This window comes from Silurus aristotelis (genome assembly GCF_946808225.1).
Source record: "Silurus aristotelis genome assembly, chromosome: 24".
NCBI classification, from domain to species: domain Eukaryota; kingdom Metazoa; phylum Chordata; class Actinopteri; order Siluriformes; family Siluridae; genus Silurus; species Silurus aristotelis.
In genome coordinates, this window is record NC_139597.1 from 6955395 (window position 1) to 7027257 (window position 71863).

The following is a 71863-nucleotide window of genomic DNA, read 5'->3' on the forward strand; positions in this document are numbered from 1 at the left end:
TGCTTCTCACAAATAAATGTAACTATTACCTCTACACTAGCAGGCTGAAATGCAAGAGCCCAAAAAGGCAATGCACAAATCACTCAAATCCATATATGACTCACATATACTCTAATACATCAAAACTACTCTCAATTTTACTGCCCCATAGACAACAATGGCCTGGTATTTGTCTAAAATTATCAATGTAAATCGTTCTAGGATACAAAAAAAACAATACAATTCTAATTTCCATTCATATATAAACTGCTTTGATTCAATTAATTATTATTCTGTTAAGTTAAATATTTAGGTTTACAGTCACTGCTTTGTTTTTCTTTAATTTTTTCTCTCCTCTGTGCCAAAAATCATATATTAAAATATATATTATTTGGCTTCTCTGCTGTTAGCACAGTGTATAGCGGCTACCATTACCATCAGCTAACTTCAAAACAACTGGCAATGCTACAATCTTTCTCTTTATAGTCTATCGTGGGAGGGTCAGCTTGCTCACCGAAAATAGCTTAAACGTCTATCAAATTCATTTTAACAGAAGACAGCATGTCGCTACTGTATGACAATGAACATGCGTATTTACTTTCTTTTCCTTGTCTGTGCAAGATACAAAAAAAATGTTCTTAACTTACAATTTATTAGTCCTCTAAACAATCCCAAATTTTCCAGAAAAAAGATCCTGTCATGTTTATATAGCAATGATTAATATTGTGATTTTATAAGCATCAGAGAGTTTTACTGTACTGTTATTTTTTAAGCTAAAATAAAATCCGGGATTAACAAAGCATGAAGAAATCAAACAATGCGTAAGCCTAAATCATTTTGTGGCTCAAGTAGTGCAGCACCTGTTACTTGCAAGTCAAGTCTGTTTGTTTATCTTTGGGAGATCAGGGGAGAAAAATGGTTGCCATTCAAAGGTCAGCCAAAGGTTAGGATTAATACAGCATTTGGCTATTTCTACACTACATTCAGTCCATACAGTCTTATTCATTTTTTTAATTTTTTTTTGCAATGTTCCTTAAAAAAGAAAGAAAGAAAAGGCAAAAATGTTTAATGCTCTTTAATCATACTTCAGTTTATTTTTGCATTACTTTTCTCACAGCCCTTACACCTTAAACACCGATACACATAAAAAAAAAAAGAATAATAATAATAATAATAATAATAATAATAATAATAATAATAATAATAATAATAAAAACATTAACAAACTATTTTTAAAAAATGCCATAAAAACATTTTTATGATTTGGAAATTAGCTCCACACAATGCAAACATACCTGCTAATCTCTACCCACTTTTGCCTCAAATGCAACTCGCATAAAGTACATAAGTTTTACATTTCCTTAATTCAGAATATCTTAATATTATAATTGACATATGTTCAAGTTAGAGAGATGGAAAGTAAAGCTCAGACTCCTACATGGAAAAGCCTGCTGTAAGTAACAAGCTAACCAGCTAGCATAAGCAATCATTATTTTATTATGTATACTTCTCAAAACAGTAAACTGTATGATGCATGTTATAGATTTCCCCAAGTAATATATCAGTATTGACGTATTTAAAATACATCCTACTAAAAGTGGGTGCTGAAGTGATATCAGTTTAGAGTTGGTTATGTTAGCTGTCAGGCTGACATGATATCATGTGCCAAAATGTGGGTTGGGAAAACCTCCAGACTTTCTAAATAGGAATTCTGATATGGGAAAGATTTTTATTTAATTTATTTTTTATTTCAAGCTTTCAAACTTTATTCAAATGCAGCAGATGTTTTAGCAGAGAAACAGAGGTTCTGTTGGGTGTTTTCTTTATGATTATATTTCACCTGACAGGCGGCAGAAGGCTGTAAAATACCAAACACCTCCTTTAAGGCAAACAGATACTATTTTTCAATGTTTCAACATCTGCTAGTGTTTGGTGAACTACAAAGACAAAAAAAACATCTCTGTACTCAAGACTCATCATCATATCTGATAACCTATCTAAGACACCTAATTGAGGTGCATGAAGTCCACAGCGCTTTCATCAGGAGCAGAAGTGCACTACATCACAACATGATTTGGAAATTAGCTCCACACCATGCAAACATACTTGCTGATCTCTGCTCACTTTTGCCTCAAATGCAACTCACGTACATGTTTTACATTTCCTTAATTCAAAATATGGAAATATTATCATGGAAATATTTTAGAATTAGAGAGATGGAAAGTAAAACTCAAATTCCTACAAGAATTTGAAGACTTTATTTGATTTTGAGCTACTTGGGACAATTTTATTAGGACAACATTTTATTATAGTACCAAAGAATCTGTAAAGCTAATGTGCTAAGTGTTTACGTTATCTTGTTTGTTATATCATTGACAACAAAAATCTTAAAAGGGAAAGAATGATGAAAAACTTAGTTTTACAAAAGTAAAGCTCCTCTTGAGTATCAGATAATTACAAAAATGTAGTGAAAAAAAAAGTGGGGGAAAAAAAGGATCTTCTAAGCAGCATTTCTTGCTAATTAATTGACTAAAACATTTAAAATGTGGTGTTGTCACTTTGTAATTTAAGGCTATGGTATTTCCTTTTTCCCAAACACATTTCAGTCCATATTGTAAACAGTATTAAAGTTTCAATGATTAAGCAATAACCCTGCTTAAACCAAGAAATAAGTAAGCTGCACATTACTTTGTCTTCAGAGTTGCTTGAGAACAAGTTTGGCAGTTTGGCAGACTTCCTGAGCAAGGCTGACCTGGGAAACCAACATCTGGAGTACTTGATCTCTCAGAGGGACTGCGTGTTTCTGACACATGTCCACACGCTGACAGTAATACAGGGGCAGATTTATGCTGCTGCAATGACCAGCTCTGGCTCTGGGCCCTCTCACATGCAGAGCTTTTGCTATCTCAAAGGCAACATCTTTCATGTTTTGATCCCATCCTAAAACTGTCTGGCATATTTATGCAGGATATAATGCAGGACCGGAGTTAGGGGTCGCTGAGTCTATGTTACAGGAGTCTGATCACTTGCACTTTTGGCTTTGTGGAAATCTGATCTATGACATGATATACAGTGTATGTTTTATATATATATATATATATATATATATATATATATATATATATATATATATATATATATATATATATATATATATATGATATTGTGATTTGTGGTGAGGTAGAGGTATGCACTGGAGAGAGGGGAAATGAAAGTCGGAATAAGACAGAATACATGTGTGTGAGTGGGGTGGTGCGGTTGCAGGGAGAAGAGGTGGAGAAGGTGGATAGGTTCAGGTACCTGGGTCAACAGTGCAAAGGAATGTAGAGTGTGTTAGAGAAGTGAAGAAAAGAGTACAGGCGTGGGTGTGTGGGTGGAGTGTGGAGTGGGTGTGGAAGAGTGATAGCAGGAGTGATTTGTGATAGAAGAGTATCGGCAAGAGTGAAAGGAAAAGTTTATTGATAAAAAAAAAAAAGTGGCATTGATTAAAAGACAGGAGGTGGAGCTGGAGGTAGCAGAGCTGAAGATGTTGAGGTTTTCGTTTAGAGTGACAACGATGGACAGGATTAGGAATGAGTTTATTAGAGGAAGAGTGCATGTAGGACGTTTTAGAGACAAGGTGAGAGAGGCGAGATTGAGATGGTTTGGACATGTGCAGATATCGGTTGGAGAATGCTGAGGATAAGGCCACCCGGAAGGAGGAAAAGAGGACGGCCAAGGAGGAGGTTTATGGACGTGGTGAGGGAAGACATGCAGGTAGTTGGGTTGATAGAGGCAGATGTAGAGGACAGAGGGGTATGGAGACGCTGTGGCGACCCCTAATGGGAGAAGCCGAAAGAAGATGAGATATATATACTGTATATATATATATATATATATATATATATATATATATATATATATATATATATATATATATATATATATATATATATATATATGTGTGTGTGTGTGTGTGTGTGTGTGTGTTTGATATTTTGGACTTTGAATAACAACTCACAGCCATTTGGACAACATCCTCCTCCAAAGATCAGTATACTCGAAACAACATCCTGTAGCATGTTTAGTGAAGCACATTGTTTATTTTACTTGCAATGTATCTTTGGAATTTCACATCCTACAGGTCTTCCTTTCACATAATGTGGAGAAGGAACTGTCACCTATGATAATTCACTGTATAAAGACAGTTTGCAGTGGGAGGCAGTTTGGCGCATCCACCTACATGTACATGAATCATGTTCTATACATTACATAAAGAATAAAACACTTCAAGAATGCTGTTATTAAAAAATGATCAGAAATAGGATGGTGTGGTTCATTATTAACCCAAAATGTATATGTTTTTTTTATATCAACACAATGATTGCCTATGAATTTCTACTGAAGAATGACACTGTATTTTTTATCTCTTCATAGTTACATTTTCACTTCTGGAAAATACTCTTAAGGCAAACAATTAACAGTCACCTCTGACATCACCCTACCTGTTTCATTTTAGAGATAATGTATTTTATGTCTCTGCTAACACTGAAGACTTATGCACCTTTTAAGCATTAGTTTATGTACTGTCCCTGTCATACTTGTGCTGTAGCTGTTACTAAAACTAGAGGATATTAGAATCAGCACACTGCACTATCATCAGAGCTGCTCTTAGGGAAAAATAATCATCACTTGCTGATCAACCGGAATTGGGATTTCAAGAGCATTATAGGATTAAAAATTGGAAATAAGTAATTATCTTTTAATAGATATAAGAATAAACATTTTTTTCCCTCAAATCTGTTATAGGACTACTTCCCCTTTTTCAACTTTCCTGATTGTTTTTACTGTAACCCCAGCTAAATGCAAAACTTTATGCTGAAAATACAGGGTGTATAAATGTAAAATGATTTTTTTTTTCATGCATGATTGTCTCCAGGTTGGAGAGCTTTGTGGTTGATAACAAGGCAAATAATTTTATTAACTCTAAAAGAAAAAAGAAAAAACAGACACTGAAGAGGGAGGTGACTGTTTATTATGTGTTATAACTTTTTTTTTTTTCCACAAGCGCAAATGTAACAATAAATGGATAAAAGCAAGTGCTTTAGTAAAAACATAAAAATATATTAATCATTGGCAAATTGTAGGCATAAATGATCTCTGTCTCCATCTGCTGGCAAAAGCACATTACATAAATAATCACTCGCTGACTTTCAGTATCGATTTATCTGGACCAGAGTTATGGAGCATCCCTGGAATACACCTGGATGGAAATCCATCACACTGCCCAATGCACATTCTTTAGGCAATTTATCTTAAGCAAATCAGCTTTTCACTTGTTTTGGTGAAGAAACCCAAAAAAGCTTAAGGAAACCAACACAGACACAGAAAGAACAGTCACGTGAGCTCAGGAGCATATCTGCGACTTGGAGCTGTGAGGTGGCAATGCCTTAATATAAACACTACGTAGGTTTCTAGCCCACCAAAAAAAAATCAGTAAAAAAAAATTAGAATAGACACTTACAGTATATAGTGCATTTACATAATGCATTTCTTCATTAAGTCCTTTGAAAGAGGTACATATTTGTCTAAAGGCATATAGGCATTGATGGCATCTACAGACATCATAGAATATTAGGCAGATATCATCTTAATATTACAATATAGTTTTAAATCTAGTGGATAAATTCAAAAGCATTAAAATAAATCATAGAAGTACATCAGACATACAGATATTATTTTTGCACAATCCACCCAAGTGCTTCGATATGCATCTACATACAAATATATCTAGAACTCAAATGAAAAGTAAAGTAGCTTAAAACATCAATGATTGAAAATTTAAATGCAAAGATAAAACGCATTTGCTTTCAAATTAAACTCGGAGGTTGCCATAGTACCAAAATTAACCAGCGGCAGAATCTCTTTTTTACATATTTCAGTTAATAATTAGTGATGGCTTTATGAAGGATTTGTACCTTTAAAAGTTTGAAAGGTGGTTGTGTTAAAGGCCGCTTTTAAAAAAAAAAAAACGGAGGGAGAAATAAAAAAAGTTCACTCTTGTTGGTTAATGCATCAGTTATCTGTGCTCTGATTAAGAGCCTGTTGTCGGAATTAGAGGAAATAAAAAATATATACTGACAGAGATATATATTTTTAAAAAAGCTGGTTCATGACATTGCAAAGATAACAGAAACAGAGCAGCTTTCAACGAAGCTGAGATAAGAAAGCACCCAGTAAAAATAAAAGTTCTTTTTATCCAAATATATGTTTTCTTTTAATACTACTTGTAAAATACCACGCCTTGCACATGTGGGATTTTCAACATTTCATAGTGTTACAACCTGAAAATGAAATGGAATGAAGAGGGACAATTTATAATTCAAATTTCAACACTGCTTATTGTTTGGAGATTACAAATACCAATGTGAAGCTTGGTGGTGGTAGCTTGTTTCATGTACAAGGACTAGAAGACTGTTCAGGGCTAAAGGCAAGATAGAATACTGTAATATACAGAGTAGAGCAGAGGTTTGCATTCCAAATATCCAACAGCCTCAAACATACTGCAGTGGAGTACTGTAGCACAACAGCAAGAACCAAAATGTGTTAAAATGATCAAGTCAAAGCCCAGACCTTGATCTGATACAGAACTGTGGCTAAAATGTATGATGAATGTAAAAAGTACTGACCCGGGGGTTGAATACTTATGTAAATAAATAATATTTGTTTTGTTTGTCAGAATAAATGATTATTTATGCATTTTTTAATGGTAAGTTTATTTTTAAATGAAATAATAAATGTCCCCATAAAGTAAATTCCAGATTTACATCGTAACACTGCAAAATGAGGGAAAAGTTGGGTGAATTCTTAGGCAAGGCATCTTAGAGTGCTAATAGAGTATGCTATAATCTCGAAATCCCTGTTATTTCTCTATAGCTTCTCAGTTGTTGTTTTTTTTTTTTTTTTTTTAATTTACAACAAAACCTAAACAGATTATTCATAGTTCATGTGAAAAAAATCTAAGATACTTTACAGTGCATCACACGACCTTAATATGACTTCTATTCATTAAGTTTAAGAAAAAATACAATCCAAAGTTATTATAGGGTATAGACTTAAACATACACAGTGTTCACGAGAAAATTGTTCTAAATTCTTTTTTGAAGGGACAAAGATTTTCTTACTGTAAGATATAAAAAGTCATTTTTTTTGCATGTAAAAAGGAACCCTGCATGTACCTACACCGATTCTTGCTGAGACTTACAGTGCAGAGGCAAGATCCTTGGAAATAAATACATTAATGACTGAAAGAATATATAAGGAGATTTCTGAGAAGGAATAAGGCATATTCATGTATGACCATACTAGAGAGAGAACATACTCATGCAGTTTATGATAGGAAAAGAAAAAAAGGAATGAATAAACAAGTGTGTGGACTGGCAGCAAACAGTTGAGGTGACCCATAAAGCTCCTGCTGATCGGGTCAGTAAAGGTCAAGCCTTATCCGTCTGTGCAAGCAACAAGTAAACACCATCCCACAGATCTGAAAGAAAAAAAAAATACCCACATACATATATGCAGAAGGTTTATATAAAGTTGTGTATAAATGAATAAGCACATGCATCACAGAAGCCCATAGATGAATATTCGTATTCTAGCAGAGAACTGTATTGTAATGAGCGCTTACAAAAATAACCTTCTAGTTACTGGCATGAAGGTCTTTTCTATAAAGATATATTTATTTATGGTCATCTGGATTCACAATAAGCAACTGGATGCATACTAAAAAAAAGAAAAAAAAAAAAATCAAGCAAGGACACCATGCTGTGTTTTGCATTTCAGTTTCTTGCATCACTCTGAAGCACATTTTTTTCTTTAACACGAGCAGAGAAAATAGTGTAGTTTTTTAAAAATATATTAATTATATGTGTATGTGCTTGCACTTGTTGAAGTTCTTTATAAAAGCATCTGATGAAGAGATTGAACAGCATCCAGTTACTATGGGAACTGAGGCGTAAAAGCAGCCCTTATGGCAGCAGTTCTGCAATCGGGTCAATTAGCATGTGTGGGAGTGTGCATCTACAGTATACACGTGCATGCGCTTGAAGAGTTAGACCTGTGGCGACTGTTAAAATCAAAAAGAGAGAATTATATAGCATGTTTAAGCATTCAAACAGATTTAAAAACATGTATATTTCAACTTATGATGTTGGCAAAAGCGAGAATAAAATCGGTAAGAAAAGAAAAGCACTCCATATTCCCCATTAAATATATAAAATACAATACATACAGAATATAATGGGAAATAATAGATAAAAATATACTTATATACTTAAAAATTCAAACACCTGGCATAAATTAAAATCTATCTCAGCTGAACTTTTATCCCTACTGAGATTTTTATATTTTATTTTGTTCGGTTATTTTTTTGTAGGAAAGAGTGGCTTCGCGCAGGCTGTGTCCTGGAGTACTAGAGTGGGCGATAATTTCTATAAAAATACTTGAACCTCCTCCTACCCATAAAACATGGACACAGTGCAGAGCTAAAGGAGAAGAAACCTAAAAAAAAAAAAAACCCAAGCTACTGAAATCTAAAATCTATTTCAGCAGAATGTGTTTTCAAATGAACAGTTCACTGAAAAATAAAAATGTAAAAAAAAACTACATTATTTTCCTCACACTAAATGCAGCTGATCAGCCAGTGCAGATTTGCAGTGCAGTTATTTGGATAATGCAGTTAATTACAAGAATCTATCTTCTGTATGAATACGTTACCACATAATATAATTACAGTATCTAATTAATTTAAGTAAGCTAGTACCTATGTACACCTCTTACATTTCAGCAACCATTTTATTATATTTATACATTTTATGGATATATTTTAGTCAATGTGCAGCTTATATAGCAGTACAGATTGACTGTCCTATGCAGATAACTCAACATACAGCCATTAATGTCAAAATAACTAGCAACAAAAGTGAGTACACCCTAAGTGAGCATGTGTCCAAAGCATGTTTCCAAAGTGTCAATATTTTGTGTAAGCACCAGCATTATCTAGCACTGCCTCAATCCTCCATAATGACATCACAGCGCTGCTGGATGTTATTCACATGGCGCTTCTCCACCTTCCACTTGAGGATGCCCCACAGGTGCTCAATAGAGTTCAGGTCTGGAGACATACTTGGCTGTATATTAAGTTTTTTTAGAGGACAGTAAATCTACTCTTCCAAAATCTTATTCTACATCATCCAACACAAGAGCTATCAATTGGAAAAGACGAAAGAATGTGTTTCCTCTAAGACAGGTGAAACCACTCACGGCAATCTACCCACTTCTGCATACAAATTCAATAAAATGTTTATTTATCTCTACTAAAAAAGATACTAAATCTCCATTTTTCATAACTTCAAACAGTAAAAAATCTGAACATGTTGTATATAGTTGTAACGATTTCTCGAGTTACTCAAGTAATTCGAATACAAAAAAGCTTTGTTTAGTCCATTTAACTATACACAGAGCACTGTGTTTCCCCATGGACCATTATTTCTGATGCACTGGAGCACTCTGGACAGGTAAACACAGAAGACACTGCAGAATAAAAAATAGAGGAACGGGGAGAAAACAGCAAGGAGCGAGGAGAAGATTCAGACCAAACAAAACGAAAAGTTTCCAAAGTTTGGGATAATTTCAAACTAAAACATAAAGAAAATTTTGTACAGTGCAGTTAGCGTTTTGTATATTGAAATTGACTTTTTTTAAGTGTATATATTTGTATGTTTAAATATGGCAATTAAATGCACTAAATGGTTACGGTTTTGCAGATATCCTTGTATGCAGTTTCAGTGATACAAATGTTAATTCTTCAAAAAAATTTTACAAATTACTTGTTAATTTTAAGAGACCTGTCTTATTTTCTTTTGTATATTTAGTACTCGATTACTAAAATAATCGATAGCTGCAGCCCTACTCCAGAAGGAGCAATAACACCACCCCAACAGTGAAGCATGTTGTAAAAGAGTTTTGTTTTTAAAAGGGAATGGTGAACTTTAGAGAGTAGATGGAATCGGGTGGAAAAAAAGAAATACCAAGGCATAATTTCAAGACATCAGAAAGTAACAACTTAATGTCTTTGAGCAGAACAGTGATCCTAAACTTACATCCAAAGTTGGCTGGTAAAGACAATAAAGTGAAATAGTGGCTATTACAAGGCCTTGACCTGCATCCCACAGAAAATTTAAGCACTGAATTTAACAATATCTAAGCAAACAAATCCACAAACCTGTCTAAATTACACCAGTTCTATCAGGTAGAATGCAGCTAACATAATTGTCCAGCAAATAAAAGGCAATGGCTCCAAATATTAAAAAACTGTTTTGAACAGTTGACCTCTCAAAATTTTATATAGTAAATAAAAAATATAAAAATAAGAAGTCTACATATATTAAATATTGTATATACATTATATATTGTTTTTACACAGAACATTAACTGTGTGATAAACTAAAATATTTGAAGTTGAAAAAACTGAGCCTTTGGGTTAATGTTTTGACGTTAACTGCCTTCCTTCTTTACAACTACACAAGCTATAGGGCAACAGTATAGTTTTTAATGAAAATGTGCGTGTAATTATCCGTGATATAGGAGCATTCGCTGTGCATTTCAGCTTTGTGTAGGTAAAAACTGTAAAAGAAATGTTTTGTATTTTGTATTGAATGTAAATCTTTTGTATTTTAAAATGTGTATTTATAGATTTGAGAATGTATTTCTTAAGGGTGGCCGATTTGTTAGCTACAAGGTACTGTAGTTTCAGTACAAAAACAAATAATGCCAGACCAAAAAAAAAAAAAGAATAATTTAAGTAGATGTCTTCCACTTACTCTACTAGTCTTATGTCATGTTGTATAAAATCTGACACTAAAAAACAATCAATCACATACTGTAAAAAGATACCAGATCTGGAATTCTTTTAAGCTGATTGTGTATAAGGCTCAGTCTTTTCACATATTCATCTGTACATTTGAGAAAGAGAGATGAGGGAAAATTGTTAGATTAACCTCACCCATCAATAATATTTGGTGTAAAACAATCTCCTAAAAGCATCAAGAATGAAATAATCGGAGAGGAATGCATTAAGATAAACTGTATGGTATATCATATAACCAGCAATCTGCATTTTCACCATTCATTGCAACAAAACAAAAAACAAGGAAAATTGGCTAAAGATAAATTGACACTGTTTGGGATATGCTCTGCATTTGCTGTTCAGGAACAGAAACAAAAATCTGAAAAGATTTAGAGCAAATGTCAAGGTTTGGGGCAGCTTTTTTAGAAAGGTAGAGGAGATTTTCAGTTGATGAAAAAGTTGCTTTAGTCTCTTACTGCTAGAAAAGTATTTTTGGACACCTGAATTTGTGGACACCTGAATATAAGATGTATGCGTGGTCTTGAACATCATATTTTAGATTTAGGCCCTATTTGCTGTTATAATAAGCACTACTTTTATGGGAAAAGTCTAGATCCTCTTGATTTTGGAGTGTGCTTGTGGAGTATTGTGCTCATTCAGCCACAATGGTACTAATAATGTCAGGTACTGACTGATGTAGGGTGAGGAGGCCTGGGGGGCAGTCAGCATTTAGAGTTAATCCCAAATTCAGCAGCTTGAGGTTCCAGATCTTCATAAATCTCACATGTGTATTGCCCTGCTGGAACATTTGGGTCTACTTGTTTAAATTAAGGGACTTTTGCCTAAACAATATTAACTCATGGCCTTAATATACATTACTTACATTTACATTTGCAGCATTTAGCAGACGCCCTTATTACACGTCTGTATGTGGGTTTTTAAACATCCAATTCTTGATATATGCTCCTGTTGCTCTTACACTAACCTCCACTCTTCTGTGAAGACTTTCACTAGAATTTTAAACATGGCTGTAAGAATTAGTGAGGTTGGGCAGTTGGTTGAGGTTCCTATTCATCCCAAATGCTTTGAGCTCAGGGCTCAATTCTTGAAAATAGATGGAGTCTGCATTGAGCTCACTTTGTGCACAGGAGCTTTGTCAAGCTATAACATGTGTGGGCCTTTTAGTTCCAGTAAAAGGATCTTAATAATTTAGTGCTTTCAAATTGGTAGCAACAGTTTAGGGAGGACAGACATATTACTGTGATGGTCAGGTGTCCACATACACATTTAGCCATATCATATATTATCTAATCACCTTAATATTTGATTATATTTGAGTATATTTTCGTTGTAAAAAAACAAAAACAATTTTAAATATTTCAAGTGAAAAAACATCATGTCATCTCAGTGGATTGTATTCCATATTTGCAGATACTGTAAAAATGATTTGTCCTTCCATCTCATTCAGGGTGAAATACCAAAGACATGTCTTTTTTTTTTGTATGCTTAAACTGCCTAGAGATAACATGTTTTGGTGAGCAGTGGTGAATTGCCTCCAAAGCAGTGCAAACCCAGCTAAGAAAAACACCTGCAATGTTTTACCCCCTTTCTATTTGGCATGTAAACGTCCTGTTTCATGTTTTAAAAACAGAATGGCTGAATGGATGAATTAGGAATATGAGCCATGCAATGCTCGTCTGCACACTGACAGCGCCTTGTGAAGTGCGAGCAGCAGAACAAGCATGTTTTGTTGGATTCAGGTTTTGAAGCACAGCAGTGATGAAGTAATGACAACGTACTGAAATGCCATGCATAACACACACATATACACACACACATATATGGCAGACCTTATGCCCACTTGACTGTTGAGGAGCCAAATAGTGGCACTTTTCATTTAAACATCAGAGAAGTCTTCTTCCTCTTCTTTATAAAGTAGATATATAAAGCAGGCAGTCAACAGTGCTCCTGCTAACTACAGACACAGAACCAACATACACACACCACATAGAGAGACAGAGAGAGAGAGAGAGAGAGAGAGAGAGAGAGAGAGAGAGAGAGAGAGAGAGAGAGAGAGAGAGAGAGAGAGAGAGAGAGGGAGGGAGGAAGGGAGGAAGGAAGGGAGAGAGAGAGAGCAAATACACACAAAGAGAGAGTGAGAAAAGACATGATACAAACATGATATAAGACAAAAAACATAATTAAGGACATAAATATTAATTAGTGTCAAATTTATAATCATCAATCAGAAATATTACTGAGGAGAGAGAAAAGATCACATTACACATATACATTCAGAGAGAGAGAGAGAGAGAGAGAGAGAGAGAGAGAGAGAGAGAGAGAGAGAGGAAGGGAGGAAGGGAGAGAACAAATACACATACAAAGAAAGAGTGAGAAAAGACATGATACAAACATGATATAAGACAAAAGACATAATTAAAGGACATAAATATTGATTAGTGTCCAATTTATAATCATCAATCTGAAATATTACTGAGGAGAGAGAAAAAATCACATTACACATATACATTCAGAGAGAGAGAGAGAGAGAGAAAGAAAGAGAGAGAGAGAAAGAGAAAGAGGAGACAGTGTCATAAATGTCAACTAAAGTCCAAATGTATGCCTATCAATTTATAAACAAATTACCACAGGGGAACAATATAACACACACCTACACACCAAGTGAAAACTCACATTTTATCTGTTTTGCACGTAAAAAGGATTGCATTAAAGCCCTGTACAAAAATATTATGGTACGAATATGTGTACCGTTACACCCCTACCAAATAATGCTCCTATCTAGTCTAAAAAATAAGCTTGATAAGAAAAGTCAGTATCATTTAATTTGACAGCTGGGCTAGTTAGCGAGTGAAATTTGGACATTAATATTCAGTTAAAAGTGAAAATTAGTATTTTTTTTATGAATTAGGCCAAAGTATTTGCATTGCATGGGTTCTGGTATATGTTCAGGAACGACTTGAACAAAAACTGAAAATGAAATCAGTAAAAAAGCTCAATATACAGTACTGTTGTATATTGTACTCTATATTATACACTGAACAATATACAGTTTTAATGTCACAAACTTAGCAGACAATATCACTCCACAACACTAGAGGTCCCTAGCTCCACTTTTTTGGTACATGGCTCACCTGATAAATATTGCTTTCTTACAAAGAGACACTACGTATTAAAAACACTTTTTTCTTTACTACACAGTCTGCAATCCTGAGCTGTTTTTCCTACATTCAGTGTCTCAAAGAGTTTATTTTGTCTCCTAAGCTAACAATTGATGATGTTTTTCTTTTTACACATTATTTGGCATCACATTATGTTCAATAGACTTTACACCCTGACTCTAACTCTTGGTGTGTGATGGTTACACAGTCAGGTACTAAGCCGCTATAAGCCTTCAGAACAGCTTCAATGCACCTTAACACTGATTCTACATGCCTCTGAAACTGTGCCTCAGTAAAACAGCCATTCTTTAAAAAAGATATTTGCTGAATTGTTGTTTTGATGATGATGATGATAGTGATTAATAGGGTTGGATATCACATGTTTAGTTAACCATTAAGTCAACATATAACACAACATTTATTCTCGCTAAAGCGTTTCCTGTGGTTGAGGGCGGGGTCAGTTTTACCAGCCTTCACTCCCCACGTGCCACCCATGATCCTATCGTCTGTTCACCACTTTACCTTTCTTGGACCACTTTTGAAAAATAAAGACCACTGCAGAGTTGTAGTTTTGGAGATGCTCTGACCCAGTCGTCTAGCCATCACAATTTGTAAAACTCATTCAAATTTTAAGCTTGCTCATTTTTCCAGCTTCTAATATTCTTATTATATCAACTTTAAAGTCAAAATGTTTACTTGCTGCATAATATTTCCCACCAATTAACAGGTGCCATGATGAAGAGATAATCGGTTTTATTAATTTCACCAGTCATAATGTTATAATGTCAGTGAATGTTCCTACATACATATAAAACATATAACTTTACATGACAGCTAGAAACAATGCCTGATGCAAACTTTTGCACTCAACAGTGTAATACTGAAATAATCTTGCCACATTCCCCACAACTCCGATGCCCTGATGACTAAAGCAATCCATCTTAAAAAGAGATGAGTGCCTGATTCTATTTAAAGATTTAATTCACAGGAAATAGATCAATAGCAGCCATCACTCCAACAGAGCGCAGAAGACTAAACTTGGAAGTCTGCATTTAGCTACAAGAGCTCTTTCTTTTCTTTCCCTCTCTTCTTGCAGTAGAGAGGAATCTGTCAATACTGCCTACTCGAGGTCTGAGGTAAAAATAACCTTCCATTTCAGATTGACCCATAGATCTAGATAACAGTCTATTTTTAGTCAGCACTTAAAAAAATCTAATTAATGTTTAAGTGCCTGATTTTTCTGTACTGAATCAGTGGGTTTAGCTTTATGGTTGAGGTGGCATTAAACTGAACCTTAAAAGCAGCTATTAACATTAAAATGTCCTAAAAAGAAAGCCTGAATTGTGCAGCATTGATGCTTAAAGGACAAGTAAATGTAAATTAAGTAAATGTTAAGTAAATGTTTGTTTGGTAAAGAGAATCCATCAGATATGTATGATTTTTCCTATCATGCTCATAAAAGATAAGAGGTTTTGTAACTTTTTTTGCAAATTAGTCATAAAATATAATTCCCAATGTTTAATTTTCCCTAATGAAAAATGTCAGATCTTTAGTATCACAGACAGTGTAGAAGTTCCAGTGCATTCAATAAAATCATTAAATTAAAAATAAAAACAAAATAAATATATATATATATATATATATATATATATATATATATATATATATATATATATATATATATATATATATATATATATATATATATAAAATAAAGCATCATAAAATAAAAAAAAAACAATAAAACTATATCCTTTTTGATCCATTTGTGCCCCAAGTAAAATACATGAGTGAGTGAATGAGTTGTTAGTCTATAAAATAAACATATTAGAGTAAGCACATTAATATAAAACAACATCTTCACACTAGGGCTGAAACGATTCTTCGAGTAAGTTTCTTTTCGGCTTCTCCCGTTAGGGGTCGCCACAGCGGATCCTCCGCACGTTTGATTTGGCACATGTTTTACGCTGGATGCCCTTCCTAACGCAACCCTCCCCAATTTATCCGGGCTTGGGACCGGCACTAAGAGTGGCTGGGGATGGTTCCCTGACCGGGAATCGAACCCGGGTCGCAGCGGTGGGAGCGCTGCATCTTAACCACTAGACCACCAGGGGACCTGAAACGATTCTTCGAGTAACTCAAGTAATTCGAATACAAAAAAAGCATTGAGGCAAATTGCCTCGATGCTTCATTTAGTCCATTTAACTACACACAGAACACTGTTTCCCGTGGACCATTATTACTGACGCACCACCTTCTAAACTCTGGTCTCATTTAAAAACATGACAGACGCACTTTTTCAGCCCTCATTTATAAAAGAGACCCCAGAGCAGACTTTTCACGCAAAGCTTGTGCACGCTACCTGCTAATTCCCCTTTTCACCTTATGTGTTTTCATGTTGTGTGTGTACGCAGGGCTCAGAGTTTAACTTACAGGTGCAGACTTTCTCCCATCAAATTAGTTTTTTATAAATCAAAACCTTTGCGTGGAAAGTGGTGAATGCACGTCTTCAGCCAGACTTTGTGCGTAAGCCACGTTTATAAATGAGAGCCCTGGACAGGTAAACACAGAAGATGCTGCAGAATAAAAAATGGAAGAACGGAAGGAAAACTGCGAGGGGTGAGCAGACGATTCAGGCCGAAAAACACAACAGGAAGTTTGGACTAATTCACACCAATCAAAACTGAAAATTCTGTGAATATTAAAATAAGGAAACAGTCAAATATTTTCTAATAGATTATATAAAGGTGATGAGTAACAACTGCACAGTAAGAAAGATACAGAGCTCTAATATAGATGGCATTACCTGTAGACAGGCCACACCAATCCCCACAGCACCAATGATGAGCAGGTGGTCAGCCAGGAACTGTTCCAGCTTAGTAATACAGCCTCCCTGCAAGACACAACAGCATTTCAAACTCCATTTAACAGCTACAAATGCCAACCTGCACTTTTGCCGTGCTGTTGCTGGGTGATAGCAGGTCACCTTCACACACATGCCTGATTTGTTTTCTGTGCAGGCTTCACAGTTTCCTAGAAGCTTGGCACCATCTTTGCCTTTCAATCAGACAAAAGCAAAAGACCTCCTGCAATCATTAGATAAAAAATGATTTATTAACTAAAAACATCTTCAAAACCGATTTTGAACTTCTCTGCATTGAGCTCAGCAATCATGCAGAAGTTTAGCTGCGATTCACTGGTTCAAGACAGAAAGCCGAAAGTACAGATGTGTGTGTGTGTGCGTGTGTGTGTGTGTGTGTGTGTGTGTGTGTGTGTGTGTGTGTGTGTGTGTGTGTGTGTGTGTGTGTGAATGTGCTTCAGATATTAGCAAAAATGTATATTAACCTAATATGTAGTAGATTAGTATAGGTAATATACAGGTACAATGTACAGTAACTCTGGGAAAACTTTACATTCATTATTTAGTATAATGTTGTATGAATAAAAATCATAATGACAGTATATTGTCATCTGATTTTGTCTAAACCTGTTTATAGTTAGCGTTAACGTTAGCTGCTGATCAATCAAAACCATTTGTTATTTGCCACCTCAAAACACAGACCAATTTAATGGTAACGTTGGCTTGTTTTTTTATTTAACAATAACTAGTTGGCTAAGAAACGTTGTGTGAGCTGTTGAAAATGAAAATAAATATGATAGGATAGAATGTACATAGAACAATATGACAGGCAACCAAATAATAATCTGATTATAAACATACACTAGAAGTAATGAGGCATGGAAATTTCATTATCTAAACTGTCTTAAAGCTAGCTAAATTACTCAGCTACCATGGGAGTGTCAGGCTCTGTAAAGTAAACCCACTCAGTGTTCAACTACAAACAGCATTAGTTAGCTAGCTAACTGGTGAATATCAACTATCCAATCGCTGAATAAATCATAAAAAGGAAATTCTCTCTGAAAACAGTTGTTCATTTTAATTCTATTAAAGCATTTTATTCAGGAACAGTTAAACAGGTTGAAAAGCTTGTAAAAAAAAAATAAGGCCGGACTTGCTGACAAGTCCTGAGGGTTTAGGGAGGTACAATATGTACTCTTTGTCATCCAACATAGATTTCATTAAGTTAACAGATTGATGTATGATTACACTCTTCTCAAATCACACCCATGAGGCTAATCAAGTTGTGGACGGATTTTGAAACATAATGTGTTCTATATGGCTCAGTGGGGAGTTAGCATTGATAATAGCATATTCCCTTCAGAACAAAGAAAATTACAATAATGTCAGAATGAGCACCTGCCAGATCTACAGCTGTAGTTTCCTCATTTAAAACTTCCCCAAGTGGCGTATCAAAAGAAACATGGCTTTCCAGTGGTCAGCATTACATTTTCACCTTATTTAAAATCACTTACATGACTGTGTGGGAATAAGGCCAATATTCCCTTACTAAAACCCACCTCTACTTTGTAGATGTTGGAAGGGTGGTCTCTCCTGCCACAGCGAAGGGTTATGGTCTTGCAGCAGCTATCAGGAACCAGCCGTTTTTCAGATTCTGAGGACAGGATGTACACACTGTGCTGCCAGTCATAGGAGTTATTACTTCCACAGCACTTAAACTGCAACATAAAAGATCATACGTGGTTAATTCTCAACAATATCAGATCTAATTAACTCAGACTTGTATGGTAGATGCTACACTTAATCCAACACTGGAAAATTAAAGGCATGTTGTAATTTATATGTATAAACCTTGATATAGTCAATTGATAGGAGTCTCCAGTGCAGTGAGTACTTTGTAAAAAAGATCAGTCTTAAGAAGTTCCCCACACAAGAAAACAAAGCCTATTGAGGGAACAACTGCTTATAGCTGCTGTATAGCTGCATTGTTCATGCATTTATGACATTTAACTGAAATAGTATGCTATTCTTTAATAATTGTAATATAATATACATATGTTATACTGTATATATAGTGATTATAAAAGTGTACACACCTCAGTGCACACCCCAGTGTGGCTAATGGGAAATGTAGTTCATTATCATAACTATGACCTTTCATGGAAAAAACCCATCCAAGCCCACCTACATTACCCTAAACCATTTTTCACATATATATTCGCTTTTATATGACAAGACTTTGTTTAAATTGCAGTAAGCTGAAAATGATTTTAAATAATCCAAACAAATATTTGTTATTATTTGTAAAAACTAGCATTCGCCAAAATGATTCTGTAGTAACCCCATTCTATACTTATCCTGACATCATACTGGTGTCAATGTGAGTGGCAGAAAATAAGATACTAAAAAAAGTTTTAAATTGTGGTCCTATGACCCGTTCAGGTTTCAGATTTCAAGTCTCTTACGTCCTGCTGCAGTTGGTCCACTGCCTTAGTGATGCCCTCCTTCCCTGGCTGAGCATAATTCTCTGTCATTGTCTTACTCAAGTGCTGCTTCAGCTCCTCACTCAGCTGAAAAAAGTCAGGAGAGACAAAGACAAACCAAATTTCAAATACAGAATATAAGAAAATTTAACTAAAATATAAGAAATGTTTGAGCGGGTTTAACAGCGGTAGTGTGAGAAAAGAAGACATGCTTCGTGAAATCTGAAATTCTCAAAAGAATACAGTTACTGCTTTATGATGTAAAATAAAGGTGTAAGTTGGCTGTAACTTTTTGTAGCACTTATAACATCATCCTGTGGTCCTCAAGAGCTAAGTCACAGGTACTAGCATGAGGGACACTCCATGTTGACATATAATGTGTTGTTATTTAACAAGAAAATCATATCACTATTGATATAGACGGAGTTTCTGCTGTAAGAGGTTTGTAAAGATTAGTGGGTTTTCCACCCCAGGAGCCTTGAGAGACAGAACTGATTTTGCTTTCTTTTTTGGTGTTTTTTTATTTGTTTAACCTTCAAACAAAGAAAAAAAGATGCTGGTAAAGGAACAACTGTTAAAAACCTACATAATAACCGGAAATAACTAGTCTTTGTGTTTTACAGCATTAAATGTAACAATAAACAGATATAAATTGTACTATATGTTGTTGACGAATTATTATGGTGTTCTTTACATAATTAGTTACATGTCTCAAGCTTAGGCCTTCATTGACTCAGTTGTTTAACATTTACAAACTTTATATGAACCTATAGGTTTCTAATCATCTATGATAATAGTAATTACTTTTTTTGTGTTAAGATATTTGTGGCGTATTTTATTTAATATATTTGATCACATTGCTCAAAAATAAGTTTCTAAATTACTATTACCAATGTTTTTTTTTAAATAACTGTTTTCTTTAAGGCATTTCATCTTTAAATCTGGTTAAATTACAGTGTGTGTGTGTGTGTGTGTGTGTGTGTGTGTGTGTGTGTGTGTGTGTGTGTGTGTGTGTGTGTGTGTGTGTGTGTGTGTTTATGCTTAAATGTGTTTTGGGTGTGTGAGTGATGACTCACCCTCTGATAATACACATATGCTAGAACTCCAGCAATGAGCTCAATCAGGAATATCACCAGCAAACAGGAGAAGTACTACAGAGTGACAAGAGCAAAGAAAAGGTCAGGAAGCTCATGTAACAGCAACAGATTTATACAAACAGAAGACCTTTTACTAGATGGACAATTGTTGTGGACACCTAATCATAAGACATAACCATAATGTGCATTATAAGCATCCCATTCTACATTTAGTCCCCATTTACTGTTATAGTAACCTCTCTTTAGAGATGTTCCACCAGATTTTGGAGTTTGCTTGTGGAGATTTGTGCTCATTTAGCCACAAGGGGATTAGTAAAGTCAAATACTGGTGTAGGTTGAGGAGGTGTTGAGCAGGGTTGAGGCCAGAGCTCAATAGCAGGCCACTCAATATATTCCACTATAACCCATGTTTACAACGTTTTCATCCAGCTGGCCTTGTGAACAGGAACACTGTCATGCAGAAACATGTTTTGGGTCTTATTGGTTAAGTGATAGGAAAATGTACCACATCCAAAGACATCCTATACAATCATATGCCTTGTGGTAGCCAATATGTGTCCCAATATTTATGTCCATATACTGTGTATGAAGGTCTGAATTAATGAGATATACAGTGGGTACGGAAAGTATTCAGACCCCCTTAAATTTTTCACTCTTTGTTATATTGCAGCCATTTGCTAAAATCATTTAGGTTCATTCTTCTTCCTCATGAATGTACACATAGCACCCCATACTGACAGAAAAACACAGAATTGTTGACATTGTTGCAGATTTATTAAAAAAGAAAAACTGAAATATCACATGGTCCTAAGTATATCACATGGTCTGAATACTTTCCGTACCCACTGTATATAAATTAGACTATTAGGGCTGAGTAGAGAATTATATTTACAAGCTTTCATTAATGACCTAATAATATAGACACACACACACACACACACACACACACACACACACACACACACACACACACACACACACACACACACACAATTTCTAATTAAGTACTTTGAGTCTATAATAATGTTTCCTTTGAACACCGAATACAGTAAACAGAGAAGCAGCAACCCTTCTATTTTTGCTGTTCTGTTGTCTGTTGTTCATCCAACTTGTTCATTTCCATTACACCCACAAATATACTGTGACTGGTAGACTGAATATACAGTCTATGCTAGAAACAAACAAACTCCATCACTTCTTCTATGTACAAGTATGTGTTTTGTTCTTATGAACAATGGTAGTGCTGTTGCACTTGGCTCCACAAAAATGCTGCATGATTAACAGAAAAATGTAATGTACATGCCAAAAACAAATAAAAAAGATGTTTTCTACTCAATCTAGCTTTACCCCTGTACACAATGTCCTTATTACAATTGAGTATAATAGATTGCAATATTTCTTCAAATCATACAAACACAAGCAGTGCACATAAGTCAGGACTTATACAGCATGTCATGAATTGTATTCATTCAAAATCTAGAGCAAAATGACAGTACTTTAAATGTTATATGCTCTTAACAGTGTCCTTGTAATAAAGAAATGTATTTCGGGTGCACAAAAGATGACAAGGAAAGGCAGACACACGGAGTTAATTAGCAATGTACAAGCACCTGTTTGCTGTATACTCCTACTTAGCACTCGTAACACCGCCTTGTCATTTACAATTTACTTCACTGTCACCTATGCTTCTATGCATGCAACATTTATGAAGTGCCTTTTAGTCAGGCATGAGTACCTTCTGTTTTATCTACACTCCTATCCCATCCCAAAGCTCACCTATCCATCCTGCTGCATTTTTAATTTGTGCATTACTTTTAGTGTAAACTGTGTAGGGAAAGAATACAATTACTATATAAAAATTATTTTATTTACTATATTTTTATTTACTTAATTATCTTATATTATACATTTAATTGATGCCTATGTAAAATAAATGAATTACTTTTTACATGTACCTGATGGGTGAACTGACGTAGCCTTTATTGTAGGCTAAAATCCAAGCCTTATCATGATCGATTGTCAATATCTTCAAGCCAGAAACGCTAGCTATGGTAGCAATGTTTTTACATTTTCATGGAGTTTTAGCATAGCCACATTATGTTCCAATGATTTACTGTAACATGATGCGTAATAACACCAGCATTAGCTGTTTTTACTATGCTATATATTAATAAAAAAAAAAAAAAGATAAAAATAAGCCTTTTTTTAAGCTTTTAAACAAATGTATAGAACATTAATTTACTAATAGAATTTTTTGCGTGAATCTGTACTTTTCTAATTTTTTGTTTGTTTGGGGGGTTTTCGACGGGGGGTTAATATTTTTGCTCACTGACAAAGCTATAAACTGGTGTTTGTCAATTGTTATTATATTATTATTAACAAAAGCTTATGATGGATCTCGAAACGATTCAAGTGGATGTACAATCTACATGCTGAAATATTATGTATATATATAAACTTCTAAATATTTAAAATAATTAAAAGATGACATTAATGTTTGAATGTTGTATGAAATGTTAACATAGTTATATCTGGCATTTTATGTAAGAATAATTGGCAACCCATAAGTCCTAGAGAAATGCCTGTTACAGACTTCAACTTCCAAAATACATCAACTTTTGTGAATATTTAAAAGATATTCATTCATAGAAACACTGCAAAGTATTAGCATTGTTTGTATTACTCTCAGTCTATTCTCATGGCGACTCACAGACTATATCTGGAACATATCTGGAACATATCAAACACAACTTTTCATTTAAAATAACTTTTACATATACCATAAAATACACAGCTTGTTTGGAATAAACATTTCTCATCAGCATGACTGACAGTAAAGAAGAAATACAAACAAACAACTCAAACACAGGCAGCATATGGGTGTCGGGATAGCAGCTGGCACAAACATGAGCACACATATACACACATACACACACATAGAGGGATGATGATAATTATGTCAACTTGTCAGCAAGACAAGAGACAAAACCTTTATAGAGGCGAACTCAAGGCCAGTCATTAGAGTGCAGTCCAGCTGCTTGCCGTTTTCTAGCTGGGATCGATGTGCTTGTGTGGTTGAGATTGTGTGTTTGTGTGGTTCTGTGTCTACATACGATAAGTACAGTAAGAGATGCTTCCTTTAAAGGTGAGTTTCAGATCACCTTTCTGAGATCTGCTGCAATCTGCTGTAATCAACCATGCAATCTAAACAGCACAAAAGGAACAGCATGGGGACTAAGATACGCCCAAAAGGTGGCACTTTTTCTTCCCGTGTATCCTGCAACACACAAAGGGTCAGCTAAAAATAGAACCACTGCAATAACAGTCACAACCTCTCGGGCTCTGTTTTTTTTTTTTAAATGGAGGCGAGTGGGATGTCTGTCAGCTCATTTGTTGTGCTGTCATGCTCTGAATCAGAAGCAGTCAGATAGTTGAGAGGGAGCTGGCAACTAAAACACATATAATAACATCATATACCAACTTTTTTATAGCAGTGCCAGTCATCGTAATATGCATACAGCTTAGCTCCTGGATATCAATTTGTCTACATGAGTGACCAGTGGGGTAACGATTAAGAAAGATGTGTGTACCATGGAAAGGAGGCCCCTCTGCTCGCGTATGACGGCACAACAGCCAAGGAAGCCAGTGACCATGACCAGGCCACCAGCCAGCAGGAGGATATAAGCAGAAACGGCAAATGTGCTGGAGGCAAGCAGGCTCAAGTAATCTCCTTTATCAATCAGAGTCCAGATCCCTACTCCCATCACAACCCCTCCACCCATCTGAAAAAAAAATGAGAGAGACAATAAGCAGTTTGGTCTTTCCATCGAAATATTAGTTTTCTTTTTATTATGCAACTTATTATATAGACATCGACTTGACATTAAAATGAATAAATTGTAAAAGAATATCTCAATTTATTCATAACATGCATGTCACTAATCTTTAAAATAATTATTATTGTAAGTTATAATAATTATGCTTAACTACATAAAACTTTTTTGGATATATAAAACATGCATGGGACATTATAGGATTTGTTGTTACTAATCCTAAAGTGTAGTGCAGATCTGATGTTTTGAAATAACCTGTACAGCACATCCCATAATGTTTTACTCCTTACATGTTTTACCTTTATTCTGTGGGTAAAATGGCTTTATACAGCATAGCAGTTTTTTGTTCATAATAGCGTAAAATGATACAGTGCCTGTCATAACTTTGAAAAGTTTTTATCGTTTCTGAGAGACACTTGCATGTTTCTTTTGTTTATATGCAACAAAGAAATATAACGCTATGAAGATTTACATCGACCAAACCAAAAATTGTATTACAAAATTCTCTCTTAGAATAAATAAGAGCCTTACACACGCATGGCATGTGAACAGTTCTGTATCTCCAAACATTTAGAGGAAAGACTCTTGTAAAACTTGTTAAAGATGTTCTTCACTAGTTGGATTTAGATGCAGTGACTGGGCAGGCCATTCCATGATATAAATATAAATATATAGATATAAATCTCTAAATAACGCTAACAGAGCTTGGACGTATGCTTCGGCTCATTGTCTTGTTTTATGATGAAATTCCAATTAGCCACAATCCAGACAGATTTGCATGGTGCTGAAATATGGAATGGTAGCCATATTGGTTTAGTGGTTGGTTCACCTGGAATAAGTCTCCATCCTTTCTTGCTCAGAAAACAATCCCAAACCATTAAGCTTCTTCTGTCCGCAGAACTCTTTTCCAGTAATTCTCTGTCCAATTCTTGTGTGTTTTTGACTTATACCTAGTTTTATGCACATAATCAAAAGGACCATGCATGTGTCTCAAAAACAATAAATTACTAGGTGTTTTCAAACCTTTGGCAGACGCCTAATTCAATATATTTTTATGTATTGCTATAGAACAAGTTACAAAGTTATACTAGAACAAATTTGTATAATAATCGACTTATATTCCAAGGAAGTTCCAAGGAAGTTCCTAGTAAACTTTCCCACATTCCAGCCCTCTGTTTCCTTTCCTTCTGTGTCCAAACAAAGCCAAAGCAGTAATCAGACATGGCCTCCGGGGACTTCTGCTTGACCAGCTATTACGCATACCATTCTGGCCACTACACTACAAAAGCCAACTTTGATTCAGACTAAAAAAAAGTGTGTTCTTTTGTTTCCATGGCCCGGGACAGGGTCAGAGGTTACCAGAAATGAACAAAATATTATACCAATTTAACAATAAGAAAAGCAGCTCTGACAGTAGCTCAGGCCACAAGGTTTATGTTATTGTGCTCATTTTAATATGGTATTGTTTCTACAGCAACAGCTCATACACAGGGTCTTGTGAATCGCAAACACTGTAATCTAAGAAAAGTGTTGTTTTGTAACATGAGACATAATTGTTGATGTGGTGAAGCTTTCAGAAAGATGTTTGTTTGCCATTTATAGGAGTCTCCAGTGTTAGTCAGTAGGTTTTTCAACACAAGGAGGATTATTTGTTTTATTATTTAATAAGAAAAGCTTATTTATATCTGCAAAACTGTAAATGTTAACTGATCATTAGTATATTAAAAACGTAATTGCTGTTGTGAATGCCATGATTATTATAAGAGAAATCAAATCAAATGCATCACAATGAGCTCTCGTTTAAAAATTTACCATTTCGAGACAGTAATAGTATCACACCAATTCATCACCATGTCATAATTTCCTCACCTCGAACAGCAAAATGTAATAGCTTGATATAATTTATGAACATATTGTGTTTTCTTATAGAATTATCTTTTTTTTACACACCACCAAGCACCTCATATTTCACTTTTTAAGAACTGCTTTAAAAAGAGCCTGAATGTGGCTGCTTAATGCTTGCCCTTTATCCAAAGCCTGTTTTCAATGCTGTCAAATTTCACTGAGGATCAGTGTCAAAGTGAATTCTGTCTACAGACATATTTGCATGACAATGACAGGAAATCAGTACATAATACAGACACACTCGACTGTGTTCAGAAATCACACCAGGCTTTATTTGTGGTGCCTTTACAACCACTCTACAAACAAATATGACTCTAGGGGGTGCTGTCCTAGTTTGTGAGCTGATCAGAAGCAAGAAATACTGGCAGGCGAAAGAGGAACCAAGAGCTGAGAGGTGGTGGGAAAATAAAAGACTTGTATGCCTGCCTCCACATCGCTACAGACAATGATTCACACACACATAAACACACGCTCAAACTTCCTCCTTTTCAATTTGAAAGTGTTTTTTTCTAATAGCCCTGGGCTTCTGTGAAACATAAGGGCTTGACTGAGCTCTATTATTAAAACACACTGTTTAGGAATACCCTATTCACACATGCACTCACAGAGACACAACCCACCTGAGACTCAAAAACATCAATTTGATCTTGTGCTGCCTTTACTTTCATGCTTTCTGCCTCTAGTTTTAGCCCACAGATCAAACTCCCACACTTTCCCCTTACATTGAAATGTAAAAAAAAAACAACAACACACACACACACACACACACACACACACACACACACACACACACACACACACACTCACACACTCACACACTCACACACACTACACTCGATCCAGACTCACCCAGAACAGGAAGTTGAAGACGAAAAGAAGGTACTTGAGACAGACTGTCAACCAGTCATCCTTCTCTTCTTTATACAAGCTCCCCATCCTAATTCCTGAACAAAAGATATACAAAGAATTCAATAAAGCTAGATTGGAAGACATTAGCATGGTAATCATGCATTTCTTTCCTTTTAATTTAAAACAAATTTTACATACACAATACATATATATATATGTGTGTGTGTGTGTGTGTGTGTGTGTGTGTGTGTGTGTGTGTGTGTGTGTGTGTGTGTGTGTGTGTGTGTGTGTGTGCACGCATGAATATATACACATATAATACACATTAATGGCACAAATTTGATTAATGTGAGATTAATGAAGCACATTTCTGTTCGACCATTTTTAATACAAATATAAATGAATGATTCAATATAAAAGAGGCGAAATGAAAACTTTCAATGCAACACATGGACCACAAGGAAACAAAGCAAAAGTTCTGTTTGATGTCCTTATGATTCACGTGATTTAAAACATCAATTACTTTTAAACGTTTACAAGAAAATTATGTCTTCATGCTCAATGTTGAGTTTGGATTAAATAATAATAAACAGTACATTTGCATAAAGCAATCTATATTTGTCCAGGCCCATGTTGATTAGAGTATTAAAAACTTGAAAAGTATTAATATAAGGTACATTTGGAACAGATACAAATGTGCGATTAATATATATATATATATATAACATTAGTTTATAGCTTTCTTTTGTCAAAGCCCCATAATGCTGCTAATGCCAAACACAGTAACCAGACTTGCATCATTAAAATCTTATAAAATGGTAAAATGATGCTGAGTTCCCTTAAGATGAAGAGAGAATATACTTACAATCTAAGAACTGTCATGGTGATGTATTTATTGACTATGTAATGATTTATATGTTCTATTATTTTAAGCTAACTCTTTGCGATTACAGTTAAAACACCTTTAACTCTGCAGCTAAAGTTTTGTTTAAATTAGAATTAAGCTAATGTTAATTGATAAAAGCATTATATAAATAAGATTTAAGTGAATTGAACTGAACAGAATTCAATTAATAATACAGAAATGATGGGAGTAACAGAAAAAGAAACAACACCAAGAGGCTGGTAACAAGAGTGATTTTTTACCAGAGAGACAGCAGTCAAACTGCTTGTTTCTGTGACATGATAATGAATAGCTGTGGCCCATGAATTGCCTGCATATACAAGTGACACAGACTGTATGGGGGCTGAGCATGGAAGCAACATGTGTCAAAACAGCAAGCAAATAATGGCTCCTAAAATAAGCATGTTTGGGGAGAACTGGTCAAAAATATACACCAAAACACTCAAATCCACACAGCTGTTTTAGAAACTGAGCATCTACAAAACCATGCTGGCCTTGAGTGTTCATACTGTTGGAAGGTGTGGTTATTATTGATTTCTGATGTACACACAGGATGGTTTCGAGAAGAAATGGATGCTCCATTAGTGTGCTAAATGATGGCAAACAATTCCCTCATGCCTGAGGTGCTCCAACAGTAGATTTTATTTAATAGATACAAATGAATATTACATGGTCCAGAAACCTAACACTAGTCCTCGAAAATGTATTTATATAAACATACAATATAAGGACATAGAGCTATTAGATAATGATGAGATTTTCTAGTGTGAGAGTGCACACGTTTTTTTGTGAGAAGATAGTGACTGGTTGCAGTTATTGAACAAGCAAACCCTAGTTTCTATTCATGTATTTGAAACACTTCTATTCTCTGGTGCATGATGGGGTTTTTCAACGCATACTGTACAAAGTCCATCATATTTATTCTTACGATCAAATACAATATAAATAGAAAACAGCACAGTTTTAATTGAAAACATTTTTCAAATTAAATTTTTTTTTTTTTTCTGAAGCCTCTATTATTTTTCCATTAATGTTTAATAAAGCTGGATATGTGCAGACTATCCTGAATTCTACATCTCAAATTCAACCATATATTGTTGACAAAGCCCATAGCCAAAGCCTAAAATGGTCAATGCAAAAATACTGAATCTGTGTCCCTAAATATTCTTTTTTTGTGTGTTTACGGTTCTTAGTTTGCTCAGACTTCTATCAAGTCAAGTCTTAACCACACAGCAGATGCAGCCTGGTTTCAGGTTTACATTACTTTGCATTTTAACACATTACAAACTTCATTCGTGATCATAATCTGAAAGGCTTTCTGACCGCAAGCCACAAAACAGCCACAAAGCATTGATGAGGCCCCCCTTTTCCTTGATGACAGTGTTCATAGGCAACAAGTTTCCTGCCATTTTTTTCCTCTACATTTGGCTCTGATTGCATTTGCTGGTATTTATTGTTAGGCATGTGTGTTTTATATATATATATATATATATATATATATATATATATATATATATATATATATATATATATATATATATATATATATATATATATATATATATACAGGTTATCTGAGTGACTTAGATCAACAAATCATTCTCTTTCTAGGTAAACGCTTTACTATCAACCAATTTTGATCTTCTAAAAAAGAATTACTCTACAAAATGTGCTTTAATTTGGTGGCACACCATGATTAAAACTTTCACATTTGCAATTTTCAATATGTGATCACACATTACTATAAATAGTCACAAATAATCACATTAAAAAATGTTGGGGTTTTTTCTGTAATTTACCATTTTGAAAGCCAACTGGTAAGTTATTTTCTAGCTTTTTTTGTACTTTAAAAACAACTTGAATAATGAAATATTGCAGTTGTAGCAGTGATTGCTAAACTGTTGCTTTCTAGGAGCAGTTATCCACCAATAATTATCTGGTATGGAAGGGTGGAATAATAAGGAAAGTGAGTAGCATGTGTTAACTATCCTCGAAATATTCTCCTCAATTCCCAAGGAGTTTAAGTTATTTGTTATTTTCTGTTGAATTATTTTTGTATATTTTTAAAAGCTGGATTTTTTTTTTTTTTTTTTTTTTGCAGTTTACATTGCTAGCACAAGCAATCCATCTAAAAAAAATCTGAAAAGGAACATATTTTTACTAACTTTTTTAAAGCTATTAGTTGAATCCCCAAAGGGTTTATAGTATTGATCTGCTTGTCCTGGCTGCAGCTGAACCTAAAAACTTCTGTATATAGTGGGATTTATTCCTAGATTGTTTTGACATTAAAGGCAAAAAATTTCCCTTCAGTTTCAATTGCTGGTCCAGGAAGCATCGTGAATACAATGTAAAATCTGAGATTTTTGCATTATTAGTCTAATACCAAAGGGGTTTATGATTATAGGTGTGTTCTTATGGCTGCAGTTGATCCTAAACACTTTCTGTGCCCTGTTGGATTTTTCCTGGATTATTTTTATACTAAAAGACAGGAAATTCCCATTCGTTTCCATTACTGACATGCAGGAAGTATAGCGAATGTAATCTGAATTGTAAGATTTTCGATTACTAGCATTTACTTACATCTAAATACCAGACATTTCCTTTATTTTGTTACTGAATTACAGGTAATAGAGCAAATATCACACAGATTTCACACAGCATTAGAGCATGTTTTTTTTTTTTTTTTATTATTATTCCCATGATGTTTCTGTTTTCATGGCTGCACATGATCCTAAATACTATACACACTTCCTGTGCCAAGTTGACTTTTCTCTAAACTATTTTTATATGGAAAGCCTGGAATTTTCCATTTAGTTTCCATTACTGACACAGAAAGTACAGTAACAATAATCTGAATCTTTTGGTTTATGGTTTGTAGCTTTCTTTATAAAAAGATTATATATTTTGAAGCACTTTTAGGGTTGCTTTCCTCCTTTTTTTGTACGTACATTGGTACAAACACTCCACAACACTCCAACTTTCCATTTGCCAAACATCTAGATTTATTTTTTCCCCTGGCTACAAGTGGTGTGTGTTCACCGAGAAGGAAAACACTTGAGGTTTCTTGGCAATGTGGTCTTAAAGAGTATAAAGGCACCAGTGTTTCTGCACCATCACTGGCTACACTGTATTGTATGTCTGATATCTCCTATGGTACTACATAAGAGATCATGGAGGAGAAGCGGAAATTTAAAGCTGTGTATCTGTGTATCTTGCAACTTCCCCCCGAATTGTAATATTTTTTTTTTTTTTCAGGAAAATGCATTTCCTCTTGACTTAGATCAAATGCATGCTATAAATAAATGCTCTACATGCCGAAAAAGCGTGTGTATTTCGGCTCGTGCGCAGCACCTGCATTTCCACTGCTGTTCTGTGCACGTCGGGGGGGGGATAAAGTAGCCGTAAAGCGTAGCAAACCAGTACTTTTACCATGTAGGCCAAGAAAGCGGTCTGAAAATAAAAACTCACCCAAGAAACAGAAAATCCTCGATGATTCAAGTGTTCTTCTTGTTAATCCCACACTATGAGTTTGTATGTGTGAGCTCTCAGCTTGTTGCTTGTTAGAGTGTGTCCGAGCGGAGGGTCAGTGAGGGGCGGGGAGGAAACACAGCTCCATCCCGCCCCTCTGCTGCAGGCCATTCCGCTTCACTCATCATTCATCTTCCTGCAAACTACAGCACTTTCACAGTACCACCAGACATATCAGCCTTTCTTATCAGCACATGCATGCTTCAAGCTAAATATGGTATTATTAAAACACTAGAAACCTTATTATGATGATGATTCTTAGGAGTGTTATGGTGCTGTTTACCTCTGTTCATTATTGTGTGTTTCTGCCATGCATATGAAATGCAAGAGGTGCTTAATATGGGATTCGAATCAGCACTCTTGAAGCAGCAGTGAGCAAAACATACACTAGATTTCCAAAAGGTGTTGAGTCACCTGACCTTTCTCCTCATGCTTTGGGTGTTTCTTTTAGGCTTCTTTCCCCAGTCCAAAGACATACTGTACTGGGTAGGCTGGTCTCTACTTCCAAATTATCTTTAGTGTGTGCCCTGTGATGGTTTGGTGCCACCGGAAGGGTTTCAAGTTGTCTCCCGCCTTGTGCCGTGAGTTATATTTACATAGACTCCAAGGGTATGATGAGCTGTGTAGGTTGTACTGTAGGTTGTGTAAAATAAGCTGTGTAGGGTGTTGGGTTCCTCCCAAGGTTTCTTTTTCATATAATCTTAGAAGTTTTTCCTTATAATGTTTACCTCTGTCTTGGTTATTAGGGATAGATTTATTCATTTTAAAAGTAAAATCCTGAATCTCTATTTCTATAGAGCTGTTTTTATGGTAATGGCCATTGTCAGAGGTGCTTTACAAATCAAATTAAATTAAACTGAATAAGCAGCTTTAGAAAATAAATAGATGGATGTATATATGAATGGATGGATGGATGCATGGATGGATGGATGGATGGGTGGATTGATGGAACTCTCTCTCCTAACACATTCAATAGACAAACAATGGCAGTAAAATAAAGACGGTCATCTTTGCCACATACAAGTTTATGACATTTCTGCTAGATATGCCCTGGTCAGCTTTAAGTGAAATGAAATCATATAGAAATAACATCTCAGCTAAAAACAGAAGACCATGCAAACCTACAGAGCTTGACCGCCAAGGGCCAAAGTGTGTAGTTGTGAAAATCACTCATCTCTTTTGCATCACTTACTACTTCTAAATTGATTCTGGACCTGACCTCAAGAACTGTACATCAGGATCTCCATGAAATGGCTCTATGGCTAAGCAGATGATTACAATCAGTATACGCAAAGCAACAGCTAGAGTGGTGTGAAGCATGATGCCACTGCATTCTGGATCAGTGAGAATGTGTTTTCGGCAGTGATGTATCATGCTTGACTATGTGGCAATTTGATGCATAAATATGAGTTGGGCAGATGCCAGAAGAACACTTTATTTGGGATTGCTGGGGTGTTTTTCCAATGTTTGGGTCCCTTAGTTCTAGTTAATGGATCAATACATTTGTATCAAAACAATATAGGATATATCTGACTGTCACTGCACACATCACAAAATTACATTACTGTTCTGCTCCTGAAATAGGTTTATAAATTTTCCCTGAATAATCCAAATCTGTTGTAGATGTATTCATAAAGAGCTGCTGCTGTAATCATGCAGGATGTCCTGTGCTAATCCAAGGAGACAGATTCCCACAGTGAACACACTTTAAACAAACAGTTTGTCTTTACTCTAAACATGTATATAGTAATGATTTATAATCACACTATCCACAGTATCCACAGAGAATTGTTTCTCTTCATGCCATTGTAGTTACTTCTGGCTACCTCCAGATTTCTGTAAAGCTGCTTGAAGTGAACAGAATGCCAATGCATTTCTGTCTCTTCTACATTAGTGTTTTGTCTCTTCTAGCACAGGTTTTGAACCCATGACGGGTTTGCTCGTTAACCCAGGTGCTAATGTAGGAAAGCTTTTTAATTACTTTGCACTCTATATGGTGCTACCAGGAGATAGTGAAGTAAGAAGCTTGAAAGACATATGAAAATGCAAACAGTGCTTTTTCAAAATGTCCTTTTTATTGCCCTTTAAAAAACCTCAGCCACCCTTTCCTGATCAGACAAGGGTGGAGAAGCAAGAGGGGGATTTGTCATAAGTGTCCTTTTCATTATGCAAAGTACAGCATCTACTGATGAAGGGCTAGATCTTGTCTGACCCTCACTGTTTAGGTTAATTTGAAATTTTCTACAGTGAGCCAAGGGCTTCATTGATTAGACTATTCTCTTTATTTATGCCTGCCAATAATAGCAAAGATTTTATTAAAGAAAGTGAGGCTCTTACAGAAAAAGACTGAAATACCTCTCAATACATAAAAATAAAATGTTAAAAAGGACAAGACAGAGAACACAAAATGTCTTGTTGTGTAGTTTGTCAGTGAAATGAGTGAATGCAACTTGTTTCTGGATGTCCTCAGTCACAGGACCAATGATTCCTCAATTTGTCCTCTTTTCTACAAACCCACACTACTCTATATCTGTAATTCAGGCCAATGCTTCATGAGGAGAGGACAGTGTGTGAGTATAAGCAAAATTCTTCTGCCCCCAGTGCAACATAATGGCATTAGGGATGTTGTTTCTTTTATCTGAGCCAGTGCATAGAGTCTACTGAGACAGCCCTGGGGGCATTTATTGAGGTAGATGTGATCACAAATTGATGTTCGAGCTCTGATAAGATGTTTAATGAAGTTTTACTTACAATGTCGGAAAGGAAATACATATAAACATTTTTTTCTTTAGCAGAGTGCTCCACATGATGATTTTTCATTTCTTGCAGTCTGGATTCAAGACAAATTAGGTTATCTGAAGAGAAAAATGGTTCCAAAATGACCAGCTGGGGTCCTGCAATTTTGGAAACAGAAAGAAAAAAAAAAATGTAACCACATTGTCACTGGAAATTGGAAGTCATCAAGAGGACTTGGCAGCAAGAAAATAACTAATTAGCTGCATGGATTAAACAGTAATAGGTGACAAAGAGGAACAAAGCATGTAAATTTATTTGATATTTTAGATGATTTTTAATTTTGGTTTAAACCCTCATTCTAGCTTGGCTCGGTCAGGCACCTCCCTCTTTTTAGTCCATTCGCCATGGGGGTTTTGTCTTCTCTTTAGGGCTTTTTAAATGTTACTCTCACTGGGGGGATGGTGAGAGTGTGTGTTTTGAGGGTACGGTCTAGCAAACACAGACAAAAACAAGCAAATGGAGACAAAACAAATTCTCTGACTAGAGGCAAACACACACATACACAAACACAAAAAGAAAACACTGACTAACATGGCTAACTTCAGGCTTTATCTTGTATAACTTTCAACATCCAAATAAAAGTAAAGTCTTTTAAAAACAATACTGCTATTAATTAGGAAGAGCCGTTGGTTAAGAAATAACCTTAGCCAATTAAACACCATTTCCGATACAAGGTCAAGTGTTTTTTATAAATGCTCTCGTCTGAATTAGTCTTGTTCTGAAAAGCACCTGATGACGATTGATGTATCCTGGCTCTTGAACGGAATGGCAGAAAAATATTTCTAATATTCATTTTTTTGTGCAGAAATCATTGCTCTAATATGAAGAAATATTTGCTGCCTACACACATTCAAGGATTGCACAGGAATTCAGCTATGTGAATAATAAAAATGGATCCTTGGGCACTGTAACATAAATAAGGTCATATTGTCAGTTGTGTTGGTTTATGCAACACGTGACTTTGTCATTTTGCTTGAGTGGGTGTGTTTCTTTCAGTGTAGTGCCTGAGCAACATGTGCATAAATAAAAAATCACCTCATCAGAAGACAGCGCAGACACACCAGTGTCAAGATTTTAACTGAAATAGGCTTTGATTAGGCTATTGCAATTAGAGTAGACACAAGACTGAGTCCTGTCAACTGCAATCCATGTATATGTGTAAAACTACATCAGTGTGTAGCCTCCACATGTATAGCACTTAATTGTAGCCAGTAATAGAAATTTACTTAGGATTGATGATACCATCCAAAGTTAAAGAGCTTCCAAAGACCCCCAAATATTATCAGGGTACATTCTTTTCATTTCTTTGAAGCTTTTTATTCCTGATCTTTCCACTCATCAAGATGTAACACTGTTTATATTAAGAGCACATCCTGGTTTGATTTGATTAGTGATAATAAAATAGATTGATCCTAGACCAGGCCCATACAGTAAGTGACTGCGCAAAATGACTAGCATTTCTAAAAACTAAATTATTTAAAAACTTTAACACATTCACATGGTGTATGGTGACTGGTGAAATGCATTCTAACATGATTTCTTATCTGAAACTGCATGCAAACACTGTTCCTTTATTTATTTGTTTATTTTCAATCTTATAGCTAGGAGCATTCAAAGAGGTGCTTGTCAAGTCAAGTCAAGTCAAGTCAAGTCAAGTTTATTTCTATAGCGCTTTTCACAACAGATATTGTCTCAAAGCAGCTTTACAGAAATCAACAGTCAAGGTGAATGGTGTGCATTTATCCCTGATTAGCAGCCTGTGTCAAGGAAAAACTCCCTTTGATGTTATGAGGAAGAAACCTTGAGAGGAACCAGACTCAAAAGGGGAACCCATCCTCATTTGGGTGACATCAAGAGTTTGAACAAAAATCTTTCAACAATACAGAACACTGGAGAGTGAGAACTAACATGAGCACTGAAGTGTGTGATTATTAATGTTCTTTCTACAGTCTTATACAGTCTTTATGGTTATAAAAGTAGGAGCTACTGACCAACTCATAAAATAGCTCGACATTTGTGATCATCACAGATCAGCACCAGCTTCTCCATGCCAGAGTCTTTAAACACTCCAGGAGGTCCAATGTCAAAACTCCACACATATAGTGGGATCCAATTGGCACTGGTACGTCCCTAAATGGTACCGGATGTTTGCGAGTTCGGCATCTACTTCTTCAAAGGTCCATAATCTTCATGAGGTGGGATGTGACTGGAGCTGGCCAAACCTCAGGATGCCTCGGGATGGGGAGAGAAAGAGAAGCAGTGGAGAGAAATTAGCGTAGCTGCTGTTCATGATATTAACAGCACAAGTTGATAACGTGCATGTGAGTCAGATGTGCTGCAGCACAAGGTTATGATGTGAGACGTATGTTATGTGTAGGCTTTGCTAAAAAAGATACGTTTTTAATCTCCATTAAAACTGGGAGAGTGTGTCTGAGCCCCGAACACTGTCAGGAAGACTGTTCCAAAGTTGTCAAGAATTACTGTGCAATTATATACTTAAAATCTTATTTACATCTTACATACTGTGAAATTAAATGAACACCTGTGAAGCTGAACTTCCAATAACCACTTTTTTTTCAATTATCGATATTCAATAAATAATTGTTTTCTTCACTTCAGTAATAAATTCATAAAAAAAAACACCACTGATAGTAAGCAACAGTTATCCTTTACTTCCTGCAGCAGGAGCAAAAGCCAGAATCTGGAAATAAGCAACAAATTCTAAAGGAGTATACTAGGTAAAACATCTCTGCACTGACGATCCGATTTTTTTCTTTTAGAATCACTAACTTACATTTTATTATATTTTATCTATTATGTTTAAAATGATTCCTAATAATCTATTCACTTTTCTCTTGGTTTCTCTGTCTCCAGGAGTGTATGTTATCTTTTTATTCAATCATATTTTAGCCATCAGTTGCTGACAGGGTCAAAAAAATCTGCCTTGAATTGGTTTGACCTTAAGGCTTTCAGAAATAACAGCACCTGTAGCTTTAAATACATGACAATGAAACAGTTGCTTTAACCAATTAGCACACTAATAAGAGCTAGCAAAACAAATCTAACTACATAAGCTAAAACATTTAGGTAGTTAGCTTTTTTCATTCCACAATGCCTGACAAAGGAGGGGAAATTGATTTGGTCACATATATACTTATAAGCCAATTTTATGACTGACTTTTCAAGAAAAGCTGGACATCATGAATAAAGATCCACCAAAACAGTTCAAAACAGTTGGTAAGCTTTTCAATAGTTATTTCATAAATATTTATACATTGATTTTTCTTTCCTATAGAATTTGCACAAAAGCACAGAATACAAGAATGTGGATTTTATTTTTGTCTTTTTTTTTAAGTTACTGTTGATGCTTCAGCTAGATAATGTATATGGTGCAGCTGTGGCTGCAGTGAAAGAAGACTTGTTAAATTGTGTTAATTGGGTTTCTTGCTTTAGTAATGGCATTTATTTTTGCTGTATGAGATACGTGTCTGTGATGCAGTGCTCTGTTATACTGCGTTTCTTTATAATACTGACAGTTTCTATCGCCATGGTGTCATGATGGTATTGGGAAATAGATTGATTCAGGCATTAATTCACATATTAGGTTTCTGTGGGAACTCAGATTTTAACTATGTTCTGCACGTAAAAAGTATTGCATTCGGTACACATGTGTATCAATCCGAAAGGCCTGTACCGGCCTTAATAATCCATATTTTCCACTTCACCTTTTTACCTACACATTTACCTTCTTGAACTTAAATAAAAACACCATTCAGCACACATACAATCCATGAAGGCATCATTTAAGCTTAGGGTTAAGTGTTTCATGCAGTTATAAGATCCCTTCAATTTCATTCACTGCTTGTTTTGTAATTAAACACTGCATCAATTAAACACAACCCTAAACGATCCCTGAATAGCCATTCTGGACATGTTGAAAATCATTCATTTGTAAATTATTTAATTATTTGTTTGCATGAAACAGTGCATGTCAAAAGTATTTTATGTTTGTTTTATGGTATGCAACAAACTATGTAAAAGGCAAAAACAAAATGAAAAAGGAACACCCGGCCCAGTTATTGCACCTAAATCCTATTGAACTGCACTGAGGTGAACCGGGCCGCAAATTCAGAAAGGAATATCAAAATAGCTTTTCTATAGCTTTTTGTAAGATTTACAAGAAAAATGGCAAAATATTTTAGCTGAACGTTCGGAGAAAAAGAAGAAGAGTGTGTAAAGTTATTCATGCTAAAGTAACATTTTTCAATGAAAATAAAGTGTAAAATGTGGATAAACAGACAAATAGACAATAATTTACCACTTTATCTTTTAAACATTTAGAGCAGAAGTCTTTGAATTCCACTGGCCTGGGTGCATTATGGAGTATCCAAAAATTTGTTTGGTTAATGAAAATCTCATAAGATCTCGTTAAATTACTGCATATTAAAAAAAGGATAATTTATGTGTTTCTCAAAGCTGATAAAAGACTAAGGGTTTCCAAACCTTTGGCACCCTTAGTCCTTTCATGTATAAACATCTGCAAGTCAGAAATAATGTCAAGTTTTTTTATTATAGTATTATACCTACATATACATGCATACATGCCTCATATAAATGGGATACATTTTAATGCCACTTTTACTTCTTTTTAAAGTGACTAAAGCAAATAGCCTTTGATGTCAGTATGTTCAGTGTTGGCTTCATGTTTGAGTTCATGATCTAGATTAGATTATTTGTACCAATTATTTTTTGCATTACAACGTTTGTCTTATCAGGCAAGATAAAAAAAATGCTTGGCTGTCTGAGCTTCCTGATATCCTTATTTACCTGAATGCACCCTGAACACTAAACCTACATCAATTAAAAAAAATCAAGCAAGGATGAATGTCGCCTGGTGCCCTCGAAACAGCTGTGTTCCTTTTTTTTTCTTATCTATTTATGATAAAAAGAAATGGCAGTGCATTTTGTTTGATTATAGTCTCCTGTTCTCAGTTTCCCTTTTATCCTCCACATTTTAGTGACTATACATGTAAATCATGCGCAAAAAAAAAATGTTCAGTTTTCACACCACATCGAGAGCTAAAACTCTGTTGCCCTATATAGGAGAAATAAAAATATCCCCGGTCCATTTCACTGTTGGAAAATGCGCTCGGTGTGTTCAGGCAGTGTGTGTAAGCTGTGTGGGCAGGTGGAGGTGCCATTGCGCGTGTAGGAGGCACCGATTTAGTTTCGGGATCGTCTCCATACACTTCATCCGCTTTAACCCGCTCCTGTCCTGCGCAGCACCGTGCCAACTTCTTCTGGGCTGAACTTTCTTCTGGGCTGAGCAGAATCGCAAAGCGCTCGAGTCACACAGACTATAAAAACCTTGAAGCTGTATATTATAAAATACCGTGCAGTATTTAAAGGATGCGTCCACTTCGCCCCGATGCTGTGATCCAGCAGAATCAAACACCGAGGATTCCGAGATTCTTTACACGATCAACTGGTTTCCATAAGTGACGCTTTCTAGGATCTTTATTTTAACTTTGCACAATGGACTACAGGACTCGTATGTTTCTCGCCTCAAGTCGCGTCTTGATTGGAAAACGCAGAGCGACAAATCTGCTTCCAAAGTCATTATGACAATCTCTTAATCAAGTTAGAAATATATTATTTAGCAAAATCGTGTTTATAAAGAATTATACACCTACAGGGGACATTGCATGTTTTAGTTTGTGTAAATTCAAGTATTGTAAACAAATCTAAAGGCTACTATTGCACTGAAAAAAAAAGCAAAAAAAAAAAAGCATAGGAAAAATTTTTTGCCCGTTTCGAGTTTATCGGAATCCCGTCGGCTCATATGGGACTGAGGCACTCATCACGGTGTCTGCTTCTGCGCAGAAAGATGGCGGAGGCTGAGAGCTCAGAGGTGAGTTAAAACCTTGCATTTGTAGCCTGTACCGGATCGACCCTCGTGGCTCAGAGTGCACTGCAAATATCACGACGTGAAGAGTGTTGAGGTGTTTGCGCATTTCGTTCAAAAACGTCAAAGCGCCGGATTTGAATAAGAATTTGGGAACGCAAAAAGCGTGCAGCTTTGCATGCAACATCACGAAGCCGAAGATCAGATGCATACAGCCGGCGTGTGCTGATGATACACACGCTGCTCGAATGCACATTTATTCAACGGAAAAAAAAAAAACTCATTACAGAATGTGCCTCTGTAAAAATACTAATGGACTCAGCTTACAGAGCGTGCGGTCAAAAAGGACACTAGAGTACTGGCCTCATGCGGTGCTTCGTGTGCTAAAAAAAGAAAACGCAAAGAAATGGGACAACTCGTATTTCTTTGAAAATTATTTTATATGTATAACACGCGGTGATGAAAAACCCGTCCTGTAGTGGAACAGCCTCCGGGAGCCGCGTCCGAGTGCTGTCCTTGGTGCTGCAGTGAAGGAGCCGCTGGTGTACTGCAAGGCAAAATCCCTAGGGCTCATCTTTCTGTACTTTTCTGAAAACTGCATGCACTAGATTAAGCAATGTCTCCATCCATTCATTCATTCATCTTTATTATCATTTTAAGAAATTGCAGAGAAGGCAAGGGAAACCTGAATAATAAATATATATATATAGTATATAAATCTCTCTATATAAAAAGACCCCGGAGCAGCGGGGTGGCAATGCTCCCCTCTGTGCTGCTGTGCTGCCACTAAAGCAATACTGTTCATTCTCAATATCACTTTATCCCAGTCGCATATCATCAACGAAAGAGCATGCAAAGCTCCACACAGATAGTAACAAGGTTCCCATAAGGCAGCAATAAAACCTCCTGAATCAGCACACTACCCTAGAGCAATAAAGTAGATGTTACTCTTCAATACCAGTTCTTTAAACCAATAAGTCAGTAGGATACTCCATGTTGCACCCAGGCTAGTGGAATTCAAAGACTTCTGCTCTAAATGTTTAAAAGTTAGAGTAACAAATTATTGTATATTTGTCTATTTATCTATATTTGTCAGCAGAAGCAACAGCAGCGGCAGCAGAGCTCTGGCAATCCTCCTTCTTTACAGCCTCCCCCTGTGCCTAAGCCCATGGCCTCAGTTCATCATGTCCCTCGTCCCCCTCACACCCCACACATCTCAGCACTGTCCACCTGCCCTGGACGTGGAAAAATGGCCAAACTTCTCAATCCAGAGGAAATGACCTCAAGAGACTACTACTTTGACTCATACGCCCACTTTGGCATTCATGAGGTATGTAAGAAAAAAGTGTTCATTCAAATAATTGTCATTTTCTTGGTCATGATATGTCACTAAGTCAGAAAGGTTTTTACTGAAGTTTTACATATTTTACCTGGTAACCTTTGTTTCCAAACCTAAATATCTCTATACATATTATTTATCTTTAACATGTATTTGGATATTGTGATATTATCATTTTGGTATATTACCTGACCTGAACCTGTTGTACTGCTTACATTTATTGACTAAAATGCTTTAATCTTGGAACACACTAATGATTTGAGCATGACCCACTGAAAATACAGTTTGTGCCCCTAGAAAAATGTATACAGTTTGAGAAATATATCCATGTCTGCAGAGCAGTTTGAGACTGGTACATCTTGAGTTTTTGGGTCAGGTCAAGCTGTCTGCAGATAAAGGAGCTATTCCTGATAACAGAGAAAAAGCAGGACAGGAACGAGCAAGAAGGAGAAAAGAGAGATGTGTATCAGTTAATCCCTAAAGAGTGATACTGGATACCTGTATATCTCATCTTCTTAAAAAGAAGAAGAAAAGAAGAAAAGCAGGGGTATAGCACGTGGTGTCCTACATTTTACACTATACTCCTGCAGCCAGACTAAAAAATAAAGCGTGTATGCTATCCTTCAGTTTGCTTGTGTTCCTTGTGTCTTTTTTTGAGTAGAGGCATTTATTTAGCATTTTGTGGAAGTGTCACCAATTTGTAGGTTGTTTCAACATTTTGATGTAAAGTTGTACACATGGGAAGCTGTGTTTTCTTTAGTAATGAAATGTCTGTTTTAAGTGATTTAATAATGTATGCAGTAAAAGGATATAAGCCTAAACTCTAAACAGTGAGACAATCTGAAGGTTTTTTTTTTGGATAAAATGTAATGAATAAAATGAGCAGTGGTAAATAAATAACCTACTTTGGTGTAGTATTTATACTGTACATTAAAATATATAGTATTAAGAAACACACAAATACATTTAAGCCTTTTCCTCAACAGGAGATGTTAAAGGATGAGGTGAGAACACTGACCTACAGGAACTCCATGTACCATAATAAACACATTTTTAAGGACAAGATTGTTCTAGATGTGGGCAGCGGGACAGGGATCCTCTCCATGTTTGCTGCTAAAGCTGGAGCCAAACACGTCTATGGGGTGAGAATTTCAATTGAATCTCAGCACTGAGCATCTCCACAGAATCAAGTAGCTCTGAATAAAAAAGAAGTGCAGTTTCTTTAGTTACAGACTTGATTCATTTTTTGCACTGAATTGTAGGAACATTAATATTAGAGTGTGAGAGTGAGTGGGAGAGAGAACAGACCCTTATTCAGTTTTTGACCTTAAAGCATATTTCTATATTTATAACTACTATCAGCTGATCTGTATCTACACTGAAAAAATGGAATAAAGGTTAGTAGTTACAAGAGTTAAAAATGCAATTTAAGAGTTTAAGAGTTCCAGAAGAAACTATTCTCTTTTCTCTGTGTTATAGTAATAATAATATACATTCACTGACCACTTTATTAATAACACATTAACGCAATTAGCCAACAGCCAATCATATGGCGGCAAGGCAGTGCATGTAAATACAGGTCATTGTAATCAAAGAAAAAATGTGATCTTGGTGATCTTCACTGTAGCATGTTTGTTGCTGCCTGATGGGATGTTTTAAATATCTCAGAAAATGCTGATCCCCTGGGCAGTTCACACATAACAATCTCTAGAGTTTACACAGAATGGTGCAAAAAATTTTTATGAGAAGCCTTCAGGCAAAGGATACTTGTATTATGGCTTAAACCTTCATTAGATTCTTTGTAGACTCTTTGTAACTAATCAGTTAGAGTAAGAGAAACACTTTGGGTGGGCATTGGAAATGACTGAGATTTAAAAAAAAATGAAATAGACACTGTTTTCATTCAACAAATGCACTAATAAAACCAGTAGGCCAATGAAAATTAAGATATTAATTAGTTCAGATTGACAGTAATTGGGTGTTTATCTTCTTCCAGCTGTTAGTAATAGATCAATGAAATGTGCATCATTCATTTTGTTGTATGTCTACTTCTTCTTGCAGATTGAATGCTCAAGTATATCAGAATACTCAGAGAAAATCATCAAATCCAACCACTTGGACAATGGTAAAAGCTAAAGATCTCGTGTAAAGACTAAGAAGAGAGAAGAATTGTGTATTGTGAATACATTTTTTTGATTTACATTGGGGAGAAAAAAACTACTCAGGAGGGCCAGAGAGTATTCAGAGGTATTCCGAGATAGTGACTTAGATCAACTGAATTAAAAACATTTACCAAGATTTACCAAGTAGATACGATCATTCAGACTGCTAAAAGTCTCTCTAAACTTGATATATTCCCCCTTCAAATACATTAACTGGCATTAATAACCCTTTAATAACATTAAACAGAGTCTATTAATAATGCAGGTCAAACAATTTTTTTTTTTTATAAATATAGCACAATTTTTTTTTTTATTAAGGTCAAAATCATGTATTGAAGACACTACTCCTCTTTTGGCTCTCTGGATAATGTGAGCAATGGCTTTTAAGTGCATTATTCTGAATACAGTGTAAATGCTTTATTCTATGAAGGCACAGTGTTTGTGCTTTATGCCTATGGAGAGGAAAGCAATTAGCAAGCAGCATTCCTTTTTAAACAAAAAAGCATTCACTTCCTCACTCACATCCTGTTGTTTGGCAACATTGTTCAGTTCTGACCTTAACAGTTTGATTAGTTCAGTAGCGGGAAAAGCCTGAGTCAACCGGAGAGGAATCGTAGCAGTGTGCTTACATACACACACAATTCTCTCAGCACCTTCGTCCTTTGCAATTAGTAACTGGAAACTGGCAGCTTGCCTGCTGGAAAAAAAAAAAACAGTATGGCTGACAGAATGAATGGGGTCTATAAAAACCTCACCTTGAACTTCAAAAAACTTGTAATCAGATCAGATTGTGTGGATAAACTTTTCATACAATTATGTTTGTAATGATAGAATGATACAAAGTCTTTACATTATTGTTTTTACATCTCTGTAATGTGTTTATATCTTGCAGTTATTACCATACTTAAAGGGAAAGTGGAGGAGACCGAACTGCCTGTGGATCAGGTGGACATTATTGTCTCTGAATGGATGGGATACTGCCTTTTTTACGAGTCCATGCTTAAGACTGTCATTTTCGCCAGGGACAAATGGCTGGTTAGTAGCTATGATCACATGCAGCCTAATAATCTGTTATATAATTCCACTTACATTTAATCAGAAATAATTCAACAATGAAACTCAATAGAAGTATACTTTTTTTTTTTTGCATATACTTTGTGCATGTCTTTTTTTTTTTTCTTGTGTTGAGCTTGTAAGTGCTGGGAGGGCGGGTAAATTGGGCATAATTTTTTCCCCTTATTTTTCTCCACGAGTTAGTCACCCATCAGTTCCCCACCCACCAGCCAGCTCTTCCTAATCCTAAAACAGCTAAATACTGAGGAGGATAAAGGTGAACACACACAAATTTTAAACCAGCTAATAATCTTTGTTGTCTCACAGAGCAATGTAATGCTTTCAGAAACGGCCCTCTTCCACATACTGTACATGAAAAAACAAAACATTTAGTGTTGAGGTGATTGACAAAGGATGGAAAAATTTAGCTGTCCCTCCCACACAGGCTAAGTTGGTTTTTAGAGTTCAAAGTGATACTGTGATATTTTGATGATAAAGAAAAAAAAGTAAAAAAAAAAAAAAACCAAAAAACTAACAAAAAAAACCATTAATAAAACTTTTTTATAATATGAGCAACAATTGAAATGTTAAGCAACAATTCTGTGCTCCCAAAATCATGCTGTTAGTAAGAAATGAATTGACATTAATTTATAACCAACTTAATCTATCTATCTATCTATCTATCTATCTATCTATCTATCTATCTATCTATCTATCTATCTATCTATCTATCTATCTATCTATCTATCTATCTATCTATCTATCTATCTATCTATCTATCTATCTATCGCTAGGGCCACAGGCATGTGATATAAATACAGAAAATGCCTATAAAGTCTTGTTTAGGAAATATAAAACAATTTAAGAGGGTGCACGACTGAAATGATCAATTTTGATAAAAGATCTTTGGATGTGAACATGAATGAGAGCCAGTGAGTGATTATGTAATTAAACATTTAATTACATAAACCCCTGGTGGTCTAGTGGTTAAGACGCAGCGCTCCCACCGCTGCGACCCGGGTTCGATTCCCGGTCAGGGAACCACCCCCAGCCACTCTTAGTGCCGGTCCCAAGCCCGGATAAATTGGGGAGGGTTGCGTTAGGAAGGGCATACAGCGTAAAACATGTGCCAAATCAAACGTGCGGAGGATCCGCTGTGGCGACCCCTAACGGGAGAAGCCGAAAAGAAAGTTTTATAATCTATACCTCTATTGTACATGATTCTTAAACCAATTCAATGTTATTTACAGTGAATCATTACAGAGGATGCAGTAAAATGCATAAATATTAGCTATATACAGTATATATGTGTATATGTATATATATATATATATATATATATATATATATATATATATATATATACATATACAGTGGGTACGGAAAGTATTCAGACCCCCTTAAATTTTTCACTTTTTGTTATATTGCAGCCATTTGCTAAAATCATTTAAGTTCATTTCTTTTCCTCACGAATGTAGACATAGCACCCCATACTGACAGAAAAACACAGAATTGTTGACCTTTTTGCAGATTTATTAAAAAAGAAAAACTGAAATATCACATGGTCCTAAGTATTCAGACCCTTTGCTGTGACACTCATATATTTAACTCAGGTGCTCTCCATTTCTTCTGATCATCCTTGAGATGGTTCTACACCTTCATTTGAGTCCAGCTGTGTTTGATTATACTGATTGGACTTGATTAGGAAAGCCACACACCTGTTTATATAAGACCTTCCAGATCACAATGCATGTCAGAGCAAATGAGAATCATTAAGGTCAAAGGAACTATAAGCAAGGAATTTTTGCTGCACTTAAGGTTCCTAAGAGCACAGTGGCCTCCATAATCCTCAAATGGAAGACGTTTGGGACGACCAGAACCATTCCTAGAGCTGGCCGTCCGGCCAAACTGAGCTATCGGGGGAGAAGAGCCTTGGTGAGAGAGGTAAAGAAGAACCCAAAGATCACTGTGGCTGAGCTCCAGAGATGCAGTCGGGAGATGGGAGAAAGTTGTAGAAAGTCAACCATCACTGCAGCCTTTCACCAGTGGGGCTTTATAGCAGAGTGGCCCGACGGAAGCCTCTCCTCAGTGCAGGACACATGAAAACCCGCATGGAGTTCTCCAAGATGGTGAGAAATAAGATTGTCTGGTCTGATAAGACCAGGATATAACTTTTTCGCCTTAATTCTAAGCGGTATGTGTGGAGAAAACCAGGCACTGCTCATCACCTGTCCAGTACAGTCTCAACAGTGAAGCATGGTGGTGGCAGCATCATGCTGTGGGGGTGTTTTTCAGCTGCAGGGACAGGACGACTGGTTGCAATCAAGGGAAAGATGAATGCGGCCAAGCACAGGGATATCCTGGACAAAAACCTTCTCCAGAGTGCTTTGGACCTCAGACTGGGCTGAAGGTTTACCTTCCAACAAGACAATGACCCTAAGCACACAGCTAAAATAACGATGGAGTGGCTTCACAACAACTCCGTGACTGTTCTTGAATGGCCCAGCCAGAGCCCTGACTTAAACCCAATTGAGCATCTCTGGAGAGACCTAAAAATAGCTGTCCACCAACGTTTACCTTCCAACCTGAGAGAACTGGAGAGGATCTGCAAGGAGGAATGGCAGAGGATCCCTGAATCCAGGTGTGAAAGGCTTGTTGCATCCTTCCCAAAAAGACTCATGGCTGTATTAGATCAAAAGGGGGCTTCTACTAAATACTGAGCAAGGGTCTGAATACTTAGGACCATGTGATATTTTAGTTTTTCTTTTTTAATAAATCTGCAACAGTGTCAACAATTCTGTGTTTTTCTGTCAATATAGGGTGCTATGTGTACATTAATGAGAAAAAGAAATGAACTTAAATGATTTTAGCAAATGGCTGCAAAATAAAAAAGAGTGAAAAATTTAAGGGGGTCTGAATACTTTCCGTACCCACTGTATATATATATATATATATATATATATATATATATATATATATATATATATATATATATATATATATATATATATATATATATATGATATCTGATCAATGGAATAAGTGATATCATCCTGACCTCTTGCAGAAGCCTGGAGGATTCATGTTTCCAGATAGAGCAACCCTACATGTGGTGGCAATAGAGGACAGACAATACAAAGACTTTAAAATCCACTGTGAGTATACTGTACACACACCAATACACTGGTAATCAAATACATGAATAAATAAAGACAGACAGAGAAACAGAGTCTCTCACAGGAATTTGGGTCAAACTTGGTTTTCTCACTCCTTTAGGGTTTTCTAGAGGAAACCTAACACTCATCTCGAGCAGCATGAGTTTCTGGACTAGGCTTGTTTACTAAGCATGAAAGCCAGAAGTGACAAAATATAACTAATCAATTTATTTTGGGAAGCAAAGGGAGGGTAACGTCTCTTCACACACATAACAGATGGTGTCAGTTTCTTGTTCTCAGAATGAGCTGCGTGTCGTAAGAAAAAACATCTACTGCACCCACTTCTTTTTATTTTTTCCTCCTCATGTCAAGTCAACATGAGTGATATCGTTTTCACATATTCAATTTAACATTCCATCAAATTCAATACGTAGGTCCTCTAACTAGCCTAGGGGTAAACATTCCAACTTGCAAAGACCTGAGCATGCACAAATAAAATACACTACAAGATTAGACTGATCTACAGACTTCTTCTTATTTTATTGTCTGTAAACTTTTTTGAGTTAACTCCTTCAAAAACAAGCCATTTCAGGAACACCTAAAATGGTTAGATTTTTATTTTCTCACTACAGCCATGGGCTAATTCTTTAATCTTCTTCTTCTTCTTTCGGCTGCTCCCATTAGGGGTCGCCACAGCGGATCATCCGTCTCCATACCACCCTGTCCTCTACATCTGCCTCTTTCACACCAACTACCTGCATGTCTTCCCTCACCACATCCATGAACCTCCTCCTTGGCCTTCCTCTTTTCCTCCTACCTGGTGGCTCCATCTTCAGCATTTTTCTACCAATATAATTCATGTCCCTTCTCTGCACTTGTCCAAACCATCTCAATCTCGCCTCCCTCACCTTGTCACCAAAACATCCTACATGTGCTGTCCCTCTAATAAACTCATTTCTAATCTTGTCCATCCTCGTCACTCCCAACGAAAACCTTAACATCTTCAGCTCTGCTACCTCCAGCTCCACCTCCTGTCTTTTACTCAATGCCACTGTCTCTAATCCATACAACATCGCAGGTCTCACCACAGTCCTATAAACTTTCCCTTTCATTCTTGCAGATACTCTACTATCACAAATCACTCCTGTCACTCTTCTCCACCCACTCCACCCTGCCTGCACTCTTTTCTTTACTTCTCTAACACACTCTCCATTACTTTGCACTGTTGACCCCAGGTACCTGAACTCCTCTACCTTCTCCACCTCTTCTCCCTGCAACCGCATCACTCCACTGCCCTCCCTCTCATTCACACACATGTACTCTGTCTTACTCCTACTGACTTTCATTCCCCTTCTCTCAAGCGCATATCTCCACCTCTCCAGGCTCTTCTCAACCTGCTCTCTACTCTCACCACAAATCACAATATCATCTGCAAACATCATAGTCCAGGGAGACTCCTGTCTGACCTCGTCCGTCAACCTGTCCATCACCACTGCAAACAGGAAAGGGCTCAGGGCCGATCCTTGATGCAGTCCAACCTTCACCCTGAACCAGTCTGTCGTACCTACTGCACACTTCACTGCCATCACACTGTCCTCATACATGTCCTGCACCACCCTCACATACTTCTCTGACACACCTGACTTCCTCATACAATACCACAACTCCTCTCTCGGCACCCTGTCGTATGCTTTCTCTAAATCCACAAATACACAATGCAGCTCCTTCTGTCCTTCTCTATACTTCTCCATCAACATCCTCAAAGCAAATTTGTGGTGCTCTTCCTCGGCATGAAACCATACTGTTGCTCACAGATGGTCACCTCTTCTCTCAGCCTGGCTTCCACTACTCTTTCCCATAACTTCATTGTGTGACTGATCAACTTAATTCCCCTGTAGTTACTGCAGGTCTGCACATCTCCCTTATGCTTAAAGATCGGTACCAGCACACTCCTTCTCCATTCCTCAGGCATCCTCTCCCCTTCCAGAATCCTGTTAAAAAATCTGGTTAAAAACTCCACTGCCATCTCTCCTAAACATCTCCACACTTCTACCGGTATGTCATCTGGTCCAACCGACTTTCCATTCTTCATCCTCTTAATCGCTGCTCTCACTTCCTCCTTACTTATCCTATCTACATCCTGCTTCACTAACTCCACATCCTCCAACCTTTTCTCTCTCTGATTTTCCTCATTCATCAGCTGCTCAAAATACTCCCTCCATCTTCTCAACACACTCTCCTCATTAGTCAACACATTTCCCTCTAATTCTTTAATCGATTATCTAAAAAAGAAGAAGCAATCATTATCAATTTTTGTTATATTTTAATGGTTATCTTGGTGATTGTCAGACAGATGGCATCAGATCATCATACCTTCTAACAACATATGCTTAGAGCTGCTGAATCTGCCAAAGAATCTCAATGTTGTATTGTCGTATTTCACACACTGACACATTACACCAGCACTCGCACCTCCTCTGCTCCTCCTGCTCTACACTGCATTCACATTTTTCATCCTACTTTAACCTACACCTTGCTTATAATTAATTTATACCGTGGTGCTGCTGAATTCTGAATTAGTATCTATGTTCTATAACATTTTTGACAGCAGGTCTTGGTATAATTCGAATCACAGGTATGTAGTAATATGCTCATTCGTTTCTATAGTAACAACTGATCCAAGCAGACTTGCCTGGTGGATGATCCAAGTCATCGAAGACCAATCATAAAATGTATGTCTAAAAACTGTGTTGGTATTTAACAAAGACAAATATATTGATATGTACTTGTTAATATGATGAATATGTTTATGTATTGTTTGTTTAAATTTAACATGAAAAACTGCATTTAATTTTCAGAGAGAGCAAAAATAGTTGGTTGTCAGTTGTTTAATTAAGAACACTGGGAACAGAAGCTAACTTGTTTTATTGTCTTTTCACAACAATACACGCAACTGTAAATGGATATAAAGTACAACACATCGATAGCTGCTGTGCTGTAAAATGATTAAAATGCTTCAGAATATGGTTTCATTGAAAAACCCTTTTTTCCCCTTTAACCGATTTATTGCGTACATTAATTAAGAAATAATAAGGTCTCTACAACTGTCTTCTAGGGTGGGAGAATGTTTATGGTTTTGACATGACCTGCATTCGCAACGTCGCCATGATGGAGCCACTGGTTGATATTGTGGACCCCAAACAAGTGGTGACCAACTCCTGCCTTATTAAGGTTGGAATATTCTGTGTTTGCAAGTGTGGGGGTTGGCAGACGTAATATGAGTGAAACTGAATGTGAGTGTTTGCACATTTTTGTGAAAGCCCTCATCTGATTCATAGAGCAGATTGACTAAGTGCTACCTCAGGACACATGTTGTGTGAGCATTACATCATGACCTAATGATCATCAGCTCTCTGTTGACTTGGTGCTAATCTGTTCTCGTTTCTTCTGCTGTTGGTGGATTTACACAAAAGGACCAAAATATCTTATTGTGGTAACACAGTGGTGTTCAGTGTGTAGTGAGAAACGAAATGTAAATTGTAGGTCACTCTTAATAAGGGGATGTAAATGTAATCTAAATGTAAATGTTTAGTAAAAGAAAACATTAAAATATATTAAGCATAATGAATTAAGTCAGATTTTGTCAATCATTGAACACTTAATATTTAGCACAACGTTTCCTGTCTAAGATTTTGAAAAGATTTAGTTGTTTTCATGTTGTGTTTCATCACAACATCCTTAAATTAGTCATAATAGCAGTGAATTGAGGCAACTCTAGAATAAAGGGCAGAGACGAAACAGGGTGTGAGACACATTAAAGTAAAAAGCTCAAGAGAGATCTTGGCATCAGCTGCTCTTCTGTTTATGTATTTACGCAATACCTGGAGGATAAGTTTCTGAAATAAAGAATGGAGGGCTGGCTCTTTGTTGGGTTTACTGAATGACAGGAACAAACAGAAGGATTACGCTTTTCACCTTCATCGCCAATTCATGTTTTAGAGACATGAAGGCTTACTATTTTGTAATGTTATTGGAGGGAGCAGTTTACCAGAGATGTGCAAAGACCTTGGATGGAGAAGAGGCTTAAGTCTTTTAATGGGGTTAAGTGTATAAAACAGCTATAATAAGCCAAAGTGTAATAAATATCCTTACTTTTTTTTAACCTTCTACTTATTATTTACTTATTACTTATTTTTATTCTGGTCTTATCTCTCCTTATTCTCTAAGTACTCTCCTATTCTTTTGTCGCTATCCTAATCAAGACATAGGTTTATTTTTTTCCATAATGATCATTACTAACTTAAGCACCGCTGCTGAAAGGCATAATGTGAAATTTGCCTTGTTTCTATAAGTTACTAATACTATTTGCTTTAGTAAGCTCCTTATTATGCTCAGTGTTATAATGGATCCAGAGCCTGTCCCAGGAACACTGGGTATAAACTGAAAATATGCCCTGAATGGTTGCTACTGCATTCCTGGGCTCCATTTACACACCCTTTCACACCTACAGCTGATATAGTTTAGCTCATTCACCTGCATGTATTGGGAAGTAGGAGGCAGTTGAAGAGCCCAGAGAAAACCCATGTAGACAAGTATAGAACACACACAGAATCTCCAAACACATATAGTCAACCCAGTTCATGATCAACTAAGGGACCCTGGAGCTGTAAAGCACTTGTGTACTTTCTAAACCACACTGAGTAATAACTTAACACAGATCCAATACGCTGAAAATTTTGTTGTATTCTGTTGTGTGCTTTGCAGGAAGTGGATATCTACACAGTAAAGTTGGAAGATCTGGCCTTCACCTCAGCCTTTTGCCTGCAGATCCAGAGAAATGACTACATCCACGCTCTTGTCACCTATTTCAACATCGAGTTCACCAAGTGTCACAAGAAGACTGGCTTCTCCACAGGTTCTCTTCCCGTTATATATATAAACAACCATTCTTGTCCTGAATAAACAAGCACACCTTTATAGATATTACTCATTAATTTCTCATATTCTCAGCTCCTGATGCTCCGAGTACTCACTGGAAGCAGACAGTGTTCTACCTAGAGGATTACCTCACAGTGAGGAGAGGAGAGGAAATCCTGGGCAGCATCGCCGTCAAGCCCAATGAAAACAACGAGGTGAGTCAGTGAAGGAAGAGAGAGAATGCAGAGAATAAGAGATAAGAGAAAGAGAAAAGGCAAAAAGCAATAATGTAATTGTGAACCATATGAAAGCTTGATCAGCTTATTCTTCAAAACTTCTGCACATAATATTTAGTCAAGTCAAGTCAAGTCAAGTTTATTTCTATAGCGCTTTTCACAAAGCAGCTTTACAGAAATCAACAGTCAAGGTGAATGGTGTGCATTTATCCCTGATGAGCAGCCATGGCGACTGTGGCAAGGAAAAACTCCCTTAGATGTAATGAGAAAGAAACCTTGAGAGAAACCAGACTCAAAAGGGGAACCCATCCTCATTTGGGTGACATCAAGAGTTTGATCATGAATCTTTCAACAATACAGAAGAATATAAAAAGAAGAGTATATTCTTCATTTACACAAGAATATACACAAATGCATTGCAATAAAAAAATTAATACATAAATAAAAGCCTAGTCAATTTTACAGTATTGTGCACAATAGTAATCTCTTGTTTCAATAGTGAAAGTCAAAGGCATTTTGGTAATTTAAGTAAATTACTCTCAATATTTGATTTCTCGGTCAGGATTTCTATCTCAGAGTTTTCAAATCAAATCAAATTAATCTAAATCTAGACTAAGTAGTCTAGATGCTATCAAAACAAAACCATATTTAAGAAAAAATGTTTAATCTTGAATGTATATCTAGCAAAAAGGGAATTTGCATTATCTGTATTATAAGGCCAGAAAACTGATTAAAGCATCTACATAACCTGAACACTTTTCTGAACGCAAAAATAGATTTTTTTATTTAGCTGGACAATCTGAATGTCCAAAATTACAGATGAAAAACAATACATTGAGACCATTTAAGTATTTTACATCTGTCTTTCCTCCAGCGTGACTTGGACTTCACCTTTGAGCTGGATTTTAAGGGGCAACTTTGTGATGCAGCAATTTCTCATGACTACAAGATGCGATAGGATTCCACCAGAGGGAGACTTTCACTAACAGCTCAACCATCAGGGGTGAACGACACAGCAGGCTGTTACATGCTCTGACCAAACAGGAGAGACCAGCAGCAGAATAAGAGCCCAGAGTGATACACGTACCAAGAGCAATAGTGTCACTTGTTCATCAGTTCTGCAAAACTACCAGTCTGTGAGAGAGCATCACTCTGAATGTAACTTTCAATGACCTTCAGAATGTCTTAGTTGTCTTTTATTTTAGAAAGAAAGCATGAAAGTAAGTACAGTGGTGAACAGTAACCTACAAGTAAATGTGATAAAAAAAAAAGATGCCCAAAAGACTTGAGCACAGTAATAGGATTAACAGAATGAGTATATACTTATGAGACAGCATGGAGTAAGATTTTAAAATTGTGACATTTAAATGGGTGTTTTTGTGTGGTCACATAATTTCATATTGTAATTGGTATGTTTAATTCATGATAATTTTTAGTTTTTTTTTTTTTTATGTTTATCTTGTTTTGAATCAACATCTTATGCAAACAATTGTTAGCAGTTTGGAACGTTGGAAGTAGTAAATAAATCAGATGTGAAAGTATGATATGGATTTGTAATTTTATTTATTTAGTCAGTTTTTATTTTGAAAAAATATATTATAAGATTTATAATAACATAATTGTATACCTCTTATATAACAATTGTTTCAAACTAATGTTTCTGTACATGGAACAAAAACATGAAAAGTATATGCCATATATTATATATCATAAAATTATATGTACATTAATAATTTATTACATTACTAAACATTTATGTCAAATATTTGACTTTAAAATTGAAACAGAGATTCCTCTAAGAAGGAGGAAAAATCTATTACTTTCTTGCCTGCTCATCCCTAAATGCCTATTCATGCTTACTTAGCAAGAGTGAAATATGGCATTCCTGCTTACAGTGAGTAGATGTGTAGATAACATTCTGTCAGTATATTAATCAATAACAAAAACATAATGGAAGCACAGAGCAAAAGAGATGCATTCTTAATTACAGCTTCACTGTTCACCTCTTGCACCCTCTCTCATATGCTACACATTTAAAATATCTGAGTGTGTGTGTGTGTGTGTGTGTGTGTGTGTGTGTGTGTGTGTGTGGTCACATGCAGCAGCTTTTATTCTTCACTGCCTGGGCCCCCAGCTTCACTGTGCTCTCCCGAACTCTGTCCTCCTGCTCTTTTAGCACTCTGAAAAATGCAAGCAAATAAAGAAGATATGCACATCCATAAATTAACATTACACCAGAGATAGCAATAGTACTTACATCCTTCACTCAAGTAGGAGTACAGATACTCATGTTTAAAAAAAAAAAACTCTGGTAAAAGTTGAAGTACTGACTATACTTTTTCTCTCAAGTTAAAATAAAGTATAGGCTCTGAGATGTACTTCATTAAAAAAGAAGCCATTAATATTACATGTTTTAGCTTCATGTTGATAGTTGGACTATGGATCATAATATATTAATACAAAATAATAAAAAATGTTGTTATCTAATGAATGTATCCAGGCTGAACAACCACCATATAGAACAAAAGCAGAGCAAAGATGATGATGATCAGGAATGTCTTTGTTCTCAGTCATGTTTACATCACTGACTCCCTCTGTCTCCTACACATTAGCCCCAGACTTTTTGTTCTTTTTTGGCTTTGTGAACTTGTCTACGTCTGTGGTGTGTGATAGTCAGGAAATGATACACCAGTGGTAGGTCAGAGCCGCACAATGACAAAATAGGTTGATAGGCTGAAAATGGCGTGCAATGAGAAGAAAAAATATGTGACCAAGTATCCTAAAACTAAAGTAACAAGCCTGGTTTAAATTAAGTAAATTACAGATACCAGAAAAATCTACTTAAGAACAGTAATTAATTATTTGTACTTCATTACTTCTTACCTCTGCAGTACACACACACACACACACACACACACACACACACACACACACACACACACACACACACACACACACACACACACACACACACACACACACACACACAAACACACACACACACACAAACGTAAACAACACAGATATAGAAATAGAAACTAGAACAAACAACAATAATGTGAACTGTGTATGTAAAAATATTTCAGAATTAACTGTTCATGATATAATGATATAATTGATTCAGAATGATGTACTGCACATTAAAAAAAAGGTAAAAAGTTCGAAATATACAAACTATGATACATCCTACAACTATGAAGTTATTTACCATAGTAAATAATATAATTCATTTGAATAACAGACCTTTCTAGATAATATTTACAACCACAATTCCAAAGAAGTTGGAACACCATGTAAAAAAAAACAGAATGTAATGATTTGCAAATCTCATAAATTCATATTTTATTCACAATTGAAACATTTTTAAATATCAAATGTTTCAACTGAGAATATATACCACTTTAAGGAATAAATAAGGTAATTTTGAATTTGATGGCTGCAACAGGGCCAGGTTTACCACTGTGTAGCATTAAGTCTGCTGTCTGTATACATCTGGGAACTGATGAGACCAGTTGCTGAAGTTTTGGAGGAGGAATTTCTTCCCCATATGTGTCTGATACAGGATTCTACTTGACTGCAAGCAGGCCAGTTTAGCATCCGGACTTATCTTCAAAGTCATGCTACTGTAACAGATCTATTGTGCAGTTAGAATTTTCTTGCTCAAATATGCAAGGCCTTCCCTGAAAAAGACGTTTTTCTGGATACAAAAAGTTGGATCTTTACTATTCAGCATTGACAGAGGCTTTCCAAATGTGCAAGCTGCCAATTCCACAGCCACTAATGCACTTCCATACTATCAGAGATGCAGCTTTTTGAACTGAGCATTGATAACAAGCTAAACGGTCCCTCTCCTCTTTAATCCAGAAGATTTTGTGTACATGGTTTCCAAATAAATAAAAATTTTAATTCATCTGACCACAGAACAGTTTCTTATTTTGCCTCAGTGCATTTTAAATGAGTTTTGGCCCAGAGAAGATGGCAACGTTTCCGAATCTTGTTTGCACGTGCCATCTTCTTAGCATAATAGATATTTAACCTGTATTTGTGGACAATATGGCAAACTGTGTTCACAGACCATGATTTGTGGGGGTGTTAAAGAGCCCATGCAGTGATTTCAATTACCCAATCATTACTGTTTTAAATGCAGTGCTACCTGAGGCCTTGAAGATCATGAGCATCCAATATTGATTTTTGCTCTTGTCTCTTGTACACAGAAATTTCTCCAGAGTCTTTGAAACCTTTAATGATATATTGTACTGTAAATGATATGTTCAACTGGTTGCAATTTAATGTTGAGGAACATTCTGAAATTATAATAATTCTGAAATCGCGCCACAATTGATAGACACAGACTTTCACAGATTGGTGAAGCTCTGCAAATCTTTACTTCTGAGAGACTCTAAAATAAAAACTTTCTTTCGGCTTTTCCTATAAGGGAGATTCACCCTAATGGCTGGGTTTGGTTCCCTGACCGGGGATCGAACCCGGGCCGCGGCGGTGAGTGCACCAAATCCTAACCACTAGACCACCAGGGAACCTACTTCTGAGAGACTCTGCCTGTCTAAAATACACTATTTATACTTAATTATCATACTGACCTGTTGTCAATTAACCTCATTCATTGAAAATGTTTAATTTTAATTAAGATTAGTTTTTTCTAAATAGTTTAGTCATAGTAATTTTAATAACATACTTTTTACAGACTTTCGTTGAGCTGTCACCGATTCTTTTTGAGAAGTGTTGCCATCAAATTCTAAATTAAATAATTTTTTCCTTAAAATGGTTCATTTCCTCAGTTTAAACATTTGATATGTTTTCCATGTTGTGAATTTAATATGGGTTTATGATATTTGCAAATCATTGCATTCTGATTGTATTTACAATTACAGTGTCAACTTTTTTTTTTTTTAGCATTGGGGTTGTCGTTTTTCATTGCTGTCAGTACATCATTTAAACATTTAAACATGCACACGATGCCACTTGTGTCTTTTATAGATATTATATTTATATATTTCATATAATATATATTTTGTTTATCTTTGCTTTCTCTCTCACAACACCATTCAATTTTTTTTTTCACTTCTGGTATATAAGGTGCTTTACACTTTTGCTTAAAAAGGAACAAAAAAAAACAAACCATGACAAAAACTTTACACCCACATCTTCCTGTTATAGCCACTACTAACTCTGCTGTGGTTTGTCATCTGAACTACACACATCACAAATATCGAGGACATCAAAGGAAAAGTATTACATTAAATAATACAAAAATAAAAAAGAAATAAAACACTTGGGAGGGGGTGCTGTTGGAAAAAATTTAATCAATAACTGGGTGCAACCCAACATGAAGCAGTTACTGTTATTTTCCCTAAAGTTAATTAATATTATAACAGCACATGCTGTTTTATTCCTCTTATCTAACATAAATATTCTATATCTATAAAAATGTATTTTTTATAAAGTTTATTTATTTAAAAAAAAAAGTTTCAACCATTTATGTACATTTAAACATTTAATATTTTGGAATGACAAATGGCTCTGATTCTTGATTATGCCACAGTAGTTATAAACAGTTGTTTCTTTAACAGTCTCTCTTTTTTCTTTTTTTTCTTTTTTTTGGAGTTAAGATATTGAAGGCTTCTTCCAAAAAAAAAAATTGTGTCCCAAATACAAAGCTTCACCATATCAATAATATAATTTTTTCTTCCTTAGAAATACAAATCTTTTCTCTGTTTATGATTAGTCTTTGCTTATTCCAGTGTGTCCAATATACAAGAATGAACACATTAATAATGAAGTCTGTACTGCTATAATAGAACCTTAAACAACCTTCTGACTATTTGGATTAAAGAATTGAACAGTGCTACCTTTGTGATACCTTTAGTGTAAAGTAGGAAAGTGTGTTACTGTTCATTTTTACCTGGTAAGGTGTATGAAAGCCTCTTGCACATTGTAGCCTGTATAAGCACTGCACTCATAAAACAACAAACGTGTTTCCTGTTAGACAAGACGAGAAATCATGATGACATTTTTGTAGTATTTTTGCGCATGGAATATTAAAAGAAATATATTAAATTTGAGGGTTTAAAGCCTTACCTTCGCAAGCTTTTTCCCTTCCCCAGTCTCCACCTGTCTCATTCTCTCCTTGTCTAATTTGTTGCCCAGAAGCATGATGGGAACCTGTTCCCCTGCTGTTTCCTCTATGCTCACCAGCCAGGATTGCACAGCCTTAAAGCTGACACGCTGAGTGATGTCGTAGACCACCACCACGCCATCAGCCTTGCGGAAAAAATGTTTGGTGATGCTTCGAAATCTGCAGGAAAACAAGACAAGTTTCACCATTATGCTGCCATTTATACACACAGAAGAGTTACAGATTATTCTTTTATTCAATGTGTTTATTTATAACGTTTATCAAATCTGCTGTAGTTTGAATAACCATATTGGTCATTTTTTCCAAAGACTAGCTATTAATAAAAAATATAGCTAATAGACATTGTTACAACACAGCTTTATAGAAATCCTTCATATAGTGTGCTTTTCCGCATCAATAAGAGTTAACTAGAGGACTTACCTTTCTTGTCCTGCAGTGTCCCACAACTGCAGAACCACATGGCAGTCCCCCAGATTCAGAGTCTGCACGCTGTAGTCAATGCCTTAGATAGAAAAAAATATATATTCTCTCTCTGTGTAAAATACAAATACCTGATTCACTGGTTAAGGGGACAATCAATATAATGCTGAACTCAAAAAGTTTAATATAGTTTAAAAGTGTATAAAATCTCAGAAAGAATGTTTCATTTGATGCAACTTTCACACAAACATCTTAATAGCAAACGTGTCTAGAGACATTAAACACACACATTCCTGACAGCATTTTCAGACTTCAAACATTAATTAAATAATATGTACTCAAATGTACAGTATTTGCAATGTCCTTTATGGGCATGCATAATTTGAATATACAAAAGTGTATATGCACAACATATAAGGTATTTGACAATATCAAATGCAAATGTCAGATTCAGCTGCGCTGAAAAATAAAAAAATTTTCCAGTTGCGATTGCTCATCCTCAAACTACAACTCGGCTAAATGGAAAACATCTTTGCATTTTTAGTATCAAAAAGGTAGACCTGTTAATTAAATGCTGTACCCTGGACACTGTAATGCTGAGTGTGTTTTAGAGAAAGTAACCGATTTATTACAAAATTGTTGCAATGATGGCAGATTCCCTTAAAATAACAATTGGGGCATTCTTGTCAAAAAATAAAAGGGACAATTCATTACACAAAGGAAAGGCATGTGCAATTACATTTAATATAAGAAGTTTATAAATAGAATCAGAATAAAGGACCACGTTCCTGCTATATGCAGTCATAAAAAATAATCTACAAGTTCTCAAACTGGGTTGTGTAACAGGAAAAGGCAGAGGTGGTTAACCACTTGAAAGTTGTAGCATCTCTTTGGGACAAAAAAAAAGTAGGCTTGTGAATTCCGATGATCCCCCGAAAAAACACTCACTCATTTCTGCATAAGCACATGTTGAATAATAGAAGTGGAAATGTATATGTCACTGTGATAAAATAGAGTTTAAATTATATTGAATGGTAATAAATCCTAAAAAACTACACTGAACTACTTTTAGTTTTTCCACCATTTGCCTCACCATCACATAGCTCACATAACTACAGTGGCTGGGAATGTGATCATGAATAAAGATTGAGACTCACCCACGGTGGCTGTTGTGTTTGCATTGAAATGACCATCGCAGAATCGGTGTAGTAAAGCAGTTTTACCAACACTTGAGTTGCCCACAAGAATGACTTTATAGAGGCGATGTGAGGAGGACACAGAGCTCTGTGGAAATACAACAAATAGTGTGATCTTATATAATAACATAAAAGGAGTGATATATGCAGTATGTTAATATGAACTAAATGATTGTGTCTTAAAGCAAAACTCCACCCTGAAACGTAATAAAATATAGTTGCTGTAATATTTACGAGGTGTTCAGATTGGTGTTGTATTTTAATTAGAATGTGTGTGGCATACAATTACTAGTGCAATTAAAATGCTGTTTAAAAGCAGGACAAAAACTAATCTCAAACAACCTTTCATTTCTTTTAGTTTCTAAAAACAAATGAGCCATTTTCCAAAATGTTCAAAATTAATGAGAAATCCAAATTAGAAGTATTGGATGCAGAAAATGCAGGATTCAAAGATCCAGAATGCAGTGCAGCAATGCATACTGAACAATTGCACTACCTTAAACTGGGGATTTAACTTGGCTAGTTAGAAATCTATGAGATGACAGGCACAGCAATGTTGTCAGCAGTATTAGCATGAACATTATGTTTAATCAGAGTGCACAGGTGGGAGAGCTGCACAGGTAGAGATTGAAGCAGGGGATGCCACTGACAACCACCCTTTACCTTGTGTAAAGCCTCTTTGCCTAACGGCTGCCCCTGGATCATAAAGGACATGGACATGTTTGAGGGATACATGGGGCTCATCTGCAGATCAATCTGTGCTTCTTCTTCTTCATTCATCTGATTGAAGAGAGAATATGGTTCTCCTTCTAGAAGGTGTGGGAGGGGGTCCTCCTCGATGGAAATAAGCCTGTGGAATCGAGAATCCAGAGCACTGGGGTCAAGGTTCTCAGTGGTTGAGATATCTGCACTCGTAGTATGCTTGGCAACTCCCATTATCTTTTCATCTTCAGAGGCAGAGTGCTGGTTAGAGCTGTAAGATGAGGTTTTCCTGTTGCTGGAAGGGTGCTGAGTCACTTCTGTATCAGCCTCACTACTGCAGGATAAAAGGTAACATGTCTGAAATGCGCTTTTAACTTTTAAACTGAAAGAGTTGGTCAAAAAAATATATTAAATGTATTGAGGAAAGCATAGATTTCTCACAAATGTCTCTTACCTTTCAGTAGCCTGCTTTCTGTGAGAATGAGCAGTAGAGATTGAGGCTTGTCCCTGTTCAAGGATGTTTTTTTTCAACAAATTGCTGCATTTCTATACACATAAACATGTAAACACACAGAACATGTGTCCTGTGGGAACATGTACGACATGTACAGTACAAATAAATTGATAGGATATTATGTAAATATTTACCAAAGAGTCTTTTTCATCTCTTAATTGTGTATTCATTTCTCTGAAAGAAGAAATCACTGTGAGAAAGATATAAATGTATATATATAAAAATATACAGTACTTCAACCATTGCATTTGTGTGTGTCTACAAGACTGACCTGAGCAGGTCTAGTTGATTATCTAGGTTTTGCTTCTCTCTCTGCAGTCTCTCTGTGATTCTGTAGACCTCCCTGTGTGAGAGACATTCTGTAATGAGTGTGTGTAGTGCATCAGGGTGAATGAGATAAATGTAAGATAAAGGAAAAGTGCATGTATCTGAACCAGGATCTGTTTAGTACTTGGTAAATCTGTATCTGTGTACCTGATTTACACTCAAAACGGAGGTTTCATAAGCAAAGAGTTTATTTTCACTGAAACCTTTTACAATTCCCTCAGAAACACTGGAGGACAAAAAAACAAAGCTAGCAATGCCAACACTGTTAGCAAGATCTGCGAGTTATGTCTCTGAGGGATTGTTGATGTCAGCTACATCATAAAAGTTCCTAATGTGGCCCCGTTTTGTGATCCAGACTTATAAAAGTGAATAAATGAAAAAGCTAATGTAAAAGTACTGTTACATAATGGGTATGTGCATTTGCTCACATATCTTTTTCTTGCTGCTGTCTCAAGCCTCGCTCCTGCAGTTTGGCCAATTGCTCCTGTGCCAATGAAAGCTCATGACAGGTGTGTTCCAGCTTGCGTGAGAGCTCCTCATTGGTCATTTTCAGTTTTATGTTCTGCAACTGACTCTCCTGGTGTTCAGTGTGCAACTCTTGACACTGTTGCTCCAACTGGAGATAGACATCAGATAAAAGGAAAGATTCATTTCAAGTAACAACTATATATCCCTTTAGAGGTAATATTTATTTATTATATTAGTCTACATTCATTTTTAATGCACTACTTCACTGTTCAAAAGTTACATGATAACAGCTGAAACCTCCTCATGTCCATCCTATTTATATTTACAGTGTTAACGCTCTTGCTTGTTCGCAATGCGTAAGTTGGAAAATAGCATTTCTTCAAGATCCAACAATCTTCATCTTTGCTGAATAAGTGCAGCTTAAATTATAATAGTGGGAATTTTCTCCCAATGACAAATAGGAGGTGACATCTCTTGGGTGTGTTCTTGGCATTTCTAAATTGTCCCCCAGCTGCACTCACCCTTCTCTGTGTAAGGAAGAGACACTCAAGTTCTTGCTCTTTGCTGCTCAGCTGCTGTTGCAGATCCTGACTTCTGAAGGCCTATACAGAGTTAAGTCCACCAGTTAAAAACCATAAAATTGTCAGATCAGTATTTCTTTGTTGATTGATGTAGTAATCAACAAAGAAATACTGATCTGACAATTTTATAGCATAAATATATTTATACATAATGTATAAATTTAGCTTTGTTAATTCAAATGAGAAAGAATATTAATAGGAAAAGGGAATCTGTTCTTTACCTTGTGACTCAGTTTATCTTTCTCATTTTTTATTTGTTGCTCCATTTCCTCGTACAACTGCTGGATTTCACCATTGTGTGTTGCAGCTTTCCTGTTAAAAGGGAAACAAACATATTAGCTCATTTATGTTAATCTCAAACGTGTTATTTGCAGCAACTCAGGCACAGAAAGCGATAGAAGCTATAAATGAAAAGCTACATTGTTGATGTTTTTTAACATCCCTGAGCTTTAAATTACGTCCATTAAACTTATAAATAAGTTGCAAACTGACTACTTGCAAAACTAAAAACACTAATGTCCTCATGTCATTGTGTCAACATGAGTCCACTATCGGAAAAATGTGTGGTTCACATATTTCTGCATAAGACAATATGGGTGTAACACAATTATTACACAAACTACCAGACTGCTGATGTTACATGCCTTTATGCCACCAGCTAAAAACATAGACAACTGAGCTACAGTATTATATTGTACAAAACCAGAAAGCAATTCTGCACACAAACGTATAATCTATATACAAATCTGATTTATGTGAATGCTCAGCTCTAACTAAACACTTTTAATCCAGTCCAAAATTTTACTGTATCTCTTTATCTCTTTCTTTGTGTGCTAAATCTTCTAAGCCGAGGTTTGCATCTCAGGTTTGACAGCCAGTTCAACGGTCATGACTACATTCAGAATGATGTCAGTGTTTTTTTTTAGAAGGTGTTGATTCTTTTTTTTAAGTAGCCTACTTTTTCAAGGCACTTTCCATCTCCCTTTTTTCTTGTTGGGCCAGTCTGATCTGCGATGTGACCCGAGCCAGGAAATCCTCAAAGTTATACAAGAGATGAGGCTTGTCTTTTCTTAGCTGTATCCACAGAGTGCGCACTTCACTAGGACTGAATGGTGGAAAAAAAAAAAGAAAGAAGGGATTCTACAGTGAACTGGCAGGTTGTATAGTTCCTCATTTTTGTAAACAACTATATTTTGCTATTGTCAAATACAACTACAAATACTGACTCTTCAAAGATTTTGCTAGCGCCTAGGCTTTCCATCAGTGTGTTGAAGTGTCTTTCTTCCTCATAATCCTGTGGATCGTTTTGATATAGAGCTTCTGGATAGTCCTTTGACAGACCTGTGAGCTGATCAGCTGTCTGGCTCATTCTACGTCCCTGCAGAAATTTGCCTTGGACAAACAGAGAATACACTCACATTGGGTTTTTCCTCAGAAATTCTGTATCCAGACACAAAATCAGGGCTTATTAAATCGACTGAAAGCATTTCAGAGAATAAAACCATTCATTATTGGTATCAGTAGGTTCATCTTATTGTAGTATGAACAGTCATTTTTTTGAAAACTCACTGAATCCTGAGGAGAACTCTTCTAGAGTAAGGTAGCCATTTCCATCCAAGTCTAATGAGTCAAAGACATTCTCCAGTTCTTCTGCAGAGAGTGGTAATTCTTTGCTCAACCTCTGAAAGGAACATATGCACACAATGGCATGCAATTCTTTACTTTTCTCTCAAATAATGGAAATTTAAAGCATAATTATAAATAAATGATAGTCAATTATATATAAATTATATTTACAAATATTAATGGTTAAAATTAAATAATACATCAAATACAATAGAACAAAATAGTTTTATAAATATAAACAAACTTGCAATTATACTCATTGCTATCTTAAGCAAATAATAATAAAAAAGCAACATAGGAAACAATTCATACACATATACACACACACACATGAATCACTAATAAATTCTTGCTCTTCACCCTCATATCAGTGGGCGTTATGTAACCCTTTCCCTCACTGTCACAGGTCTGGAAGAATTCATCAATCTTCTCCAGCAGTGAAGCAGGTTCCAAGTCTGAGCCCCTTCTCTCCAGACCTTTCATCATTTCAGGTTCAGGTTTATTGGCGAATTTCATGGCCTGTTGATTCAGGAGCGCAGACATACTTTCCACTCCCTAACCGACATCTATTAATGCAAGATGTCATAATAAAAAGTTGATATAGTTGAAGTTAAAGTTGATATAATCCACTGCAAAGATGTTGTTTTAAAGAATCCGGATTCTCATTTTGCGCTGTTTCTCTCTCAGGCTCTACAGAACAATGAAACATGCATCAGTTTCTGTCTGTTAGGTATTGCCTCATCATCTTGTGAAATCTTCTTGTGGTTTTTTAACTAAATGCTGCACTACTAATTCTGCAATGCTGCCCTGCAATTTTTTTTTTACCAGTACAACCACGCAGATGTGACACAGCATATAACGCAGTTATGGATAATATTGGATATTTTTTACGATATACAAATTGCATATCGACAAAAAGGATAGATGTGTAAAATATGATGTCATTAGAATTAATATTTGCATATTTGTATTTCTTTCTTCCTTAGATTCAGGCATATCTGAACAAGCCAGGCAAGATAATAGAAAACTTTCACATAGGGTACGTTTGAAATGTTTAAAGCGTCTGATTAAATGACTTATGAGAAAAGGAAACCTACCTTTTCATGAAAGTCCTACCTCATTACAGAAGGGGCAACAGGAAGTGGCTTGCGTGGTCTTAAACTGCTAAATTTCCTGTAATATGTGACGAAAGCTGAAAGAATATGAAAGACATTACACACTATGGTGGGTGCATTAACTGAAAGGAAAGACTAATGTTAGAGTTTATTTTTTTTCTGAATTATTCTGAATTAGTTTATTGCTGGTCTGTACATTTTACCATGATGCCTCAGCCAAAATTTGGCTCAATAAATGTTTTAAATAAATGTATAAAAAATAATTCTTACTAAGTATTGAAAGGCAAGTGAAACATTATGTACATATATATATATATATATATATATATATATATATATATATATATATATATATATATATATATATATATATATGTTTAAATTGCAATAAGGTAAGATGATATATATATACATACATACATACACACACACACACACACACACACACACACGTCAACTTACCTTATTGCAATTTGAAGATCAAATTAATAATGAATTAAATAAATGCTACAAAAATTATTTATTCGAACTTACAATATAAAGTAACTAAGTATCCCATTACATTAGTGTCTCATATTTATTACTTATCACTCAGATTCATTATTCTGTCCATGGTGGTCTTCAGCGACTACAAGCCTGCACGAGAACACAAGTCTAACTCGCGGTCGCAGCTTCGCGGTTTCCATAGTGACGAAAACCCACTGCCCTAATTTTTACCCCCGAGTCATGATAGTGGCCAAGTCCTAAACAACAAACACCTGCGCTAACTAGTGTACAAGAACAGCCCTAATTCCCCATCTGACGGGGGGCTTCTTCACTGTTCTACTCTACTACTCAGTGTGTATGGACATGCGCATCAAGAATAACAAAATTTTTTAAGCACAACTTTCACATCACTCGATGATTCAACAAGTCATAAAATGTCATAATTATTGTGTATTACATATAAATCTAATACATAGATACAAATATATGTAAAAGATCTCAAAACTATCAATTCCATTTCAGTACAGATTTATCTTAACATTGTCAATTTCTTTTTCCTTTTTTTTTTTTTACATTATGTATTGTTCTCCATCAAATCAAACGCATTTAAGGGACCAGGTCAGTAGGCCAATAACTATAAACAATATACAATAACTTTTACAATGCTGGCTTGTGATTTCTATTGATGCAATACAAACTCACTTAATCAACCAAACAACCAACCAACCAACCAATCAATAAGCAAGAAAGTGGCACCTTGGGAACCAGTGATCTTTATGCCTCAGTTAAAATAAACACACAAGACTTTTCTTTCTTAAGCACCTTTTAGGTTTGTTATTAAATCTAACAAAACGACTTTTTGGTGCGCATTAAGCGGAACCGATCGTGGGTCCGCCAAGAGTCTCTAAAATCCAACAGGAGAATGAAAGTTTAACGCAAATAAACTTCCACTTTGAGTAATTTGTGTAGTTTTGTAGTTGGAAGTGTAGTTTTATTGCCAAACAGACAAAAAAGCACAAACATTGTCCCAAATCACAGTAGCTTTTGTTCTCATAAAATATGACATCATAAAATTATAATAAACTGCACATTTATTAAAGAAATAAAAAAATCAAACAATTACATATTTGACCCCAACTGCATTAAGCAGTTCATAGACAAAAAGGACCAACATCACCATCTGCTGATTTGTACAGTAAGAATCACAGAAAGAGTAATCCAGACATGCTGCACATATTACTCTTTTTTTAAGTCTGTGTAATTTTAACACATTTCCAGGTCTCTCTTAATGTCTGCCAAAGTTCTAAGTTTGCAAGCGTTCCGGTTATTTCCGCTGAGCCTGGATTTTCTGAAGCAGCAGCTCCATCTGCAGATTTAGGTTTGGTTGACCCTTTTTGGTTTTCTTCTTCAGGAGCTGATATGTGGCCATTTTCTTTTCCTTGTACTTCTTCAGAGCCTCCTCCCTCTGTGCTTTGTCTTTCAAGTATTCCTAAAATGTCAACAGTGCAATGTATTTATGCTGCAGGGCTTAACAACACAGAAGCCATTTACTAAACCATTCATTTTCCTCACCTCTCTTTTCCGTTCTCGCTCCTCGTTTTTCCTTTTATACTCCTCGATCATCTTCTGGTTAGAAGACATTTTCTTCCATTTCTTTTTCCTTAGTTGATCCTGAACAGAACTGCTGGCACATCATGAAAATTTTATTATATAAACACAGTGTGTTGCTACAACTAAAGGGCATAATTTATGACATTACAAATAAAAAATATGAGAACAGGTTTAACACTTAGTTAAACTCAAATGCAGGTTTTGATAATTAATTATTCGTCTTTGCAGAAATATGGCTTAAATCTAACCATAATGTAATAAAAAAATATCACTTCCCATTTCTTTTTAAAAAATATATTTCAACTGTAGACAAATCTGCTGAGCACTTTATTAATTACAAAAAACACCCCAGGAATCACCGTAAAATAATAAATTATGACTGATTTAAAAGGAAAAAGGTAAACCCTAGAGCTAAACCATAACCATATCTGCACCTCTGGCGTTTTTGTGCACAGTGGATACGAGTACGAGTTTTGTTGAAGACAGACCTCTCAATCTGTGATCTCTGTGGTTCTTTATTAAATGAAGCAGAGTTCTCAGGGCTTGTGACCGAGTTAGAAAGGACAGACTCCTCCTCCTCCTCCTCCTCCTCTTCTTCTTCTTCTTCTTCTTCATCAACATTTCTTCCTTTCCTCCTACGAGCTCTGTTCAGCTGCTCCTCTTTGATCAGTTTCTCCTGTTCGGCCAAGTAAAGGTGCTTCAGATGTTCTGGGTATTCCTCTTCTAGCTTTGGCTTGGAGTCCTTCATTCTCCATTTCTCCTTTCGCAGAATTTTCTTGTATTCTTGTTGTACTTTTTGCTTCCTCTGGAAGGCAAAGCCCTTACCTACAATAATAAACATAAATAAATGAAATTAATGCATTTAAAGGTGTGTATCTCCTATGAGCAAAGCCATGGTGGTGTGTAACTTTACCACATAAAATATATTCTTGTATTTCTAATATTATTGCTATTATTATTAACAGTAGTAATATTGACATAAATTATCTTTAAATTAGATCTGCAAACAAAAAGGCTCCAACTGGTTCTTAGGATCCTGCAGCTTTTTATAGTCATGATTTAAATGATTTTCTTTTTTTTTTTGGGGGAGGATTCCTCAATGTTATATTTTTGATTATATAATAATGTTTTTATACAACTGTTACACAATATACAAAAGAAAAAACTTTACAATTTGATTACTGACATAAAACCCCAAACACTTTATCTACCCAAGAAGTAACACAATGGACTCTCGAAATATTACTCTCTTTAAAAATTACTCTTCCATAAACTACTTAAAAATGTAAATGCACAGCACAATCCACAATTCACTTTTATTACATTCAATGTGCAAGTGCAAAATAAAAAAGTGCATGTTTCTATTTGGTGTATAATTATACTTACAGTTGTGTGTAGAATTCATTCCTTTTTACCAGCCATTAGTTGCAAATACATAAATATTATGTAATAGCTTTTAATTGCATATAGATGTTACAGGTGGTAAATATGTTGTAAATTTATACGAAATAATACACTTTTACAATGTAGCTCTATTTGATGACTGGTTATATGTTTACTTTAATTTACTAAACAGTTTATTTTGACAGTGTTATAATTAATCTAATAAAATGCTTTTGGTTGCAACCTGGCAAAAAAAACCAACTCAAACCAAAACCAAATGAACACTGAATTCATACCTTCTTGTAAACTTCCCTGAAAAAACTTATTCCCCGGATTCCATGTTTTCTTCTTTTTATGAGCAGCTGACGGATGACGATCTGCATTATTTATCTTCGTGTTTTTCCCCTTGAATGAAGCTTTTCCTTTTAAATGTGGATTCACGGGTGCCATTTCCAAATAGTTCAAATCACTGAATGTTCAACATAAACACACATACACAGTTAAACCATGCTGTAAGATGTCGCATAGTTATGACGTAGGTGCGGCCCGCAGACATTAGTAATCAAGCGGGACGGTAAATAATAACAATGCAGGCAGGGACTTAATAGCATTAAACAATTATGTTGTAAATACATTTTATATTTTACATATAGATATTTATTGGCTTCAGTATCTTTGCCAGTTATACCTAATGTTTTATCTGTGAGCAACTAGCTCTGTCTGTTAAACTGTAAACGTCATCGTTGTGCTGCGTGTCTAATATGTCAGAAACCGTTCTGGCGTGTTTCAGTGCATTATGGCGTTTTCTAGCATCTCTCTTGACTCGTTAAAGGAAAAGATCGACGAGGTGCGGGGTTTCCTTTCCGTGGCATTACGCATCGCGAACGCGCACACGGTAGATTTCTACACACGCGATGTGTGGCGTGCGTACATGGGTATGGATCCCGAGGAGGTTTTAACCGCTGTCAATTCCGGCTGTCACCGCACGGGGGCGTCAAAAGGCAAGTTCAACTTTTTAGCCCACTGATATTATACACTGTCCAATCAACTTTATTGCCAAGTATCATCAGTTGCTTGTACAAGTAATTTGTTATGGTGTGCTGGTGCTATAAAACAACAACAACAAACAATAAAATAATATAAGGAACAACGAAAATAAAATATTAAACAATTTGTGCATGGAATCTGACTTAAATGCTTCTCTGATCTCAGTTTTTGTGTTTTTTAATGTCTTCATTTTATAGTGAACACTACTTATGGGTTCTGTGATGTTAGTAAGAAGCTCGTGGATGTGCCAGCTCTGCTGAGAGCGGCCGAAGCACACTCTTTGCCAGGCTTGGCAGTCTGTGTGCAGCGGCAGAGACTGATGAAGACGCTGAGAGTGATGGGGCGAGACACCGAAGGTTACTGTCCCTGTACAATTTCCACATAAAACTGCTCCAGAAACACAAATCAAAATGAATCTTGTTTAAAAACTTAAAGCTTAAGAGAGGTTTCGTGAGGTCAGGAATAGCAGAAATGTGAGGTGAACCGCATAGCGTTGGTCTCATAAAGTATGTTTTCATGTTCTTCTTTGTTAATGCTTTTGTTGGCTCTTCTAAAGCTGTGATTACATTGGAAGTAAGTAGTTTTAATAAAGACAAATCTGCACATGCCAGAATTCCTCTCAGTGCACTATAAAAGCCTTATGGCCCTTAAGCTTTTGAACAAAAAAGCAAAATCTAATGTGTTCCTAGGAACTATGTGTTTTTATATATATATATATATATATATATATATATATATATATATATATATATATATATATATATATATATTATAACATTATGACATTCTTCTTCTTCTTTCGGCTTCTCCCATTAGGGGTCCCCACAGCGGATCATCTGTCTCCATACCCCCCTGTCCTCTACATCTGCCTCTTTCAACCCAATTTATAACATTATGACATGAACATTATATATTCATGAAGTAAATAAAACTGATTATCTCTTCATCAAGGCACCTGTTAAAGGGGTGGATTTATTAGGCAGCAAGCGAACATTTTTTCCTCAAAGTGGACGTTTTAGAAGCAGGAAAAATGGGCGAGCCTAAAGCTATGAGTGAGTTTGACCAGGACCAAATTGTCACGTCTAGACGTCTGGGTCAGAGTATCTCCAAAACCGCAGCTCTTGTGAGGTGTTCCCAGGCTGCAGTGTTCAGTATATATCATAAGTGG

At 35.8% G+C, this 71863-nt stretch overlaps 5 protein-coding genes across 9 annotated transcripts in view; 2 read left to right on the forward strand and 3 right to left on the reverse strand.

The window, feature by feature from the left end:
• Positions 1–4975: 4975 nt before the first annotated feature.
• On the reverse strand, positions 4976–31601 carry tspan11 (tetraspanin 11). 2 transcript variants are annotated; one of them, XM_083528894.1, is made up of 9 exons: positions 31443–31572; positions 27071–27165; positions 24074–24265; positions 20463–20537; positions 19369–19473; positions 18463–18621; positions 16850–16936; positions 12715–12839; positions 4976–7501 (listed from the first exon to the last, which is right to left on the reverse strand). In XM_083528894.1, the coding sequence occupies exons 2-8, from the start codon at positions 27155–27157 to the stop codon at positions 12762–12764; spliced, it is 783 nt and encodes a 260-aa protein (XP_083385020.1). In that variant the 5' UTR covers positions 27158–27165; positions 31443–31572; the 3' UTR covers positions 4976–7501; positions 12715–12761. The 2 variants fall into 2 exon arrangements, with proteins under 2 accessions (XP_083385020.1, XP_083385021.1); XM_083528895.1 differs by lacking the exon at positions 12715–12839 and having other exon boundaries at positions 31443–31601.
• Positions 31602–39523: 7922 nt separating this feature from the next.
• prmt8b (protein arginine methyltransferase 8b) lies at positions 39524–54605 on the forward strand. 2 transcript variants are annotated; one of them, XM_083528147.1, is made up of 10 exons: positions 39524–40209; positions 41300–41533; positions 42529–42684; positions 43604–43667; positions 44597–44739; positions 47825–47912; positions 51028–51143; positions 52677–52827; positions 52923–53044; positions 53940–54605. In XM_083528147.1, the coding sequence occupies exons 1-10, from the start codon at positions 40141–40143 to the stop codon at positions 54021–54023; spliced, it is 1227 nt and encodes a 408-aa protein (XP_083384273.1). In that variant the 5' UTR covers positions 39524–40140; the 3' UTR covers positions 54024–54605. The 2 variants fall into 2 exon arrangements, with proteins under 2 accessions (XP_083384273.1, XP_083384274.1); XM_083528148.1 differs by having other exon boundaries at positions 41303–41533.
• Positions 54606–54974: 369 nt separating this feature from the next.
• Positions 54975–66264, reverse strand: cracr2ab (calcium release activated channel regulator 2Ab). Of its 2 annotated transcripts, XM_083528125.1 has the most exons (17): positions 66151–66264; positions 65414–65619; positions 64997–65108; positions 64654–64819; positions 64386–64532; positions 63649–63739; positions 63368–63448; positions 62807–62994; positions 62323–62394; positions 62186–62225; positions 61992–62083; positions 61499–61871; positions 60797–60923; positions 59640–59721; positions 59162–59378; positions 58986–59062; positions 54975–55245 (listed from the first exon to the last, which is right to left on the reverse strand). In XM_083528125.1, exons 2-17 carry the CDS (start codon positions 65594–65596, stop codon positions 55158–55160), a joined length of 2136 nt encoding a protein of 711 aa, XP_083384251.1. In that variant the 5' UTR covers positions 65597–65619; positions 66151–66264; the 3' UTR covers positions 54975–55157. The 2 variants fall into 2 exon arrangements, with proteins under 2 accessions (XP_083384251.1, XP_083384252.1); XM_083528126.1 differs by lacking the exon at positions 66151–66264 and having other exon boundaries at positions 61992–62044; positions 65414–65796.
• A 1359-nt stretch (positions 66265–67623) lies between these two features.
• On the reverse strand, positions 67624–70099 carry ccdc59 (coiled-coil domain containing 59). 2 transcript variants are annotated; one of them, XM_083528162.1, is made up of 4 exons: positions 69945–70099; positions 68754–69090; positions 68227–68335; positions 67624–68143 (listed from the first exon to the last, which is right to left on the reverse strand). In XM_083528162.1, the coding sequence occupies exons 1-4, from the start codon at positions 70096–70098 to the stop codon at positions 67979–67981; spliced, it is 765 nt and encodes a 254-aa protein (XP_083384288.1). In that variant the 5' UTR covers position 70099; the 3' UTR covers positions 67624–67978. The 2 variants fall into 2 exon arrangements, with proteins under 2 accessions (XP_083384288.1, XP_083384287.1); XM_083528161.1 differs by having other exon boundaries at positions 68227–68338.
• A 99-nt stretch (positions 70100–70198) lies between these two features.
• Positions 70199–71863, forward strand: part of mettl25 (methyltransferase like 25) — a 7876-nt gene continuing 6211 nt past the window's right edge. The window contains exons 1-2 of the mRNA XM_083528134.1: positions 70199–70649; positions 70893–71051. Coding sequence (XP_083384260.1) covers positions 70445–70649; positions 70893–71051 — 364 coding nt within the window. The 5' untranslated portion in view covers positions 70199–70444. The remainder of the gene's footprint in view (positions 70650–70892; positions 71052–71863) is intronic.

What these genes read in the sequence shown, in the direction of transcription:
- tspan11 (XM_083528894.1), bottom strand. Translation starts at nt 27,157, where the DNA reads ATGGGGAGCTTGTATAAAGAAGAGAAGGATGACTGGTTGACAGTCTGT. An exon ending in AGAGGGGCCTCCTTTCCATG is followed by an intron (nt 20,538 to 24,073) that starts GTACACACATCT and finishes GTCACTCTGTAG; the next exon opens with TACTTCTCCTGTTTGCTGGT. An exon ending in TTGGTGTGGCCTGTCTACAG is followed by an intron (nt 12,840 to 16,849) that starts GTAATGCCATCT and finishes CTGTGTCTGTAG; the next exon opens with TTAGCAGGAGCACTGTTGAC.
- prmt8b (XM_083528147.1), top strand. Translation starts at nt 40,141, where the DNA reads ATGGGACTGAGGCACTCATCACGGTGTCTGCTTCTGCGCAGAAAGATG. An exon ending in CGGAGGCTGAGAGCTCAGAG is followed by an intron (nt 40,210 to 41,299) that starts GTGAGTTAAAAC and finishes TATATTTGTCAG; the next exon opens with CAGAAGCAACAGCAGCGGCA. An exon ending in CCAACTCCTGCCTTATTAAG is followed by an intron (nt 51,144 to 52,676) that starts GTTGGAATATTC and finishes TGTGCTTTGCAG; the next exon opens with GAAGTGGATATCTACACAGT.
- cracr2ab (XM_083528125.1), bottom strand. Translation starts at nt 65,596, where the DNA reads ATGTCTGCGCTCCTGAATCAACAGGCCATGAAATTCGCCAATAAACCT. An exon ending in TAACGCCCACTGATATGAGG is followed by an intron (nt 65,109 to 65,413) that starts GTGAAGAGCAAG and finishes TGTTCCTTTCAG; the next exon opens with AGGTTGAGCAAAGAATTACC. An exon ending in TCTTCCTTACACAGAGAAGG is followed by an intron (nt 62,995 to 63,367) that starts GTGAGTGCAGCT and finishes GTCTATCTCCAG; the next exon opens with TTGGAGCAACAGTGTCAAGA.
- ccdc59 (XM_083528161.1), bottom strand. Translation starts at nt 70,098, where the DNA reads ATGGCACCCGTGAATCCACATTTAAAAGGAAAAGCTTCATTCAAGGGG. An exon ending in CAGAGATCACAGATTGAGAG is followed by an intron (nt 68,339 to 68,753) that starts GTCTGTCTTCAA and finishes ATGATGTGCCAG; the next exon opens with CAGTTCTGTTCAGGATCAAC. An exon ending in AGCGAGAACGGAAAAGAGAG is followed by an intron (nt 68,144 to 68,226) that starts GTGAGGAAAATG and finishes TTGACATTTTAG; the next exon opens with GAATACTTGAAAGACAAAGC.